Raw genomic sequence first — 71,892 nt, 5'->3', positions numbered from 1 at the left:
TCCATACGTATCTTCTAAGGTATCGTCATATTCCATTTTGCTTGTGCATATATGGACCATGCTTTCTCTTAAATTCATCTACCAACTTTATACAATTATCTAAAAAAAAAAACTAATACTAGGATTTTATTCTAGAGAGAGTTTTGGTTTGAATAAAATAAAAAATAAAATTAAATATATTTTTATAATAAATTTAATTAACAATTTTTAAGATAAATCTTTTTTATTTAATTCTTAACATATATTATTAGGACACATAATTATTTAATATTTGATTGTTATTCTTAACATATATTTTTAAGATAGATTTTTTTACTTAATTCTTAATAAATTTTTATTTTAAATTCTGATAACTACAATTGAACAACAATCAAAGAATTATAGTATATAAAAATTATTACAATTTTATGTTTAGTACACCCACATCTCAAATCAAATATTTTATTACATCTAACAACAATTTGACATAAAAGTATAAGATAATAAAAAGATCAAATATAAGTTTATCGTGTTTTCACTGATGCATTATACAAAATCAAAAAATCTAGGCAATATTATAATAATATCTCACCACATAAATAAATTTAAATATGACTTAAAAAATTAATATAATTACATACTCTTTTATATTGAAACAGTGAAAACATTATTATTATTATTATTTGATCGTACCTGATCAGGAGAATCGTCAAGGCGTAATGTCTGGCTTGAAGAGCAAGATGGGGGGGTACCTGCAAGATTCTCCGATGCTTAAGTCAGTAGCTATCAGAGAATGAGGTTTAGCGTTAAGAATGGAATACCTGACCCTCTAGTGAAAGAGGGTATTTATAGCCCCCAGCGCTGGGCCAAGGTTCCCTAATTGGGCCAAATCCAATTGGAGGCCCACGTGCTAGGGAACTGCCAGAACGTCCCATGCTAGGGCTGAGTCAGCAGGAGACTCACGTTCTGGATGCACATAGCGTAGGGTTCGGAGATGGTTGACCGAATCCTTCGCTGGGACGTGACGCGTGATCTTCGTGCGTGGATAACTCCTTGACGGTTATCTAGCACGTGGGCCCAAAGGTTTGGGCCTGTTCAGCCAGGGTCCTCGTGACGGGCAGCCCCTATCTGTTCAGTAATTGGGCCCAAGGGAAGTGGGCCTGCTCGGCTGGCAATCAAGGGTTGGGCCTGCTCGGCCCAGACCAGAACATCATTATTATTATTATTATTATTATTATTATTATTATATATGTAAATATAATTTGTCATAAAATTATACTCCATCCGTTCCAAATTATTTCTCGCAATATTTCACTCCATACAAATTAAAAAACGGTAATAAATGAAAGAGAGAATAATGACTTTACCAAATTATCCAAATAACATTAATATTAAGTGAAAAAATAATAAATTAAGAATATTTATTAGAGTGTAAAATTGAAAGATTAAATATAAAATTGCATTGGTAATGTAAAGTGACAAATAATTTAGGACAAATTTTTTTCTTAAATGTGACATTTATTTTGAGACAAAAGTACTTAGTTAATGCACACTCTATTAAATCATGAATATTTAAATCTTAAAAAGTTACATTAAGAAGATTTTAATAAAGTTCAAATTCAAGTATCATAAAACTATAGGTGTAAAAAAAGAGTATCACAGCAATCAAATGAATAAGAAGACAACAAGATAGAGTTCATACCATAACCAAGATAGTGCTCCAACCAACCATCAGAAACATGTCTTTTGCTTGAACACAAAGCTAACACATTAGTAAACATATTAGGGTTTGGATTGTTAAATGGGATGTTCAAAGCTTAAAAACCAAGGTGTCCACCTAATTACTCCATTTTCCATGCATTTTTAATTGTTATATCATGTAAAATGATCATAAAATCAACATTATTTTTCAAGTATATGTCAACTCACTACACTTATTATACCTTTTCATTAACCTTACCATTCACGTCAATATACTTGAAACCATTATCCATAAATAGTCCCTTCAAAGGGGTTAGGTGAAGACCAATGCATTCAACATGTAGTGTCCCTAGAAAATAACTTAAAACATTGTTCTCTACTCAATAATCTAATTTTCTCTTAATATTTCTTTAATTTTCTCCCTTGTATTATAACCCTCTAATTTATTCTGATGAATAATAATAAAATTAGAGTAAAAATTTTTATTCAAAATATTCATCACAAAATTAAAATGTCACATTCTTCATAACCTAAGTATTTTCTCATTATTAACAAATAAATATCATATTTAAGTCAGATGAACCGATCACAATAACATAGTCTTCAAAACAACTTTGATTAGGTAGCGAAAAATATTCATAATTCAATTAAAACCAACATAACAACTTAATCCAACAATTGCCAACATCGAGATTCAATAAGGCTTCAACAATCATTTAAAGTCCAACACAGAAAACAAATAAGTGTTCATCTCCCTAGTGTTACGTATCAGAGCAACGACGCCGACTCAAACTAACTAAAGATAACCATCCTTCACTCTTGATCACCTGCACGTTACCATTGTAAGGTTACATTCAAACATAAGGGGTGAGATATCATAACAATATAAAAAAATTTATGATAACAAGCTAAGAAGAACAAAATCATACACATTTCACCAGCTTTACAGAATTATCATCATCCATAAACACGTAAATTGCAAGTATTCAACAACAAACAACTTATTATCACTTCGTTGATTATAAAATGCAATGAGACCAATACCGACTCAGATGCATGTGGTATCAATAGGGCATAAGTCCTCAACATAATGCCAATCAATATAGACAGCAGCAGGGCATAAACCCACAACAACTTGCCAATCTCGGCCAACAACAGAGCATAAGCTCTCAACAATGCAATGTATGTGACACCGACATGCAACCATCCAGTTATGCAACCATAAGGCATAAGCCTTCTACAAACGCCAATATAGGCCATCACCTCATTGTCATCGTACAGCCACATCATATACTTTTAAACAACAATCAGCAAACGAGGTTCATGGTGTCTTTCTCAAACAATCATCCATTACAATGCATAAACTTAGAAAATTCAAGTATTCAATTTTTATAAAACTCGGCTCAAAGACCATTCAAACAATTTCAGAAAATTATGGAAAATTCACCAAAACTCATAATAAATCCTTAGTGTACAAGACCCGATTCAGTTTTGAAAAATATAAAACTTTTTCTCTCAGGTCTCACTAAGCGAATGAGCGATTATGCAGAAAAAATCTGCTACGGGACAATTACTGTCCAAGCTACTTTTTCCCCCAAAAACCCATCTTAAACAATTCGGTTTTACGAAGTAATCATATATTAACGTTCCTCGATTCATATAACATCAATTGGGATCATACAAACGCAATTCTACGACGTCACTTTTGTCACTGAAATTTTCGATCAAAACATAGAATTTTGGGAAAACTAACAACATACACCCCTTCATTAACACAAATCTACAAATAAATCGCAATTCTATTAAATAATTCAGAACCGAATAATTAAATAATTGAATAAAATTATGTTGTGAATTCAATGCCAAGAACAAAGTATAAAACAAGGAAGAATAAAGGACAAGGAAGAAGAGGAACACAAGAATTGGTTATAACTGCTATTCTTTCACTTTCTCTTAAAACAAGATTACAAGTTTACAAGAATAACAAATAACCTCTCTCACCCTAAATTAGGATTTGCAGCTTAGCAATGATGAGAGACTAGTATGCTATTTATAATAAAACCTAACATACTAACTAATGGGCTTTTTCAGCAAGGCCCATTACACAAGCCAACTTAATAAACAAGCTAACTTAACAAATTAGAGTTTAAACACTAAAACCTAATTTAACATGCTAACAACCCTAGCATCTTCGACATCTGCATGCTAGACCCATCTTCGACTACAGCATGCACACTTCGACACCAGCATGTGAACAATCCTTCGACTTCATGCTTAACTCTGTCGAACTGTCGAACCAAGAAGCTACCCTTCGACAATACTAGAGTTCGATCCAATATCTCACAAATCTCCACCTTGGACCTAACTCTACAACGTCAAGGAACAAACTAGCTTTCTTCATGCAGCTTTATCAACTGCATACAGTGGAAAAACTTGCAACTCGGCAATGTCTTGGTGATCATATCAGCAGCATTGTCTTCAGTCGAAACCTTCAGCACTTGGACTTCTCCACGCTCGATTACTCCTCTAACGAAATGCAGCCTCACATCAATGTGCTTAGTTCGCTCATGATAGGCTGAATTTTTCGACAGGTGTATTGCACTTTGACTATCACATTTAACAGTGATACCTCGACCTTGAAGTTTTAGCTCCTTCGCAAAACCTTCAAGCCACAATGCTTCTTTCACAGCTTCAGTTAGGGCAATATACTCCGCTTCAGTGGTTGATAGAGCAACAACCTTCTGAAGTGTTGCTTTCCAACTAATTGCAGTGCCAAACATAGTGAAAACATATCCAGAAATAGATTTTCTGGAATCCATACAACCTGCATAATCAGAGTCGACATATCCTTCTATTACTGCTTTACTATCTTCACCCAAGGCTCCACCATAAATTAGGACTCTATTCAGAGACCCATTTATGTACCTTAAAATCCACTTCAATGCTTGCCAGTGAGCCTTTCCAGGATTCGCCATGTACCTGCTTACAAGACTTATTGCGTAAGCTATGTCGGGTCTAGTACAGACCATAGCATACATCAAAGAACCGACTATATTAGCATATGGGATGCTATTCATATAGGCTCTTTCGACATCAGTACTAGGACACTGATCAATACTCAGCTTGAATTGAGGGTTTGTTGGAGTCACAACTGGCTTCGAATTTGACATACCAAACTTTTCAAGAATCTTCCGTAGATATGCCTCTTGAGATAGGCATAACTTCGACTTCTTTCTATCTCTTCGAATGTCAATTCCAAGAATCCTGGAAGCAGCTCCCAGATCCTTCATATCGAACTCCTTATTGAGTTCAGCCTTCACCCTCGTCACATCTTCAACATTGTTGCTTGCTATGAGAATATCATCCACATAAAGCAACAAAATAACAAATGAATTACCAGGTCGAAATCTGAAGTAAACGCAGTGGTCGAACTGACTTCTAATGAAACTTATGCGTGCCATGAACTTGTCGAATCTCCTATTCCACTGTCGAGGAGATTGTTTCAGCCCATACAAAGATCTCTTTAACTTGCACACATAATCTTCCTTCCCCTTTTCGACATACCCTTCAGGTTGCCTCATCAGGATCGTTTCATCTAAATCACCATACAAGAACGCAGTCTTCACATCCATTTGTTCCAGTTCAAGGTCGAACTGTGCCACCATGGCAAGCAACATTCGAATGGACCTATGCTTTACAACAGGAGAAAACACATCATTGAAGTCGACACCTTCTTTCTGAGTGAAACCCCTTGCAACTAACCTTGCCTTGTATCTTTTCGACGTCACTCCTTCAATTCCTTCCTTAACTTTGAAAATCCATTTACAGCTGACTAACCTTGCCCTGACAGGTTTCTTGATCAGTTCCCAAGTATGATTATCATGAAGAGATTTCATCTCATCATCCATGGCCTTCAGCCATTCAGTCTTATTTCGACTCCTCATAACTTCCTTATAGTCTCTAGGTTCTTCGTCTAGAACCTCACTTGCAGAGATTAAGGCATAAGCTATAAGATCTGCATATCCAAGTCTCTGAGGTGGCTTGATGACTCTTCTCGACCTATCTCTCGACAATAGGTAGTCATCGTCAGTTTCCTCAACTTCAGCATCTTCTGCTTTTTCTTCGACTTCATCTGGGATATGCAATTGAGCATCAACATGCTCCACCTCAACAGGAATCTCTACCTGTTCCAGCTCTTCTGCACTTCGATCATCATCATCGGTTTTCTTAAAAGCCATTTCAGCTTCATTGAAAACTACATCTCGACTGGTGATACACCTCCTGTGACCTGGCTCTAGGCACCATAGCCTATAAGCTTTGACTCCTTCGGGGTATCCCATGAACATGCATTTCAGAGCTCTAGGTTCGACCTTGTCTTGCCTAATGTGAGCATAGGCTATGCAGCCAAATACTCTCAGTTTGTCGAGATCTGGTGGATGTCCCGACCAAACTTCTTCAGGTGTCTTCATATCTAACGCTGTCGAAGGACATCTGTTTATCAGATATGTTGCTGTCGAAACAGCCTCAGCCCAGAACACCTTCTTTAAACCGGCACTAGTCAACATGCATCTGACTCTCTCCAAAATAGTTCGATTAAACCTTTCAGCCAAACCATTTTGCTGTGGAGTACCTGCAGTAGTTCTATGCCTTGCAATACCAGAGGCAGCACAAAAACTGTCGAATGCCTCATTGCAAAATTCAAGGCCATTGTCGGTTCTCAACCTCTTGACCTTTCTGCCAGTCTGATTTTCAACCAGAGTCTTCCAACTTTTGAAATTCTCAAAAGTTTCATCCTTAGTCTTCTGGATGAATACCCATAATTTTCTGGAATAATCATCTACTATGGATAGAAAATACCTTGCTCCTGAATGTGATGGACACCTTGCAGGCCCCCAAAGATCAGCATGGATGTAATCAAGGGATCCATGTGTTCTTTGTTTGCCTTTGTTGAACTTCACTCTGCAAGATTTTCCAAGTACACAGGGTTCACAAAACTTCAGCTTTTCGATTTTGTCTCCACCAAGCAGATTTTGTTTCCCTAATTCGACCAGACCCCTTTCACTGACATGGCCCAATCTCATGTGCCAGATTTCTGTTTTCGACAAAGGTTTCGTGGATGCAACATTTGTCGAACCACTTACAACTTCAGCCTCAAGGGTATACAAGCCTTGTTTCTTCACGCCTCTCAAGACTTCCTTCGAACCCTTCATGACTCTTAGGATACTTTTCTCTCCTTGGAAAACATATCCTTTCTTGTCGAATTCACCAAGAGAAAGCAGATTTCTCTTCAAATCAGGAACATACCTGACTTCAGTCAATAACCTTATTGACTCATCATGGAGCTTGAATCTCACAGATCCAACACCTGCAATCTTGCAAGCCTTGTTGTTTCCCAGCAATACTGATCCACCATCTTGATCACATAATTCCTCGAACAAGTCTTTGTTTGGAGTCATGTGCCAAGTGCAACCTGAATCCATAATCCACTCCTTCTTAGAGTCACTGCTTGAAACCACAAGAACATCAGATGTTTCGAAATCATCTTGAACAATGGCAGCGTTGCCATTATCCTTACCTCCATGATATTTCAAGCGTTCAGGGCACACTTTTCTTGTGTGACCCTCCTTCTTACAATGGTAGCATCGAATGCCAAATGCTTCGCCACTGTAAGTCTTCGACTGGCTTTTGCCTTTCTTCTTGTCGAACTTACCATCCTTTCGTAAGAGTTTTCCTTTAACGGCCAAACCTTCGCCAACAGTCGAAGGTTTATGCTCCTTTCGTTCATTCAAGTCCTTAGAGTACAAGGCTGATTGAACTTCTTCAAACGTCAGGGACTCCCTTCCATACAAGAGAGTTTCTTTGAAGTGAGCATGTGATCGAGGCAAAGAACACAATAGTAACAGCGCTTGATCTTCATCATCGATCTTCACATCAATATTTTCAAGATCAAGAATCAGCTTGTTGAACATATCCAACTGCTCAGCCAATACTTTGTCTTCAATCATCTTGAATGAATACAAAGCTTGCTTCAGGTAGAGTCGATTTACCAGCGATTTGGTCATATACAAACTTTCAAGTTTCACCCATAACCCTGATGCCGTCGTCTCCTTTGATACCTGCCGGAGAACCTTATCACCAAGGCTCAACAAAATTGCGCTGTGTGCTTTCTCGATCATATTTGTCTTCTCCGTTGCCGTCAATTCTGCATTCATGGCTGCCTCTCCCTTCAACGCTTCCAAACAACCCTTCTGAACCAGTAGGGCTTTCATCTTCAAGCGCCACAGACCGAAATCATTCACTCCGGTGAACTTTTCAATCTCATACTTTGTTGAAGGCATCTTCTCCACGCTCACCGCACCAATTTGTTGTGAATTCAATGCCAAGAACAAAGTATAAAACAAGGAAGAATAAAGGACAAGGAAGAAGAGGAACACAAGAATTGGTTATAACTGCTATTCTTTCACTTTCTCTTAAAACAAGATTACAAGTTTACAAGAATAACAAATAACCTCTCTCACCCTAAATTAGGATTTGCAGCTTAGCAATGATGAGAGACTAGTATGCTATTTATAATAAAACCTAACATACTAACTAATGGGCTTTTTCAGCAAGGCCCATTACACAAGCCAACTTAATAAACAAGCTAACTTAACAAATTAGAGTTTAAACACTAAAACCTAATTTAACATGCTAACAACCCTAGCATCTTCGACATCTGCATGTGGTACCCACAAGGATGTCAATAAATATAGACAACAACAGGGCATAAGCCCAAAACAACTTGTCAATCTTGGCCAACAACAGAGCATAAGCTCTCAACAATGCAATGTATGTGACACCGACATGCAACTATCCAGTTATGCAACTATAAGGCATAAGCCTTCTACAAACACCAATATAGGCCATCACCTCATCGTCATCGTACAGCCACATCATATACTTATAAACAACAATTAGCAAACAAGGTTCATGGTGTCTTTCTCAAACAATTATCCATTACAATGCATAAACTTAGAAAATTCAAGTATTAAGTTTTTATAAAACTCGGCTCAAAGACCATTCAAACGATTTCAGAAAATTATGGAAAATTCACCAAAACTCATGATAAATCATTAATATACAAGACCCGATTCAGTTTTGAAAAATATAAAACGTTTTCTCCCAGGCCTCGCTAAGCGAATGAGCGATTATGTAGAAAATTCTGCTACGGGACAACTACTGTCCAAACTAATTTTTCCCCCAAAAACTCATCTTAAACAATTCGATTTTACGAAATAATCATATATTAACGTTCCTCTACTCATATAACATCAATTGGGATCATAAAAACGCAATTCTATGACGTCACTTTCGTCACCGAATTTTCGATCAAAACATAGAATTTTGGGAAAACTAACAACATGACCAAATTTCATGAGATAGAAACCATACAACACATATACATCACATAACAACAAGGAATTGTCATCAAACATGCATCGATTATCAATTCTATGATTTTCCATTCAAAACCTAAGAACTTTAACATAGAAATCAAAATCCCATTTCTATCTACTAATCATCATATCCAACCTTATAGAGTTAGAACCCCACCCTTACTTTGGATTAATGATTCTCTACTCTTACAATGAATTTTTTGCCCTAGTCTCTTTGTGTCTCTTCTCTAGGGGTGGCAAAACGGGCTTGGCCCGCGGGGAAAGTCTGTTTTGAGCGCACTTTTTCGCGGGACGGGGCAAGGTTTTAGGCCCACTCCCTTTAATGTGTGCGCTCCGCCCCGTCCCGTTTTTTTGCGGGCTTTTGCGGGCATAAGCTTTTTCATACAATTTTACTATTTTAAGGCCTAAAAGGTTCAACGGCCGCGGGCGGGGCGGGACAAGGTTTTTGACCCGCACTCTCAAATATGTCCGTCCGTTTGTCCCCGCTACTCTTCTCCTCTTTTACGATAACTTCTCTTTTTCACGTTTTGTCTAACTTCTCTATTTCAAATTCTCTTTTATCCCAACATTGACCTTAGGACCCCTAAATCAATATTCCAACACTACCCTTTTTTAACTTAAATAATTATTTAATCATTTCTTCTTCTACTATTATTATTATTATTATTATTATTATTATTATTATTATTATTATTATTATTATTATTATTATTATTATTCAACTTTTAATAAAATAGCATAAACACTTATGTCTAGCCACACTCTAATGTTCTACACTTTTAGACATACACCCCTTGAATAACACAAATCTACAAATAAATCGCAATTTTATTAGATAATTCACAATCGAATAATTAAATAATTGAAATTAAACGGACGTTATATATTTCATTATCAAGTTACCAATATATACCTTTATTTCCTTTTAAAAAAACTCATATATATTATTGTTAATATTCATCTAAGAACGGTCTTAAAAAACCTCAATCAATCACAACACTACAAAACAAATTCAAACCCCTATCCATACCCCACCACAAACATATTCATATATTTCATCATTGTAAACACAAATAGTATGTCCAGGTTAACCTCTGCCTAACCTTGCACTATTTCATAAGACCAAGTAATTGAAAATCCAAATCTTTGTTCCATTGACTTTGAATCCATAAAGGAATCTATTGAATTAGGGGAGAAGCAATATCAATAACTTGAGAATTACAAAATTGAAAGTGACATGTATGTAAAGGATGAACACTATAGTTTTTCTAATTGCTCCATTATTTTGTCCACTCAATCATAACCATTCAAACTTGTAATTAAATGAATGTGGCCAAGTGGAAAATTGATATGGCGGCCAATACCTTATCTTTTATAAAAATACTTTATAGCTAGGTAGTTTTTATGCCACTTTTCTTCTTATAGCATTCACATTATTTTGGGTAAGATACTTGAAAAGGACATGAAACATGTATCTATCTTCTTTTCCCTTTCTACTACTTTTTCTCTTTGGTTTTTATATATGTGGATGTTCTATTATGTTTTTTTCTTTCCTCTAATTCTATCCAAAGATATGGTTGAGATAAGTGGACTAGCCAATAAATGAATAAAGTAGTCTTATGATTAGCACCATACAAGTTGAAGTATTTGATTGCTATTTTTCTAAAAAAAGATTTTAAATTATGGTGGATCGAAATTTTTTAAATGAATCTTTTTTTAATAATTAGTTATTAGTTGGGCAGTGGGAGTAAATCAACTCATTTCAAACAGTTGAGTCAAAGATTAAAAAGAGTTAGAAGTTTAAGATTCAGAGTTCAAATTATGGTTTGGATGTAAATGTATATTAGTAAAATTAATTAGTTGTTAGTATTATTTTTCTCAGATTAAATATAAACCAAGCACCTGGGCTCCGGTGGTAAATGTGTTCCTGCTAAGGATGTAATCTGGAGAATACCAGGTTCAATTCTTAGGTGGGAACAATGTTTGATCAGTGTCTCTACTTAAAACACACATGAGTTGTATAAATTTCACATAATGTTAAAAGTTCAAATTTCATGATGGATTTATAGAAATCAAATGAGGAGAAGAAAAAGTCAGGAGTGCTCTTTCTAAAAATGTGGTCATTTAAGAAAATAATATTTTACTTTTTGAGAAAAAAGACGACAACAAAATGAAGAACATATAACTAAGTTGATGATGTTTTAGTTTTAGTTATTGATTTTTATTGACTTTTTTGAGGGTTGGATCCAAGCATCGTTTTCTTTTGAATTAATACATAATATTTGTTAATTAAAAAAATTAACAATTAAGAGACTTTTGATAAAATAAGGATATGATGGTGGTAAAATAATTCAATTGATATTTGCTAGTTAGTATGTGAGCTGTTGGCCTCAGGTTAAACTCCTAACAAGAAATTTGTGAGCTGTAAGCTAAAACAAATCATAGCTTTTAAGGGCTTTCATTAAAGTTTTGAGTGATTTTGGAGATTTTTTCATTTCCTAGAGTTTTCTATCTTAAACATCTAAATACTTAATCTCTCATCAATTTTAAATCAAACCTTGCAGTCACAAGTGTTATGAAGTGTTTTTATTCAAAGAAATTCCTCTTTGGTTGATTTCTACTGATTGGATGAGTCTTTATTCATCCTAAATCTGTAGTGTGCTTTCACCATGTTAGTTTCTAGTTTAATTTAGTAGAGTTATAACAATTGTTGTGTAAAAATTGAAGTGTCGTGACAAAAAAATAATTAAAACTCTTATGTTAATTGATTTAATTTTCTTTTTTCTTCTCCAATCACTTTAATAAATTGAAGTATAAAGAAACCAAATAGAAAACGAAAGTAAAAACTATTCTCAATTCTTTTATAATTTATTTTACAAATGAAAATAAATTTTGTATAACAAAGCATACTACACAATAGATTATTAATTTATTACTGTGATTATATTAAATTTATAAATTTAGACTTACTATAAAAATTAAAATTAATTATTTTATTATAAAATAAATTATATTTTTAATTTTAAAAAAAGGAGGTTTAAGACATTTTAAATACTTTTGCGTTATTTTATTTATAAATATTTTTTAAATAATTAAATATAAAATTTTAAAATATAAAAGACTACCAAATTTAAATAAATTATTAAAAATAAATTATTATAAAATTATTAATATCTTTTAATATTATTTTTAAAATATAATTATTCTTATGTATTATTGATTTTTTTATTTATGATTTATCAATCGAAATTCAACTTCGTTACTTTACTCATTCCATTTAATATGTTTATACATAAATTGAATTTATCATTGTTATATTTTATAATTGTCATGTCTGACTATGTCGTATTTTAGTGAAGTGATTATCATGTTATAACGTTTGAATCATTGTTATGTGTTAATACATAAAAAAATATTTTAATTTATTTGATGGTTTGTCTCTGTGACAAAAGTTGTCACTCAATTTAATGAGTTACAAGAATTTCAAATATATTAGAACTGTCCTTGAGTTTTTGGTTTTGCCAAAGAAAAATTTAAAGATAGATGGAATTTTTTAAAGAATATTCCTCAGGTAACGAACCTGCTCGGAATATCCTCCGTCTGTTTGTCATGCCACTCTTTGTTTCTTTTTTATCTTTTAATACTTTATCTTTATAAAGAAAATTATTATTAGCTATTTAAAATTAAAGGTAATTTGCCTTTAAAAAGATAATTACCCACATGTTAATCATCTAATGATACTCCATTGTTAATCTACCGCTCAAAATAACCATTATTAATATCATTTTTTAATTTAAATAACCATTATTATTAAACATGACATGACAAAAAAGCATATGAGAAATGTTTTGGAAAAAATAGGGGTGTCAATAGTGTCTTATCTTACTCCAAAATAACAGCTCCCATGACAAAGAGATTTTGTCTTGCCATTCCCCCAAATTATCCCTGGCACCTTCCAAAATAGTTGAAAAGACCAAAATATTCAACTAAAATCATTTATTACATTTTTAGAAATCTGCGTGGATCAGCGGATTTTTCAAATTTTAGGACAATATTAGAAATTTGAGTAGTGTACCGGAAATTTCGCGAAAACAAGTAAGTTTCCGGTATTTTTATAAAAAATTTCGGTATTTTTTTTACCGGAAATTGTGAATTTCCGGTATTTTGTACCGGCAATTTTAAAATTTACGGTATTTTGTACCAGAAATTTCAAAATTTCCGGTATCTTTATAAATTTTTTAAAATACCGTAAATTTTGAAATTTCTGGTATTTTCTCCAGTACCGGAAATTTCTGGTATTTCTATTTTTTTAAATGCTATATTTCTTATACTTTTTAATTTTTTTCTGTAAGGACTAGAGGCAGGGATGATACTGTTGCGGGTTGGGTCATCGATAGAGCCGAGGCTCGTGCTCGGGCTGATACTGATGAGGCTGGTACGTCAGTCTTACGTGCTGGACGCGTTGCTCCGACCAGTTATAACCGGAAACAGAGGGCTGAGCAGGCGCTGGCGGATAGGGGGTTCCGTGCACCTCGGCGCCGGGGTGGCAGAGCTTCCACTACTTTGGACGGGCAAGTGCAGCAGGATGAGGTTGCAGAGGTTGTGCCGGGGGTTGTTGTTCAGGAGTCGGTGGCTATAGCTGGGGAGGGGGTTGCTGATGAAGGGGTGCCTAGAGTTGAGGAGCAGGTACCTGTTGTTGATGAGGGGGTGGTTATAGTTGAGGAGCGGGTGACTGTGGTTGATGAGGGGGTTGTCGAGGAGCGGGTGGTGCATGATACGGACACCACCTGTAACACCCATAATTTCATAAATTAATTTAATTGAGTTTTTAATTTAATTAATTGATTTTATTTAATTATTCGGTGGGTTAAATTGGGAATTGGGAGAATAATTGTAATGGACCATTATTGTAGTTAGTAAGAGGGAGGGTGTTAAAGCTAAGGCCTTTACTAAAGTTATGTTGTGTTTTTCATAAAACAAGAGTTTTGGAAGAAGAGAAACACAAGTTCATTTGGGAGAACGCAGAGAACGTGAAAGTGCGAAAGAGCAAGGAAGAGGAAGAACCAAGATCAACCTTCGAGGTAAGGGGGGGACTCTTCCGGTTAATCTTTATTATCGATTTATGAATAATAGGATTGAATTGTAGGTTGTTTGATTCAATGGGTATGTGTTGGGTGTTGGGAATTTTGGGGTTTTGGAGAAGTTTAGGTTCAATTCATGATATGTGATGCAATTGATTTGTTGTGAATGATAATTGATGTTGGAAATGTTTGTATTGTGATATAATTGTGTCAAATGTCTGGATTTTATGTTGTTTGTGGTGTGTAATCGTAATGGTACGAAGTTAGAATGATGGAGAATGGAAAATTATGTCAAAAGCTGTATTTTCAGGTTACAGATGCGAAGTAACCGGTTACATGGTATGAGGTAACCGGTTACCACTGTTGGTTTTGGGGAAAAGTTTCTGTCTGGGAGGCAGTAACCGGTTACATGTTTTGGAGTAACCGGTTACCAAAGTTACAAATAGGATTTGTGGGAACTCCGTCAGGCAGTAACCGGTTACTTGAGTTGAGGTAACCGGTTACCGCTGAGCAATTTTATTAAAATAGTTACTGCCATGTGTAGTAACTGGTTACTTGGGTTGAGGTAACCGGTTACCACTGAACATTTTCAAAATATTGTTTCTGTAAAAGGGGCAGTAATTGGTTACTTGAAATGAGGTAACCGGTTACCGCTGTTTGTTTTTGAAAAATAAAATATTTTATAAAATCCGTAACTTCTGAACCGTTTTCCCGTTTTAAGTACTGTTTTGAGTACCGTGGAGCTGATGAGTTATGCTATCATATTAAATGAAATGTTGTGTGGTGTGAATTATATAATATGATTATTTGGATTATGTTGAGGTGTGAACATAGTATCTGTAATTGTTGTTGGTGTTGAAATATAATAACTGTTGTTCATATTTTGATGTTGATGATTAGCATGCGATAGGTGATGCATGCATATATAATCATATTGGTGGCTGTATCCGGCGGTGTTGGATCAGTGGTAGCTAATTTCCATTGTGTGGAATTAGTGAGTGGAGGTAGCCGTATCCTTGACGATGGTGGATCGGTGAGATGGGTTAATCCCATGTTTGGTACCATATGCATGTAGTTGCATTGCATTAGGCTATATGTATGACTATAACATGAACGGAAGATGTCCAATGTTATAATGTGGTGTGATTGATGTAATTGATGTGTTTGCTGTATGGCTGAATACCTGAATATATTCAATTAGGTGAATGATGTACATGATATCTTGTTATTTATGAATTTATAACATTGATTAATTGTGAATGAGACTCACCCTTACTGTTGTTATTTTTCAGATTGAAGTGTAGCCGTATTTGCCTTGGTGAGGATAGCTCGTAGGCTGTTTCGATAGTTTTAGAGTCGTGTCGTGCTCTGGTCTTGTAACACTGGGGAATGTTTGTCTTTAGAGTTGGATATTAACTCTTGTTTTGGTTTTATTGTTGAATAATATTGTTTATGCCTTGAGTATGGTAGACGTTGGTTTTCATTATTCAATTGAATGAAGTATTCCGCTGTGTTTGAAACATGTTTGAAGTTATTTATGTTCCTCGGAATAGCATGACAGATATTTTGTTTTATGTGAAGTAGTTGTAACGCTCTTAATTACATGTTTACTCTGAAAATATTTTATTTAATTATCGGGGGTTTTAGAAGGGTGTTACACCACCATAGGTGCATTTATAGTGCCCTCAGTATAGAGTGATGAGGTTTTTCCAGGAGGACCTTCTGACATGTCCGTTTTGACAGGATATGCTGACCATGTCGCTTTTAAGATATGGCAGGGCGAGGTATGTAACATTGCTTAATTTTTATTATGCAATTTGATTTATACTATTGTGTTTTAATTGTATTTTTTTGTTACAGGAGCGTCCAGTGTTGAAGGTCACTTTTGGGTCGAAGTTGAAGAACTTCCCCGAGAGACCGATGCCTGAGGAGGTGGCGAGGATAGTTCGGGAGTTCCATTTGTTGGACTTTGTTGGATGCTCCCTGACGATGTTGGACGCCCCTCTATCATTAGCTTTTGTAGAGAGATGGCACCCGGAGACATCATCCTTCCATTTTCCATTCGGGGAAATGACGGTGACTCTCGATGATGTGCATTCCTTGTTTCACCTTCTGATAGCTGGTGAGGGATGCGTTAGAGGTTGATGAGCTAGCTGTGCTTAAGGAGTTTGGTGACACTCGGGGCTTTCACCTCAGGATGTCTTGGTTGAGGAAGGTTTATCAGCAACTTGTCGATGCAGAGAGGTACAAGGCTGCCGCTAGGGCGTGCATGCTACATTTAGTGGCATGTACTCTCTTTGCGGACAAGTTAGCATATTATATAGATGTCTACTATCTTACTCTCTTCAGCGACCTTGATACCCCGTGTTGGGCTTGGGGAGTGGCTGCTCTGACGATGCTATACACAGCGCTTGATGTCGCATCTTATCCTGACACCAGACAGCTTGCTGGTTATTTGAGCATGCTACAGATATATATTCTCACATGGTTTTTTGTATTTTATTATATTTTACCTGGGCTTGATTATTTTTATTTCTGCAATGTTTGATCTACGAGCACTTTCCTCGCATCTGTGAGCGGAGGAACCACCGTTGTGCGACTGCTCACCCTTGTGTGATGAGGTGGAAGGCCAGACAGACCCTTCCAGGAGAGGCAACCTTGATGGAGTATAGGGGGGGACTGGATGCTCTGACGCTGGATGATGTCATCTGGACACCGTATACAGGTCACCGCAAGTATATTCCTTTTGATGTAGCTTCTTTATATTCAGGGTATGTCAGATGGGAGACCCATGTGGCTAGACACTTGCCTGAGAGGTGTCTACGCCAGTTTGGTTATATATAGGGCATCCCACGGCCGGTCCTAGAGGCTCCAACTGGTGACATTGATCGCTGGTTTGAGAGTCACATCCTCAGCTCCCCCCGTGAGATCATGGATACAACCGTTGCGGTTCAGCAGCCTGAGCAGTGTCAGGATGGATACTTGGAGTGGTTCCTTAGAGTGTCACACCCTAGGGTTATCCCCCCATCTGCCGCATCATATGATGTTCCAGGGCCTTCAGGTACCAGTGATTCTTCACCACCACCTCCACCACCTCCACCTCCCGCTGGTGACAAGGACAGCCGCCTGCAGTACATCGCAGTTCACTTGGATAGCCTCATGGGTCTGGTGAACCCTGATGGTGAGGTCCATAGTATTTTAGCTAGGTTGGCGGATGTTGCCTGTGGAGGACCTATGTAGATTTATTTTGTTATCATTGTATTATTTTGTATATTTTGTACGAACATCTTATGTGTGAACATCTTTTTTATTGTATAATCTTTTTTTTTGGCTAGTACATGTTTCGAGTAGATAATGAACATCAAATGACAAATAACAAACAAACACAGTTAACAAACATTAAATGACAAATAACAAACAAGCATATACAGTACTCCGAAACATGAAAACCTAGGCACTATCGGAAGACTCTAGATGAATCAGACACTTCATTATGTCATCAACGGATCTTTGGATCTGCGCATCCAATTTGATCGGACCTTTAGTTATCCTACGGCGAAATGATTTCCACATGGCCTTCACATCTTCATCATTCTTCAACTCGATTAAGTTGTATTTCACCCTTCCATTTGTATCAATCCAGTCCTCCCGAAACTCGATCTTTGTCACTCTTCTGTTATCGGAATCAGGCAGCAAATTATTCAACGTTTCTTTCAAGGTGGCAAAGGATTTAACGTCATCTATAATATTCGTTTGAACAGCAGGGTTGCGGCCATTGAAATACACAGATACTTTAATCAAATACTGAGGAAGAGGCATTTTGTTGAAATGATGTGTTATCATATAACGCTAACATCCCTATTTATTCAAATAGTGGTGCATTCTATACCACACAAATGTGTCGGTGCAATCAGGATCCTCCAAAAGTGTCGGCAAAATCTCAACCGTTTAAAAAACCAAAAAATTGAAACATACCGGAAATTTAGTTTATTTGAAATTTCCGGTATGCCGAAAATTTGAAAATTCTGGTTTACCTGAAATTTCAAATTTCCGGTATACCAGAAATTTCAAATAAAGTAAATTTTCGGTATGGTGTACCAGAAATTCCAAAATAACTGAATTTCCGGTATTTAGTACTGGAAATTTTGTGATGCAAACCGGAAATTTACTTAGGAAATTCTTTCTTTTTCACATTCTTTTATCAGGGGTAAAATTGGATTAAAATAAATTGGGGGGTGACAGGTCTAAAAAAGGGGGTGGCAAGTTAATTCCTCCATAGTATATGTGAAATGTTTTAGCAAGGTTCATTTTTATCTTTAATTTAAATAGTTGTTTCTATGGTCAAAGCAACAAGAGAGTGAAACACATGGGTAAAACTCATAGAGACAAAGAGTGATTTTGTTTTCTCTTCTTAGTGTGTCTATACCCATCACCATAAATCTTTCTCTTCTTCTCTAGAACAACTTCTTGATTATGAGTTCATGTCATATTCATTCTACTTTTTTTGTTGCATCTTGTTCTTGTGCAATTTGTTATTATTTTAAGTGAATTGGAGAGAGTGAGCCGATTAATCTTGTTGTGTTGTTCATGATTAATCAAGCTCTTGATAACAATCAAGTACCAAAACCTATTTGCCCAGAAAGTTGAGAGAACCTAGTGAGTGTGTGTTCTTCATTCACATTCATCTAAACCCTTGACTAATACCATGTGCTTTTATAGTGTTTGTGAGATATTCTGGCATATTTCATCATCTTCATCCTTAGTCTTTTTTTATTGTTGAGGACCTTCTTCTCTAAAGATTGACTGTTGAGGGAGACTAGTGGTACATTAAGGTATCTAATATTTTAGTGTGAAGTTTTTTGTTTGTTACAGTTAAAGAAATCATTTCTTGAGTGCAATTTTATATTTGTTGTTATCTATCAAGAAGAGAGTTTCAATATACTCCAAGGAAGACTTTGGCGAAACCAAGTATCAATTGTCTGTAAGGTGAAGATGGAAGTTGTCCATCTTTGGTGGAGTTGGGAAAAGACTACTCGTAGCCAAAGTTGGAAGTTTTCCAATCAACGCTTAGCTAATGAAAATTGCTCTGACAAGAAACCAGTTGGATCAGATGGATTTCCACATACGAATACTTGGAGGAGGTTATTGTGGATAGCGAGGATATTGGATAAAGATCTTTCAGAGATCTTGTTTTTGTTAGCATTTGAGTTTCTACATCAACAGAGAGAATTATCGTTTGATAGTTCATAGTAACCAAAATGCTTGTAATCAAACTTATAAAAATAATGGAAGATTGTGATTATTTCCAATTATTTTTAACATCATTGAAGAGTGGAGTAGGAAAAGCGAGTACGAACGTCAAACCACTATATATCTCTATGTATCTTTTCTGCTTCCCTTATCTCCTTTTTATTTTCTAGTACTCATTAATTTGTTCTAGTGCATTAGTGCATTATTGTATTGATTGTATGCTATATATGCTAGATCGTGCTTAAAAAGATTTAATGTACACGCTTAGGTATGTGGTGTATCAATCTTATTGAAGTATCATGAATCCAATTATGTCTTGATAGAACATCTATGTAAAGAGTTTTAAGTTGCTTTGTTTAAAGTAGCTTTTGTTGTCTTGTGATAAATTTGCATTAGAAGTAATCAAGTACTTAGCAACATCATGTATCATTTCATTTGGTTTAATTCATTGAGATGCTTCTAAGTTCTCCTGTTTTTGTGTTTTCCTTTCGCGCCTCTTAAAATCTCTGATTTCATACATGATACCTAAAATGTTTTTGAAATTGTCTTAAAGGGAAATAGTTTATTCAATACCCCTTCTAGACCTCTTTGTGTTCATATTCTCACCCAACACACATGTAGGCTTAGCACCTCTAAAGGCCTGATACTCAGGCTTAGGATCAGAAGCAACCTGAGAAAGAGGTGCAGGCTCAGAACTAGCAGTCTGAGACTCAGGATGAGCAGATAAGTGAGGAAAGGTATGAGTTAGATTCAAGGAAACAAGGTCCGAAATAGAATATTTCTATAACTTAGCAAGTCGGAGTTCATGAGCAACCAGAAGTATCTCAACTTCATCCAAATCCATGATACCAAACTAACTTTCAATCACAGACACAACAAGAGCATATTAAGAAGTCAAACCTTCAATAATCACTTCAATATGATGAGAAAAAGGCACATGATCCCCAATTGAGGCTAAAACATCCATTATAGTTCTGATTTTGTACGAGTAATCTGAAATTGAGAGTGAATCCAAGGTGGTAGCCCGAAGTTCAACGCGGAGTTGCCTTGCACGAGCTCGAATATGTTTTTGGAAATAATTGAAGAGATGGTCCCAAAGTTGATGAGAGTTCAAGAAACCAAGCACACGGGAGAAGATTTCGCTCGAGAGAATGGGTTAGAGCCAAGACAATAGTAACTGATCCTTTTGCAACCAAACAAAATAAGCAAAATTCACCATTCCAATGTTTCGAGCATATTCATCAAGAAGTTGAGGAGGAATTTTAGTGCAGATAACAAAATCAGTGAGACCGTGAGCATTTGTGTATGGTTCAACCATGAACATCGTCATGCGCGACTGGTGCTACAGACGTTTGAGAGGAGGAGATCTGAGCGAAAGGTGACGACGAAGCAGAGGAAGAAGACGCCATGACCTAGGATTACGTTAACAATCTGATACCATGATAGAAACCACAATTGAGTTTATTATTTTCTATAACAAAAGTGAGCCTATTTGTTTTTATGCAACAACCAAGTAATCTGCTATAGCAGGTTATGCCAAATTGACATTTGTCAATCTTGGTAGTTCCAAGCTTTTTTTTTTTAAAAATATTATCCTAATAAGGCTAGATTGTGTTGAAGCAAATAGTTAAAAAAAATATCAGTGATAATAAAATACATTGTCATAATGTCTTATTACACACTAATATAATATCAAATTAAATTGCAGACAATACAATTGATGATTACGTAATATCAAACAAAAAAGAAAATTGAAGATGCGGCGATATCAAATCAAATCACTTCCATCATCTCTAAAAATCTATATTTTTCTTTCATCTTCAACCCAAATTCATTCATCATATTCATTTTCATCATTCCTAAAAATTCATACTCATCTATTAATTTCATCTTCCACCACAATTATCTGAGCTTGAAACCTTGACTTTGATTTTGAAGCAAAAAGCTTATATGAGAAGCACTTGAGATTCCTTTCTAGCAAACATTCATCAGAACTACTGATGTTTCTTTATAAACTGATGAAATAGTCTTTCTGAGGCGCGCCAAAAATGATTCTGATGATTCTTCCATATAAGAGTCCTGAATCGATTAGAATACAATATCTGCACAGTCAAGAAACTATTAGAGTACAAAATTGTTACATATAAAATATGTGAATTATTGTCATCAAACTAGAGATTTTACGCATAACCAAATCTTGTTCTAACACTTCTTTTGTTGAATTTTCCCTTCCTCACTCTCATAACTCTGCATTTTTCTAATTATTGAAATGTCAACTTCTGCCCCTTTCTTTCTACTCGTTGAATTTTCTAAGTATTTTCATGAATTCTCTTTCAGAAAATTATGTTAATTTCTCCTCGTGTGAGTTGGAAAATTATCAAGTATAATTTTTGGATTCTCTTTAGAGAATTATTCAAATTTCTATTTGTTTAAGAAATCATTTTGAATGGTCAAATGAACATTTTTGAATTCTCTTTGGAGAATTATTAGAATTTCTCATGGTTTGAGAAATTATTCCGACGAGTCGTTAAACTAGATACTACGAGTGGTATTTATATCATATTCAAATGGTTTTTGAACCATCATAAGATATACTTCTAGACCAATTATCTACCCTGCAAGTAGTAATCGTACAATATAGAACTGAGCTGTTTTATCCTAGAGGTGACGCGGTAGTTTGACTGCTTTGCATAATTTTGAGCAGTGCCGTGAAATGTCTTAAAGAGAGCGAATTGTTCTCTGACTCGTATAATTTCTTCACTGACAATTTTTCAAAATCGTAAAACAACAAACCTTGGCTATCGAAGAAGTTATTAGTAATTCTGCGACCATTGTCTCTGACAGACCATTTAAGTTTGAGGATTTTCACTTCATACATTGGCAAGCTAAAATGAAAATTTTTTTAACCTTAAAAAAGGTTGCCCACGTTTTGATTGAGGATATTCCTATTGTTCCTTCTGGGTCAACCAAATAAACTAATGGTAACAAAATTAAATTCAAACGAAATTGTTAACTCGTCTGAATTATACTCTGCTGCAAAAGCTAAAGCAGATGACTTATGGCTCAGAAAAAATAGTCATCTATAAAGATAATGACTATCTTTGCAAAAACCAAATTTAAAAGAGTCTCACCGATGATATGTATGATTACTAAAATAACTACGAGATTGCTAAACATGTATGGGAAGCTCTGAAAAATAAATATGATACTGAAGAATCTGGAACAAAGAAGTATGTTCTTAGCCGCTACCTCAAGTATCAAATGGTAAAGATGAAAGGTCTGTGGAGACTCAATGTTGTGAACTTCAAAAGATTACTTATAAGATCATTACAAAAGTTGTGTGTTTAGGTGAACAGTTTCAAATTTCTTTTATTATTGACAAACTTCTCCCTAGATTGAATTTTTTAAAAATTATGTTCTGCTACAAAATAAAACAATTTTTAATTGAGAGACTAATTATTCGCCTTTGAATTGAAGAAGAACCTTAAATACATGATCAAAGAGAAAAAGTCTTGGTTCTTTCAAACAACAAAAATAAATTCGGTGTAGTTCTGAAGTCTTTTGGAAAATTATTAAAGAATTAGAACTGCAACGTTGTGAGCCGAATTAAGAATATGAACCCTTCAAGGGTCTCAATTACTATAATTGATAGGCAACAACCACCATCACAAACAAATGACATTGTTGTTTTCTCTTGCTTCAATTGTAGAAAACTAGATCATATGATTAAGAAATGTAATATCAAGTTTAAACCTTGTGTGGCCCCTAATGCATTGGTTAACTTGATTGATGAGAAATTCATTAGCATGACATATTCACTTACTAATTTTCCCCTCTATTTATATTTAAGTCAAGTTATTACATTTGTCAACAAAAAAAAAGTCAAGTTATTACATTGATATTAGTATTCTATTGAAATTCAAGTATATATGTGGATTTTCATATTAACTTAGTTTAACATCTTCATAGTGAGTTACATTGATTAGGATTTAGGAATTATACTTTGATGCTTTAACATGTATACATAAATTGTTGCTAGCGAATATATTGCACTTCATATATTGGACTTCTCATTTCAGATTCAATGAGTTTATGTCGAACTTTGTTCCATGAATAGTGTTGCATTTTCTTTCATGTTTATTTGTTCATTATATTATAATCTTGCATAAATTTATGTTTTTCTAACAATAAATTTTACTTTTGAATTTTTGTTTCTGTTAAAAAAACTAAGCATTTCATGATTATATAACAATAAATTTTACTTTTTGCATCTTCCGAATTTTTAATAATTAATTGACCTTAATAAATATTTGAAATTCCATTCTATCGGTAGTTAATTAGTAAGATGATAATTAAAAGGGAAATGCTATTTTAAGTGATTAAAATAGTAAGTTTTTTTAAAAATGCGTGCATTTAATGTATTAAAAATGCATTGAAAATTGAAATCATAACTTAATATAAAATTATTTTCTTTATTTAGTATGCTTAAAGAGTGCCCTAAGAGCACTCGTTAGCAAGATCCTAATTAAAATTGTTACATTCAATTAATTTAGTGGTTCAAATTATTCAAACTATTGAAATCTAAAATATAATATGTGATAAAAATTATCAATTACATTAATCTTCTCACAAAATTTTAATCGGATAAATCACTCCAACAAAATAAGATGTAAATAATTACAGGTTGTTAACCAAAAAAACAAGAGAGAGTGATTTGTTGTAGTCATTAAAATGGCGCAGTCACACAGATAATTAAATTAGGTATCAATCGGTTTTGATTGGGTACCGGTACCTTTAAGTAAAATTATCTAAACTTTGTAATTTATGAATTTTGATTGGATACTAGTATCTTTAAACAAAATTTATTTAAAGAGTGAAGACCCATTTTGGTCCCTCACAAATATTACACGAGTCAAATTAGTCCCTCACAAAAAAATTGACTCAATTTAATCCCTTACAAAATTTAACCGGATCATATTAGTCCTTCTGCTAATGTTTTTCTCAAATCGGTTTTTTCTACTTCTAAACCGGTTCTTTTCATACTTCTAAACCGTGACTGGACTGACACGTTAGATTTTTTTTTAAATACTAAATTAATTTTTATTTTTAATTTCATTTTTAAACAGTTATCAATGAATAATATCAAAAAAGCCAAAATTATTTCTTATAAAGTAATTTTTAAACAAGTAATTTCCATGATTTCTACTAATATTAACAAATTCTATACATAAATTTTTACCTATGAGGTCTCAAATCCAAGTCCCTTCAAGTTAAATGATTTTCACTTTACAACTAGCAATTTCTATTGTTAGTAAAGTGATTATCATTTACAACTAGATAAATCAATTTCTATTGGTAATAAAGTGATTATCATTTACAACTAGACAAATCAATTTCTACGGTTAGTAAAATGACTATCAATAACAACTAGACAAATCAATTTCTATTGTTAGTAAAGTGACTATTATTTACATATAGACAAATCAATTTCTATTGTATTAAATTGACTGTCATTTAATCTGAAGAGACTTAGGTTCGAGACCATATTGATACAAATTTTGTATTTTTTATTTTAAATTTAGAATTGTTTAAGATTAACCACGTGGGCCTGAGTTCAACTCGTTATAAGAAACAATTTGGGCTTTTTTATATTATTAATTCATAATTGCTTAAAAATTAAATTAAAAATAAATAAAATTCAACGTGGCAGTCCAGTCACGGTTTAAAACTAGAAAAAAAAAACTGATTTAAGAAAAATATTAGCAGAAGGACTAATATGATCCGGTTAAATTTTGTAAGGGATTAAGTTGAGTCAATTTTTTTGTGAGGGACTAATTTGACTCATGTAATATTTGTGAGGGACCAAAATGGGTCTTCACTCTTATTTAAATTTTTATGATATTATATTATCATCCTAATATATATGTTTGAATTTGATAGATTTGATTTAATAATGACAACCAACATAATACCTAGTGTTGGCATGGAGTTTGACAGTATATATGAAGTTTGGAAATTTTGGCTTGATTATGGAAAAGCAATTGGTTTTGGAGTAAGAAAACAATACCTCAACAAAAAAAAAAAGATGGATCCATTAAATCATGCCGATTTGTTTGTTGCAAGGAGGGTAATCGAACGGCCGATAAAATATCTTTTTTAGTTAAGAATCCTAGGGCTGAAACAACATCTGGGTGTCGAGCAAGAATTGCACTAAGTGCAAAGAATAATAAATTTGTAATCCAAGAGTCCATGACCATGAGCATAATCACCCTTTACAACTTGTTGATACGACACACATACTAGCATCATGTAAAATATCTGAAGTTCAAGCACATGAAATTGAATTGGCAGAGGACTCTGGATTGAGTAAAAGGCTTCATTTCAACTTATGAGTGCACATGATGGAGGAAGAACTAATCTTGGTTATATACAATTGGATGTCAGGAACTACCTCAAAGAAAGAAGACAATAAAGCATGGTGTATGGAGAAATTGGTTGTGTCATGGAGTATTTTCAAACTCAGCAATTGGAGAATCCATCATTTTACCATTGTATTTATGATGTGCTGATTTTTTTATGATCATTGAAGGATGTTGAATCTTTGAGTCAAATAGAAAGTGAAACATCTAGTTTGGCACATCCTTATGAGATATCATAAACAAGTGGAAGCAATTTGATCAATCCTTGTAAATCATCTCAAACAAGTGGAAATCAATTTAGTTTTAGAAATCAATTTAGTTTTACTAGATTGTTAATGGTAAGATCACTTATCAGGAATAAAAATATTTATATATTTGTAGTTTCTAATGACATTATGTATTTTACTTTATTATTGTAGGAGTCTTTTAATGTTGAATGAAGAACAAAGAAGATGATATTCTTTAAACATGGATGTCTTTCTTGAGTTGTTGCAATATCTTTTATAATTTTGTAGAGGAATGACAAGACCAATCCTGCAACAAATGTTATAATTTTGGAGAAGAATGATAATATCTCTTTTATTTTGTGGAGTTGACATATAAAATTATTTGTTCAATTAGTATTTATAATAGTGTTTATAATCATAGCTTTTTTGAGTTACACAGAACTGATAAAATCAGTGTAACATAGCATTGATTTTATACCAGTAGCTTTTTTTAGTTACTCAAAACTAATAAAATACTTACCAAGTGATTATAACATAACATTGTTTTTCATAACAATATACTTATTGCTTTACAATAAGCTTATCAGTATAAGACCTAAATAAATAAATAAATGCTACAATGGTGCATAGTTTGCGAATTGCAAATATATGCATCATCACTTCTTTTTGCAGTTTCAACTTTCGACATGCAATGGTTATAAAAACCCGCTTGTTTAACTCAGATGAAGGAAAACGGCAGTGTTCAGTCCATAAATAGTTGATATCAAAATATTTTGCTAGAATGTTATAATTTCTACTTTGTTTTTCCTCCATTGTAACATAAAAACAGTGCTGAAGAATATCACATTTTAATTGGCAAAAAACTATACCAGAAACTGTTGATCAGGGAACTTGACCTAAGCATAAGATAATTTAAATGCATTTTATATCCATATTTCAACATGTATAAGATAATTGTCAACTTGACCTAAGCATAAGATATCTATATTTCAAGATGTATGATTTTTACTGTCAACAAAGTCTATTTCAGTATCCAAAACCAATAAACTGGTTCATCGAGTGCAACAAAAACTAATGACTAGTGAAATGGATAACACTTCCACAAAATATTTTCCTAAATGTTCAGAGATTCTCAAAAACAAAACAGGAGGAGGCTCTTGCCCCATAGTACATTAGGTAATTTAAAAATCCTACAAAACACACTTACTGGTCATCATCCTTCATGACATCCTAAACCATCATCGGCCTTCATCTAGGGGGAAAAAGGTAACAACTAAATCAGTTAAATGTGTACACAATAGATTCAACATTACTGAGCAATATGCAAAATCATGTTTCATTGCAAGTATAACATCGAAAATAAATCCAGAGAAACATCAATTACAACATATGTCGAATGAAAATGGATCCTCCAATTATAAGTCAACTCAACCATTTTATGTTGGATAGTCTGATACCATAAAATTTGAAAAGAATTTACTCCTTAAAATCTAGTTAGAGCAATACATACAAAACGTAAACATGAGAGGATCGACTGGTTGAACTTTCAAGGAGAAAACATGTTACCTACTCAGTCTTCGAACTTTATCTTCTTTGGAGCAGGTTGGAGGTTACCCGCCTGCAACAGAAATTTGATATAAAATGAGACAATTCAAGACATGGACAGTCAAAACATATAATAAATAAAGAGATTAACAAAGGCAAAAAGCTTACAATCTGGGGACATTCATAATCAATGCCAGCAGCCTCTATCCTTTTACGGCGTTTTTTGTCACGTTTCATAACTCTGTCAACCAACTTTTTGTGTTCTTCCAGTGTCCTTTCCTGAAATGACAACTATGAATACATTTTCTTTGTATACGGAGCACCAGACTAATAAAAACACTAAAGATATACTTTCTTGTCACACTAGATAGATATACCTTGTCGTGTCGCTCTCGTTCAATTTGGAGAGAGTCCAAGGGCTTGTAACGGTAATTGAATCCTTTCCATCTACAAAGAAAAACATCACCTTTTCATTTAACCATCTTGATGTTATTGACGAAACAAATTAATTAACATCAGGCATGACATGTAATATACTATTGATTCAAATCTATTTCTACACATGATTTCGTCACATGGTATGTGCGCTACTCTAATTTCTTTGGGGAGAAGGGATCCGAAAAAGCATCATGGATGAAGGGGGTAACCAACCGAAAAAACCCGCAAACTGCGACTTTGAAAGTGTTACTGCACCATGGAACCATAACCATAGTCATTTTTATTTGAGATATCTAGGGGGATAGGTAGGCTTATATGCTGATTTTCCTATCATAGGATTCTATTCTAGTAAACTACCCGGGAATAGTTGATTCTCCAATAGAATTTCTTTTATGGCATATTAAACTCTCTTTAAACACGGGAAAAGAAAGAGAGAAAAACAACTCTTAAATAGTAACTTACAATCTTGGATGAACACTTTCTAAAGGCACCACATAAACCTGAAGAAGGTGTTCGAAAAGTAAATAATTGTGCATAGTATCAGCAACAATTTTTGCAACCTATAGAACATAGAAATAGAAATGTTAGCACAAACAAGAGTTTACAACAAAGATTATAATCAAAATTCAAAACCACAGTAATCATACAGATGAAACAACAGTTACCTCGGGTGATTCAAATTCTATGAACCCAAAATGTCTGGATTTTCCAGTCTGTTAAACCAGAAAAACAAATTAGTATGATCAACAAGGGGCACAATATATATAACGAAAGATGTATACCCTGGTACACCAATGACGTTAAAAGCTCAATAATCGCGATACTTCACAATAAATGCAACGATTTTGCAATGTAAACACAAGGAGGTGAAAAACAAGTTTAGGAACTTGACCTTTTTATTTCGGGCTATTCGCATCCTCTTGATGGTACCAAATTGTGCGAAATAAGCTGCAAAGACCAATCCGGCAAAATAACAATGTTAAAATATGAAGAAACAGTAAACATAAAGAAAAATGTAAAACAGTAAGCACCTTCCATCTCCTTCTCATAGAAGCCATGTGGAATTCTACCAATGTACAAAACAGGTGAAGTATTCTCCAGAGGTTTCAATTCAGGAAGTTTGCGACCCGGACCACCGGCTAAGGGCTACAACACAAAATCAGTCAGCAACAAGTTGAAAAAAAGAATTGAGAGCAAAAGTGGTATGAAGTTGGATGTACCAAAAAATCAGCACCCTCAGAAGGCTTAATTTTAGCGGTAACCCTTTTCATGTTCTTCTTCATAGCTTTCTTTGCCTTGGTCCCCATCACAACACTGTTAAAATTTGCAGTTAGCCACAAACAAATTGAAGAAAGGAAAAATATAAAGTTAGTTATGTAAGTGAAGTACCTGACAGAATAGAGAAAGCACCTGAGACGGTGGCTGAACGTGAAGACGGTGGCTGAACGTGAAGACGATGGCTGAACGTGAAGACGGTGGCTGAACGTGAAGGCGGTGGCGGTGTGGTGGTGGTGGCTGCGCTAGGGTTTGTTAAACCTTCAGAACAATATTTTGTACTGACTGGTTTTGTTACTTTATGTTTTTTTTTATGATTTCTTTTACAATGAACCGAACTGGGCTTGATTGTACAACCCGAATGATTATTGGCCCGAAATGAATTGCACCCTTAAGATATTATATTTATTATTGTTATAATGTTATTAATAATATTAATAGCAAATTGAAATATTATTTATGTAAATTTTAATGAGATATTATTTATTTTTTTAGTGGCATTGTGGATATATATTCATGTTATATAGTCATTTCGTTTAGCAATATTTTTATTTTTAATTAAATATTTAATTTATTTATAACGAGGTCTAAGTTTTACTATTAGCAACTGTGCTATCTTATTCATTCGAAATAAAGAAGCCACTTGAAAGCATGTGAAAGATGGAAAATATTTGTTATTTAATAAATACAAACAATTTAATATAAACTATTATATATTTTTAAATAACCAAAATTAATATTAAAACCAAAATGTTAGTAAAACTCAAAATTTTACAAAATCAAGTTTAAAAATAATAATTTGACTGTTAAAAATAGGACGGGTAAATTTGGGATATGAAATTATGCAAGGCTCAACAGTTTATCTACTTATCTCATGATCTTAACATTTCTCATCATCAATCAATCACCATTTGTTGTGACAATAGGAGTGCAATTCACATTACTACTAATTCATTATTCCATGAACGCACGAAACATATAGAAATGGACTACCACTTCGTCTACAACAACATCCAATCCAAGACCATTTCATCTCATGCCCATCAATTTAGAGATTCGGGTGGAAGATTTATTTACAAATCCACCGCACCTTGATCATTTTACTTGTTTAGTTTCCAAACTTTGAATGTTGAATATTCATTCGAGATTGAGGGGATGTTAAAATATTATTTTTATTATTTTTCAATTTTATGATTATTAGGCCCATATAATTTTAGTTGGGTTGAATGTTTTCTTGTAATTTTCATTTTTCAGTAAAATAAAATTTTATGTTTTCACTCGGTTTTCACATGCCTGCTGTCAAGTGTCAAAAGTATACTCCCTTAAAATCTCTTATTACCCTCCCCACAGTCCATTTAGATCCTCTCCTTCAAAAATATCATTTTCTTAGGATATATCCTAAAATAAGTCTTCTAAATTCTCTCAAAATATTATTGTAAGTGTTATATTAATCCAGCACCTATACACTAGGTGCGTACACAATAATAACATTGAAAATGTCTTTTTTCTACTATAAATTTCAAGGCTATATGATATGATCTCATACTATTTTCAAATCCACAATATCCTTCTTCTATTTCTTGACTACGATAATACTCACCCAATTTCCCGATCTAACTTTACAGGTGCACCAAAGCTTAATACCCGAATTGTCTAATTCTTTCGTCTTTTCACCCGTCCATTGAGTTTCTTGTAGGTACATGAAATTGATCTTTCTCCTAACCATAACGTTCACTATTTCTATAGATTTTGCACTAAGTGAGCTTATATTCCATATTATGAAACAAATCATACTCTTAAGACTTCTTTTTGCACTAAGTGAGCTTACATTCCATTACATTCCATATTATGAAACAAATCATACTCTTAAGGACTAACTTCTTTTTCCGCACTTGTTCACAATAATGTGAAAACTTTACTGCACCCAAACGGCAATTCGACAAAGTTTTACTTTGTGATCACTATATGAGAAATATTTTTTTAATTTATTTAAAGTTTAAATAATTAACTTTGTAACTAAAAAAACAAGAGTGCAACAATTAAAGTCAAGAGTAAAGTAACTAAAATAAGAGTGCAACAATTAAAGTCAAGAGTAAATACTATATACTTTTATTTTCTTATTTCATTATAATTAATATCATGTATCTTACTAGCTATGTTTGAAACCATTCTAAAATTCTAAAATGAAATATTTCATACTTAAAATATGTTGGCTCCATCACTTCAGAAATTGATATTCAACACAATTAGAGTGCTCTAACGACCAAAATAAAACTTCAAGCCAACATAATAACTCAACAAAATTTCCAATCATTGTTTACAGAGAAAAGTAACAACAACAATAACAATGTCTTGTTTTAAACTGAGATTACATTGCATGGCTCATTCATTGATTCAGAGTTCAGACCATATATGTCATTCCCACTTGAATGATATTGGTGTGAGGAACTTTCATATTTGCAGTACCTCCTCTGCAATTCTTTCTTAGAAATGCATAGAAATAGTTTATCATCAATTTCTTAAAGAAAAATGAGTCCTTCTTTGCCCTCACCTCTCCATGTCCAAGCAAATAAGTGAATCCCGAATCCATCGCTTCTCTAAGAGCCGAAAGCTCGTATTCAAGACTAGGATCTTCATCCAACGACATGTAACTAGACGGTAGTACTGTCGATGAAGCTTCACGGGAGACCGAAGTTCCTGTTTCTTCCATATTCTGACCTTGCATTAGTGGAATCCTAAGCTCTTCCACCGCAGGCGTAAGATCAGAATTTCTTGTATCCACCGAGACGCTGTCCAAGTCGTCGGTTAAGTTATCCTCCAACGCAGCTTCTAGCGCTTCCTTTCTCAAGAATTTCTCAAGGCTTTCGATAAGAAGTTGCTCGAATGCACGGTGATCTTCTTTGCGGCTGTCTTTGTAACCGTAGCGAGCAACGCAGCGGAACATATGGTAGTCTTTCGGACAAACTCTTCGGAATAAAAATCTTTCCTCTTGAGGAACCACGGGAACTGGAACATATTTAATGCAGACGAAAACTATGGTAGAGTGAAGAGCCGGAAGGCTTAGAAGGAACTGCAGAAAAATCGAGGGAACACCTTGGACAAGCTCGTTGTATAGCAAACCTATTCCTGGAACTCTTACCGTTCCGAGATTGGAACTAAGATCGAGCATTAAGTCCATTGAGATTTTTTCTCTGACTTCCCTTCGGTACTTCAATACACTTCCGTAGTTCCACGTGTACATCACGGAGAGGAAAAAGGTAGCGAAGGCGAGTGGAAGCCAGCCGCCTTCAAAGATTTTCGATAGGACCGAAGACATGTAAATAAGCTCCACAGAACCGAACACAAATAGGAAGCAAAATGCGAGAAACAAGTTTGTCTGCCAAATTAAAAGCATAACTAGTGTCACCAAGGTGGTGCTAACCATCATAACACCAACTTCAGCAATGCCTGCAATGCATCGAATGAAACAGATAATCAGATAATCATGTTAGTCGATCTTTCCGTATACTTTATGAAAATTGAAATCGTGGAAAGTTTACCATATGCATTTGCGATATCGGTAGTACTTTTGAAGATGTAAACGACAACGATGCACATGATCATCAGAAACCAGTTAATGACGGGGATGTAAATTTGACCCATGAACTTTTTTGAGGTATGAATTATCTTGAGCCTGGGGAAGCATCCCAGAGCCATTGATTGCTTAACGCACGAAAATGTAGCCGATATCATTGCTTGGCTTGCAATCATAGCACCAAGTGTCGCTATAACAAACACCGGCCAGAAGAGACTTTCTGTTTCACACAAAGCACAAACAGAAGGATCCAAAATGAGTAATAGACAAAACCACTAGAAACTCACACACAACCGTGAGTATCAGAGTTCCAACTATGGTGATAACGTCAAATCTAGCAATATCGGCTTCTATAATCTATAAACACTAATCACCTGGAACAGATTTGTAGAATACGCTTGAATACGATGCGGGGTTTTTCATCAGAAAAGCAGCTTGTCCCATATAGGCCAGAAGGAGACATGGAAACACCACAAAAGTGAAGGCAATCTGGATAAGCAATTGTACACGAGATTTAAGAAAGCAAACAAATTTAAATATTTTCATTTACTTATTCGAGGATTCACAAACCTGTATCGACGGTACAGTAAAATGTCCTAGATCAGCAAACATTGCTTCTGCGCCTGCACAGGAACGCACAAGAAAATTATAAGTTTCTTACTTCCATGACCTTAAGAGTTTTTTCAATGCAATATAAACATCATAGGTAGAAAATAATTCGTCGGTTATGTTTTGAACGATTGAAAGAGGCTTACCTGTAATGCAAAGAACACAACCCCCGAGAGCAGACCACGCAGTTTTTCCGTTATTCTTGAAGAAATAATAGATATATGCCGGGTTGAGTGCTCTCACAACAGTAATATCATATCTAAGCATGTTATATAGTCCAATAGAACCCAGAGAAAAGAACCATAAAGCAAGTACAGGGGCAAACATGAAACCCACTTTAGCGGTACCGAATCGTTGAATGCTGAACAAAGCCACCAGGACTACAATAGATATACTAACCACTTCGCCTGCAAGTAAAAGCATGAATTACATATCTAAGCAAAAGCATGAATTACGAATATCTAAGTTTAGTTATACCTACCTGTACCGAATCCGTTTATTTGATCCTGTAGACCGCTTATCGCAGACATCACTGCAACAAAGACGCACCGTTAAAAGCTATTTTTTTTAACATCGTACTTACTAATACAAAATAATAAGAAAATTCGTGCCAAAAAGTTGCTTGCTTACATACCTGATATCGCTGGAGTTAGAATTCCATCTCCGATAATCATGGAAGTTCCGATAAGAACCAACACTAACAACACGTTCTTCAAAATCGACGTCTTTTCCAAAGTCTCTTTTATTTTTAAAGCCCTTTGGAGTTCTGGAGTTGGAAGTTTGAGCCTAAAACTAGAGATTTGTTCATCAGCTTGTTGGCGATTCGGAAGCAGATTCACATTCGCATACCTACAAATCAGCGAGTATAGTGCAAACGTTCCTCCTACATTCGAGCAATTAACATATAAAAAACCATGAATCAAAGTATATAATTTATGAGTATGAAACTGAATCTGTTACCTTCTCCATTGTCATTAGCTTTGAGAACTATGAAAACATATTTTGCTAACGGAATAAGCGCTATCGTGTACATTACTAGCGATAACGCTCCCAAGACATCGTCGTCTGAGTTAATAGGAACCTTGCTGAAGACATCGGCAAAAACATAAAGAGGACTCGTTCCCATGTCACCATATACCACACCAAGAGTTTGAAATGCCAATGCAATGGTAGGCCAAAGGGAAAGGTCCTGATTCACAAAAGCACATAAGATTTTAAAGATAGAGCAACCTCCGCAACTGCATCAGACTGCAATTGCGGTATGATTTAAAATCATGCATGCGACAACATTTGGAACCGCGTGAGACAATTTTGCCAGCATTTTCATCAAAACTCAAAATTTCAGAACCCCAAAACTCGATTTTCTTCTAATGTAATTAAAAATCTTAACTTTAAGTATTTTTCAACCATATATTTCAAACATCCCCCAATTGCGGTATGATATAAAATTCACACTGCAACGGGCACAAGTGCACCGCAGCAACTGCAATGACCGCATCAGTGACCCCAATTTAAAACAGATGGCTAACACTATATATGCAATGTTAAATAAAAGGTGAATAACATACCTTGGAGTGTTGATCATGAGCTGCAGAAATCTCCATGGCTTCAACATCAAAGGAATCAACCCTTTTAGGCTTCTTAACAAGCCTCCTCCTAATTGAACCATACCCTTCTCTCCCATCACTTCCATTGCTCTTAGTAGACCAAGGAGGAGCCTCATCCCAATCAACTTCACTTCCATCAACCCACCTAGACTCACTACTTCCACCACTGACACTACTTCCCAACAACCTCACACTTCCCTCTTCAATCCTATCCAACACCATTCTTCCACACCAACAAGAAATAAACCAAAAACCAAAAACCCTGCTATCAAAACTGAATCAGCTCTTGAAAGTATGAAACTTTATCAATAAGTTTTGATGGTTCTTAAGATGAAAATTCATCCTATTTTTTTGTTCTGTGAAAAATGGACCATTGGAGTTTGAAGCAAAGAAGATAATAGCTTATGTTGATGTCACAATTGAAACATTCCAAAAAACCTGTTCTTTCAAACACAAGGTCAGGGTACAATCATGTGTCCTTTGTTTTTTATTTTCAACAAAAATTAAATAGTAATAATAATTGAGGATACAATGATTCAAAGTATATATTATATGAATTTTGTTTTTTTGGAGAACTCATTTGGAAGTATGTGAAATAAAAGGTAAATAAAAATTTCAACTTTAAAACTTATTTCCTGGTATTGGTGAAGGTTAATTTGGTGAATTATATTTATTGGTCAATTATGATGAATTAAAAATAATTATGGATTTAAGACTAAAAATATAAAATAGCTAAGATTGAATATAAAAACATATTTCCTCTTATTGTTGAAGGATAATTTGGTGAATATATTTACTAGTTTATCACCAAGAACTAAAAAATAAATATTTTTTTCAAAAATAAGAATAAATAAATAAGGGATAAAAACTATTTAAGATTGAATATTTACGTTTTTTTTTTTAATAAGGGGCTGTATTTAAAATTTAATATTTAAGATTGAAAACATGTAACTTTAATAATTTCTATTTAATTTATAATTAATGATTTCATAAAATGTTATTCATCTTTAACTTTATAAGAGTAAATTAAATTAAATTTATTATTTTGTATAATTAAAGTATACTGTTTTGTTCATGTTTATATGATATAAAATAACTAATTACATAAAAGTTGATAATAATTTTTTTACAATATGAACTGTTGGGACGCATATGATAAAAATTGATAAATTACTAAACTGAAAAATAAACTTTTATCATCTGCGTCCCAACTTCCCATTGAAACCGAAGTAGTAGAAGTGCATATTTGAAGGAATCGGCGCGACACATGGAGGTTATGGAGAGATTATGTGGTGATCATGATACACATACAACTACCATTTTTGTTGAAGGCTAAAGTCAATACAATAAGCTACTTACTCATGAAGATGCATATTTGAGACAGAGGGCCAGCATGCATTGGCTCAAACACGGAGATCTGAACACGAAGTTCTTTCATCAATAAGCTACAACTAGAAAGAAATTCAAAAAGATTGAGAAACTGAAAAGGGAGGATGGTAGCAGTGTGTCGGACCAACAAGAGCTAGGTGAGATTGCGAAATGCTACTTTGGAACTCTTTTTACGGGGTGGCTGAACCAAGGGTTTTTCCCGGCTTCGATTAATGATGCAAATATTTGTCGGATTCTTAAATGTTCTCCTCTTTGTAATATGAAAGATTTCCGACCCATTTCTTTGTGTAATGTGATATACAAAGTGCTTTCTAAAGTACTTGCAAATCGTATGAAGTTGTTATTAGATAGGTGTGTGTCAGAGGAGCAATCAGCTTTTGTGGAGGGTTGATCTATTTTGAATAATTCCATAATTGCAAGTGAATTCATTCATTCTCATAAAAGAAAGACTAAGGGGACTAAGGAGCACCTATCACTTAAGATTGATATCAGCAAAGCTTATGATAGATTGAATTGTGGATTTCTAAAAGAGGTGTTAAAAAATTGGGTTTTGCGGACAGATGGATCCACTGGATGATGATGTGCGTTAATTCGGTGCATTATAATGTTCTTATAAACTCTGCGAGTGTTGGACCAATTGAACCAGGAAGAGGGTTGAGACAAGGAGACCCACTGCCTTCGTATATCCTTATGCTTATATCAGAAGGTCTTTCGGCCCTTATAAAGGGCGATGTGGCGAATGAGAGATATTCATGGGATCCAAATTTGTAGAGGGCCACCAAGTGTGTCCCATCTGCCTTTTTACTGACGATTGCTTTTTATTTTGTAAGGCCAATTTATCTTAAGTGAGAACTCTTATGGGTTTACTCAAAACTTATGTTGACGCGTTAGGGCAGGAAATCAATTTGTTCAAGTCCTAAGTGTTCTTTAGTAATAACTTGTCAGGGATGGCAAAGGAGGATCTTGCTAACATAATGGGTATTCGACACGTCTTGGGGACAAGTACTTATTTAGGATTACCTTCTATGATTGGTAGGAGTAAGAAAGCAATCTTTTCTTTCATCAAGGACCAAATATGAAAAAGAATCAATTCATGGAGAGGTTAGTATTTATCTAAAACTGGTAAGGAGGTTATGACCATATATTACGAGTGTTTATATTCTTCCAGATACAATGATTAATGATATTGAGAAGATGTTGAAGCAAGGTACCTTCCTAGAACCTCTTTCTTTAATGCTTAATCGGGGTATAATCCTAGCTATGTGTGGAGGTGTATTTGAAAAGCTAGAGAAATTCTTACACTTGGTTGCAAGTGGAGTATTGGGGATGGATGTAGAATCAATGTGATGAATGAACTTTGGCTTCGAGGGAGTCGAGAGGGTTGTTTAAGTGGGCCACATAAGCAAGGTGCGTACGATATTACAGTTAGAAATCTCATGCTTACCAATGTTAAACAATGTGACATGAGAATTTTATGTGATATTTTTTATTATACAACAGTGGTGGATATTCTTCAAGTGTTGTTGGTGGAGGATGTTAGAGAGGATATATTGGGGTGGAGGGAAGAATAAAGTAGTAGTTATAGTGTGCAATTAGTTTATATGGTGTGGAAGAATGCTTAGAAACATCATACTACTCAAAACAACAATGATAATTGGAATATTATTTGGAGTATCAAAGCACCGGCTAGAGTGAAACATCTCTTCTAGAGGATTTTTCAGGAATGTTTGCCTACCCGTACGCATCTTCAGGAACCACACATTCAGTGTACTGGAGAATGCGCAATCTGCGATAATAATAACGAGGATGACTGGCATGTCTTCTTTGGTTGCCCAACTTTTAGTTAAAGTTTGTCAAACGCCAAGCAAATATGGTTGCTCACTCGTTAGTGAAGGCTGCCAATTTATAGGCTAGGCATAGTATTATGCATTTAATTCCTCGTATTGAACTTTTGATTATGAATAAGGAAATTTAGTTTTGCTTTGATAAAAAAATGTCTTTTAAAAATTTGTTGAGGTTTCTAATGAAAAATATGTTGAAATGTAATTTAGATACAATCATTTGATTTCAGTTTAATTTAGTCTTGTATTTTAGTTTAATTTCATTTTGGGTGTTAGTATTTATCACTTTTATGATTAAGAGAAAGTTTGTTAGAAAAGTTAGTTACAACTTCTCTATCTTTCTTTCTGCAATTCTTTCATCTTCATCTTCAAGCTTGTGCTTCAATGGAGTTGTAACTCCAATAATTGGTATCTAGAGCTCCTGTTCAATTCACAAGGAAACACGAGTGTACGTGAGTTGCGTGATTGATTTTGTTCCTCAAATTATACTGAATTAAAGATAGAAATTGAAGAGAATCACATTTCTTAATTATCAGGGTTTAGGAAATACGAGTGTTGGTGAGAATTAAGCGATTTGCACAAGAACAAAGATTAACAGAGGAAACGGTAGCTTGAATAAAAAGCTTCCAGTTTTGACATAAATAGGTTAAATCAGTGGTCAATTCAGATGCGCACGTTGTTAGCCACTCAATATGTTCTGATCTCGTTAATGATGGTTACACACTAGTTATAGAGAATGCAATAGAAGCGCAAAGAAATGCGCAATGTGAAACATGGAAAAAGGATCAGAAGGCATTATTTTACATCCATCAATGTATGGATACGATGGTGTTTGAGAAGATTGGCGACTCAACAACGGCGAAGGCTACGTGGGACACACTTGTGTAGTGCTATGGTTGCGACACATCAGGGAAGAAAGTAAAGTTGAAGTCTCTATGCTAGCAATACAAGAATCTCAACATGAAGAAAAATGAGAAGGTGTGTGACTACAACTCTAGAGTGATTGTGATCATGAATGAGATGAAGGCTTATGGAGAAATGCTTTCTGAACAAGTAATTGTTGAAAAGGTACTAAGATCTCTTACTCCTCAGTTTGATTACATAGTTGTAGCCATAAAACGCTCTAAAGACACCAGCACCACGAGAATTGAATAACTTTATAGTAGTTTAGAGACACAAGAATCGTGTCTGACTGAAAGGAACTCTAAAAGGGAAACATAAAAAGCTCTAAAACCTTATTTTGTCAAGAAAAATAAGAAGCAAGCTTGGTTAGAGAATAAGAAAAGAATGTTGGTGGTGCTCAAAAATCAAAAGTCTCCAATCTAGATGAGAAGAAACATAAGAATATTGGTGGTGCTCAAAAATCAGAAGTCTCCAATCTAGATGAGAAGAAACATAAGAATGTTCAGAAGGGAAATGAGAAGTTTGATAAGAGAAAGGTTCAGTGCTACAACTGTAATAGGTTTGACCACTTTGCTGTCGATTGTTGGTAAAATAGAGAAATAAAGGATGAAGAAGCCAGCATAGCCAGAGGAGATTATGAGGATGAACATGTGCTATTGATAGCATCTGAGAATGAAGGTGGGAAAATAGTGGACTGGGGGTATATGGACATTGACTGCTCAAATCACCTAACTAGAAACAAGCAATGACTGATTGATTTTTAATCTGGTAGAAAGACCGAGATCAGATGTGTTGATGAAGAGTATCTGAATGCTGAAGGAATAGAAAATGTCAAAGTAAAATTAAAGAATGGAAAAACTGTACTGATTAAGGATGTATGGTATGTTCCTGGCATGAATGGAAATTCGACGAGTGTTGGTTAACTGCTTGAAAAAGGGTTTTCTATAACCATGAAGGACAATTTCTTGAAGTTGTATAATTGTAATCAGAAGCTGATTATGTAGTATGAACTAGGAAGAAACAGGACATTCAAGGTGAATGTTGAAACATAAGACACTCAATGCATTAGTGCAACTAGTGTTGTAAAGGAACATGAATTATGGCACACGAGATTGGGACATTTGAACTTCAAAAGCTTCAGGCATCTGATTTCAAAGAATTTGGTATATGAAATTCCAAAGATTGTGGCCCCAGAGAAATCATGTGATATATGCATGAAAGGAAAGCAACCAAGATTGCCATTCTCAATAAAAATGCCTCTCAGAGCAACCCATGCTTTAGGTGTGGTGCATTATGATGTATGTGGGTCATTTTAGGTACCTTCACTTGGAGGAAATAAGTACTTTGTGTCATTAGGGGGTGAGTTCACGAGAATGACATGGGTGACACTCATAAAGTTCAAACATGATGTGTTTGCTATCTGATCCTATGGTGGGGATCAAGGAGTGAGATGAACCAGAGTGTTCATAATTGGTACCACAAGCAAGTTGAGTAGGTGTTGAGTACATTTGCATAAGTGTCATATTGTATGAATTGTTGTTGATGCGGTGTTGGATGAGAATACTTAATATGTGATGTTGATTTCATTAACATGTGTATTTATTGTTCTGTGATGTTCTACTTTGCCTGCCTTCACTGTTAATTATTGAAGTGTATTCTCACCCCTTTGCTTTAATGTTGTCCACCATGGACAACTTGTAGATACCTATGAATAGTAATTGCTGAAATAAGTGGAAAATAACTTTTGGAGTGATTTTAGTTAATTTATCATTTTACTAGTTGGGTCTTGCTTTGATCATGTAACGTCGGGATGGGAACATTTGCTTTCAGTTGTTTTGTTTTGTTGAAGTTTACTATTTATGTTTTTGTTGAGATTTTAAAGTTGTTGAGAATTGAATAATATAACTCCTTGTTTATGTTATGAAGTTGATGTTTATGAGACAAAATGTCATGAGTTGAAATGTTTTATTCAATTATTTCGATGTTGATTCTGCTGCGATGATACCCTAATTGAAGGTGAGCATGCAATGACAAATTTTAAATGTGCTGATTTAACCCGTGTTACAAAATAGACTATGTTTGTTGTGCGTGACACCCTAAATGGTTTGCATCTTGTTTACTTAAATTCTCGATATATTGTGTATGAGGTTTAGAGTGTTACACATCACATATCACAACGAGTATTTGATAACTCAAATCTTTACTCCTCTCTACGACTTCCAAGGAAAGTGTGTTGGAAATATGGCGACGATGATACTCGAGTCCTAAACATTGATGGCAGTGTGTTAACAAGTCCAGGACAAACAAGTCATGGTGGTCAGATGCACAACTATTAACAAGTCCAAGACAAACAAGTCACGGTGGTCAGATGCGCAACTCAAATGATCAATTTCAGTTTCGTTATTATAGTAGTGAAGACTTGTCAAACATTTATTACATGCATTAATACAACTCTACTAACAAACATTGCTCTCTATTGAAACACGAGAATCAAGAAAATCAAATATTTTTCTGATTCCTTCCATGTCATTCAGTTAGTTTTAAAAGAAACATCAATATTTCATCATTATACTAACCTATTGGACCTTAATCGAAGTTATCGAGTTAAAGATTAAAACATTTCTATCCACCACATTCTCAAAAAAGGAAACTCTTATGCGAATATCCTTATCAAATTAAGTTCTAATCATAAAGAATCCCTTGTAATAATGCATGAATAACTGTATTATGAGAATACACCAACAAATCTGTGGTGTGTATAAGCAAAAAGAAGGAGTGTAATTTAGAGACTTTTACTATTGGTCCAAAGTCAAAAACGCAGCGTCGAAAATGTTAGAACAAGAGATAAAAATAGAATTTCTATGGCATAATCACTTCCTAATTTCTCCCACGATCATCCAAAATTCTCCAGAATTCTCAGTTACAGGTGATTATTGATCTCTTCTTCACCACTCTCTTCTAACTCCGCATTCGAAACTGTAACAATTGCTCCATATTCTTCTCAAAATCTCTATTACCCATGCAACTTATTTTCCCAAAATTTTATTTCAAAAATGAATTTTTCATGCAAAATTTCGGTTTTTGTTCACTTGGGTAACTTTTTCACTCTTAATTTTTTTTTTTTTTTTTTAGGTTTTGGAAGAATGGCTCGGGTTTATATTGGGAATTTGGACCCTCGAGTCACTGAGAGGGAACTTGAAGATGAATTTCGCTTTTACGGTGTTCTCCGAAGGTAATTCTCTTCTTTACGTTTAGGAATGATAGCAATCAATGTTACATTAAAATAATGGTTAATGACTGAGTTACCAGTTAATTACTTAGATCAAGTGGGTAATTAGTCAAAAAAATAGATTTTTTTAATTCATAATCCTTTTTTTAATTGTTAAAAAAAGTTCATTGTTTTGTCTAGAATATGTTGCATTTTGTTTGTGTTACACATTTTTCATAATTTGTTCTGTCATGATGTGTTGTAAGTTTTAAGTTAATTTTTGCCATACAGTGTCTGGGTTGCCCGAAGACCGCCAGGATATGCGTTTATCGAGTTTGATGATCGGAGGGATGCCCTTGATGCAATTCATGCTTTAGATGGTCAGTTTGTGTTCATGTTTTGTCAATTTGTCTCTCCTTTTACTTTTTTGTGTATCGTCGAGATTTGGGATTATCATAATGTATGAATATGAATGTTCTATAGGAAAAAATGGTTGGCGTGTAGAGCTTTCTCATAATTCTAAGAGTGGAGGAGGAGGCCGTGGTGGTGGGCGCGATGGGCGTGGAGGAGAAGATCTAAAATGCTATGAATGTGGTGAGCCTGGACACTTTGCCCGGGAGTGCCGTTCACTCGGTGGATCACGAGGCCTAGGTGGAAGGAGGCGCAGTCCTAGTCCTTATTACCGGCGTCGTCGAAGTCCAAGTTATGGTTACGGCCGCAGGTATGTTGTTACATTTTCATAGGCTTTTATATGAATATCATTTCCTGGTAGCTAATCCTTTATTGATATATTCTTCTTGTCGTGTTTCCTTTGGTGTTTTTTATTTTCCTTTTTCATTTTATAAGGAGTTATAGCCCTCATGGGAGATCCCCAAGACGACGTAGCATAACACCTCGTGGCCGTAGCTACAGCAGGTCCCCTCCATACCGTTATTCTCGCCGTGATTCACCTTACGCCAATGGGTACGAGTGAGTAAGTTCTACTCAGTTTCTTCTGATGATATGATGTGAGTTAATGAATGACTTGACAACTTATCATCCGTGTTTTTTTTCTTCTTTTTCCAGAGATTAAGATCAGAATGTTAATGAAGCAAATAATGAATAATTGTCGTGGAACCCTCTCTGCTATAGTGTAGTTTTTCTAGGATTGGGTGAGCTTACAACAGACATGGTAATTATGTTTGATAAGGGGTATTGCTAGGTACTTGGATTTTTATAGCACTTGCAAAGAGTTGTAGCTGCCAAAAGGGTGCCTTGAACTCTGTTTTGTCGCAGTTGTCTTGTCTCTCTTCTGCATACTAGAACCTGAAGGTTGTTCTAATCTTCCCTACTTTAAATATCTATATTAAGTTGTGTTGATTGTTTGTTTATATGTCCTTTTAGCCCACTGCGGTGATTTTGATTTATTGTCATTACCAATGGTTCCTAAAATGACAACATTTATGTTTCTCTATTTTGAGGTGTGGTTATCGGCCAAAACAGCATTGTTTCGCAACTAAGTACATCTTCTTGTCTGCTTCTGTGCTGCATGCTTCCACAATCGTCTCATCTTGTTGCTTCTTCATATAAGTTGACTAAAATCGCAAGAAATTTTTTGTTGACCCTTAAGGACTACAGCTGCATCCTCCTTTTGAATTGAAGAAGTTTAAGGATGTATAAGATATAAACTATAGGTATTGACTTGCTGCATCTTCATGAAATCGAATCAAACTGGGATTTGCTTAGTGACTAGCTGCATGTAGTGTCTACTGGTTCCAATTCTGCATACTGATTTGAATGTTTATCCTTGTTTCGACGGTAGTCTCCATGGTGCACCATTGGGACTGCAATGACCAGCATCTTGGTTGTGTGGGATCAGTAAGTTTGATTCTATTTAACTAAACGTGCAGGAGCTAAAGTTCCTGCATCACCACTTCGGCCATGTCTTCACATGCTTCTTCTACATAGAGTTTCATGTCTGTCACCTTCAATTACTGGGATCAGTGTGACTAAATTTTTTCCATCTGCCGTTCTGCCTTGCTTAATGTTGTTCGTCATTACGCCGAATGGTTGAAATTTGAGGAATTCATCTTCTCTTGGTCTGTTTTTCCTTGCTGACTGTAATTCTGACTTTTACCCTCATGCATGCCAGAATACTTTTCTCTGCATTCAACTTTATTTGTGGAATAGTCATGCTTTATTTTCAGCTTCATGATAGAGTTTTTAAATAATGAAAGAAATAATTTTCTCAAAGCTATATATTGTTGTAAAAATAGTCATTAATATTGTTTTAATTAATAACCATTTTCTTTTTTTTTATTGACATTGTCAACAAAATTTATTAACAAAGTTGTCAATGGTCAAAATGGTAATAATGACTTAGGAACCACACACTTGGTTTGCAACACGCCACCCACAATTTTCCTCATCCACTAAATATATTACCAAGTCATGAGTCAAAATCTTCTCATTACTCTCTGCTTCCAGTAAAAGAGAAACACAACAAAAAACTAGATCTAAGAATCTTCTCATAATATTGTTCCTCAAGCAGAAGCAGAAGCTAGAGGTATCTGATATACTCAAGGAAGCTGTTATGTTATCTGTCAGAAGTTTCAACTTTATCATCTTCACCTTTCTTACCTCTCTCCCTCTCTTTTGTATGACAGTTTACTTTGAAATTCAGTTTCAAGAATTAGTTGAAACTTTTTCTATTAATATTCCAGACGATGTTCGCTATGGATACTTTAATTCCATGCTAGATCGTATGAATAAGGATTATAATTACCTTAAGTTGATTCAACTTGGTTTGGTTTATATATTTCCTCTCCAAATTCTTGAGTTTGGAACTGCAATTGTTACTGTAGACTTAGCTTCGAAGCTAAATACTCAACAAGAGAAGAAAATGACCCTTAAGGAGATGTTTGAAAAACCTATTGATTCAACAAAACTAAGAGGCTCATTTCTAACTTTTGTCTATGTTGTTTTCTTGACAACTACTCATCAACTTGGATTACTATGGATAGTTATAAATTACCATATTTGGTTGAAGGATTTCAGTTTTGTGGTTTTTCCTGTGATTTGCAGCTTGTTGTTTGCAAAGTTGTTAATGATGTATTTAGAATGGAGTTCTATGTGGAATATGAGTATTGTAATCTCAATTTTGGAGGGTATATATGGTATTGAAGCATTAGCACTCTCTATTAATTTTAGCAGAGCCTGTCACAGAAAAGGGCTTTTTTTGATGCTGATTTTCTTTGCATGGGGACAATTATTAAGATTTTCTTGCTACTATATTGGAGGATATGAACAAGGAAATGGAACTTTTATACAAGTTGGTTTGGTCTGCATGGTGATTCCATTGAAATGGGTAGTTTTCATGATATATTTCAATGATTGTAAGGAGAGATACTTGGAAAAGAAAATGGATGTGGAATCAGGTAAAGATGTTAGAGTTCCTCAGAAGTAAGATTGAGCTAGTTTTCTGGTTATGCAGCCTACTTAATATGATCAAATAATAAATGTTATCAACTAATGTTATGTGATTGGTTTGTTTATAGTTGCCATGATATTAGCTGCATTCTATTGCTATACTCTTGATAATGTAATTCCCTATTTTTCTCATGACTATCCAACAACCTCCTATGATTGTTGGTCCTCTTTCTCTCCTTGTTATCGGTCTCGTGAAGTATACTCAGATGTCAGATTTTGTCTATTCCAATTACTATACTCTTTTTCTTCTTTTTAAACCTTTATTCACATTTTTTGAGCCTTCTTCCTATAAAGAGGTTACTTTTTGCTATGACACAAAAACTTTTTACTATGCACAAGATACATACTTCGGAGCTATTAGGATTATAGTTACGTGCGAATAAATGTGATGCGGTGTTGCAAGTATTTAGTACGGCTGAGCGCAGGGGTGGAACTGTTAGGTTAGTACTCCAACGTCCAAGTTAGTTATTGAGTTTAAAATTTTCAAAAAATAAAGTATGAAAAGTGTGTATGTATCATAAGTCTTACGCATGTAGAAATTTATATATTTGAATCAAGTAGTCATTAGGCTTAGGCTTTCTTGAAACAACAAGTGGGCCTCATTTATTAGGCTTTTGACCGAATCAGAACAGTTGCCCCTAAGATTTGCAGTGATGTGTTGAGTGGTACTGATGATAACTTTTGCCTTTAAACTGCGCTGCACATTTTCTTTATCATCGTTGGGTCAAATTTTTTTCAAGTTTGTTTTCTACAACACCATTAATTTGCATGTAGGAAAAATCAGACCTCCCTTCAAAGTCCTTCAAATATAACGATTCATCCCTTTTACGAAAAAATTCATTTTCTATTTTCACAAATTATACCCTTCTCCATCAAAGTATAGAGGTTCGTTTAGTGAATAACTTGAAGTCACTTTTCCTCCTCGGACGATTACTCTTTAACAAAAGTTAGACTTAGATGTCATTTGCGATTAATTTTAAGGTTTTGTTACTTAGAAAATAAATTGCATTAGTATCTTTTGAGATTTGAGAAAAATTAGCAGCGGTAATATAAAAACAATAAAGTAAATCGCAAAAAATAAAATAATTAAAGGTTTAGAGAGATGACACAAATGATTTATTCAAGTTCGGCAGAATGTTGGCCTACTCCCGTTTTCAAGAGATCTTTTTAAAATTTGGACTCTAAACTTGAGTTTTTACAGGTTATGTCCACGGACCTTGATACAAGTTGAACTTGAGATTTTACAAAGGCTTATCCCTAAACAAAATAAAAGTTTTTACCCAGGCTAAGCTAACAAGTCGATTTGAGATTTTTCAGGCTTATCTCAATAACCAAACACAACTTTTTCCAACAAAGCTATAAAATCAAAACAGAGATTTTATGACTGATTTATCTCAAAAACAAAACTCGATTCCTCAAGAGTATTACAACCTTGAAAGTTATAACAACAACACGACACTAATACAATTTCTCATAATTAGCTTTTCACTTAAAGACTAAGGCAATTTAAGTGAAAGAAATATTTTCAAAGAGAAAGAAAGAGGGATAAATTTCAAAGAAAATAGAGAGCTTTGAAAAATGGTGTGTAATGAGGAGATGATCCTCCTTTATACAGGAGAAGGAAAATTCAATAAAAGAAAAGATTCATTGACACTCTTAATGACCCAATCGATTGGCTCCTAAATTCAATCAATTGAATGAGTGAGATAATCAATTATTCTGGTCCATTTTGAAAAGTTGGGGTAAAGAGATGTTTCCAGCCATTAAGACTGTCACAATTGATTGCTCAATCGTTTAGGCCTTTTCCAATTGATTAGCTTAGAGATCCAATCAACTGGGTAATTAAAGAAAACTTAAAACAATAATCTGACAATTTCCTAATTGAATGACTTAGTTTTGAAAATAATTTTAAGAGTTATGGTATTTAAAAAAGAGTTCCAAAACATGTGTGTGTGAAAGCATACACAAAAACAAACAACAAACATGATATCAAGACGAGTTAACCAACTACTCTACCTTCTTTTTCCCCTTCTCTTTCTTTTCTTTCATTATTCCCACCTAGGTCCCCGACTTTGGTTGCTTGGCTGGGATAGAACCAGCGCTTAATAAGTAAGCGGCAGTTTAACGAACCCCTAACCTAGGTTGGAGCTATGAAGCTTACCTTATTTATTAGAAATAAATTTATCATTTCAGCTTGCTGAATGACTTAGCTTTGAAAACAATTTTAAGAGTTATGATATTTAAAAAAGAGTTCTAAAACATGTGTGTGTGTGTGTGTGTGTGTGTGTGTGTGTGTGTGTGTGTGTGTGTGTGTGTGTGTGAAAGAAGACACAAAAACAAACAACAAACATGATATCAAGATGAGTTGCACTGAGATAGAGAATAGAGCCTGTCATACCTCAATATTTACTTTCTTCAACTGGTTTTTCATTTTTGTCCTTGTCAAGGTTGCATAATGTTGACATTGGGGTTGCTGTTATTTTGGACTTCTCCTTGTAAATATTTAGCTTGATTTATGAAAGTTTCTTCTTTAGTCCGATGGACTTGAAGCTCTAGGAAATATCGAATCTCCCTCATCATTGACATTTCAAACTCATTGTGCATCATCTCAGTGAATTCCTTGCACAGGGATTCATTAGTAGCATTCAATATGATATCATCAACGTAAATTTAAACTAATAAAATGTCATGTTCGATTTTCTTGATAAATAGAGTTTTAACAACTTGTCCTCTTTGATATTTGTTTTCAAATTAGAATCTTCTTAGAGGATCATACCAAGCTCTAGATGCTTGTTTCAGTCCATATAACTCTTTCTTAAGTTTGAAGACATGATTTGGAAAGGTTGAGTTGATAAAACCTGGAGGTTGATCAACATATACCAATTCTTGAATGTAGCAATTTAGAAAAGCACTTTTTACATCTATTTGAAATCATTTGAAATTTATGATACTAGAGAAGACTAATAACATCCTTATGGATTCTAATCTAGTTACACGAGCATAGGTTTCATAGAAATTTATTTCGTCCTGTTGATTGTATTATTTCACTATAAGTTTGACCTTATTGCTTAAAATATTGTCATCTTTATTCAGCTTGTTGCGAAAGACCCATCTGGTACTAATCACTAGATTCACTTAAGCTTTGGGAACGAGTTCATAAACATTGCTTCTCTCAAATTGATTTAACCTTTCTTGCATATAAAGAGACCAATTTTATTTGATGATAGTTTCATCAATTTTCTTTGGCTCAATTGTGAAACAAAGTCCACAAGGTTACAGACCTTGCTATGGGAGTGCTGAGATGAAATTCTCTTAGAAATAACTCCATTTACATTTTGAATGAGACGGTCTTTAATGGTCATCCATTCTTTATATGGACATGGATTCTCTAATTTGACTTCTTTAACTTGAATATCTCCATTTGAACTTCAACCTCCTTTTGTCTTTGATATTTTTCCTTTCCCTTGATCATCTTTCAAGGATGTTTTTTCAGGTATACCTGCACAATTAACAACCTCTACTTCTACCGACTAGGGGTTAGTTCATAAAAGGTAATATGTATGAATTCTTCTATAGTCATGGTTTTTTTGAAAAGAATATTTAAAAATAGTTTACATTAATTTTTTAAAGGTCATGCATATAGAGGACTTAAACATACTCTATTATCTTTGTTACACAACTTCCTTAATACTTTATAACTTGTATAATAACACTTTAATTAATTAGAGCAACTAAATGGTAAGATTAAGGATCTTACCAAAAATCAAAGATTCAATGATTTTGTATTGTTGTTGTCATGCGAAGAGATTTCTTCCCTCATAAGAATGGAACAATGGAACATGTTCATTTCTTCAGTTATATGACATGAAGAGCAACCGTTGGTATCATCATCATCATCATCATCATCATCATCATCATCATCATCATCATCATCACAATTTAACTTTTCTATCTTTGGTACCCAAACCTTTTTGGGTTCTTTGATGTTAGTGGAATATATATTATGAGCAAACATCTTTCTCTTTTTACCTTCACAATGTTCTTTATAAAGTATGAAGGAGGATGTCCTTTTTTGCTCTCATGCTTTTCTCAATGAACATAGTAATATGACCATCTTTATTACAATAACTACATTTTAATGTTTTGCATTTAAATGTAGTTTAGGTTCATAACCTTTTTTACTCTTGTTTTGAGGTTCATAACCAAGTCCAACATTATTGTAAGATGCCTTTTGGTTTTCTAACAAAAGATTCAAGTTGTCTCTTCCTTTAGTGAATTTATCAAGTATGTATTGAAAATCATAAATTTTATTTTTTAAATGTCACATTGATCATACTTGATAGATTCATATAAGACTTCGTGAGAAAAGGAGGAGATTTGAATTAGATCATCTTGTCTCTCTTTTAAGTTTCTCTATTTCTTTCAATAAGTTTTTATTTTTCAATTCGAAGGAAGAAATAGTGCCTTTAGAGGTAGAGACAATTTGTTCTAATTTAATTGTTTCTTTAGTTAGCTTTTTACATATGCAAAAAGATCTTGATAAGAAAAATAAGAGGTTATCTCTTCTTCTTCATGATTTTCCATGAGACACATGTTTTCTTTTTCCTCGTCAAAGGAATCATTGTAATCCTAAGATATGTAGGCTATCTTAACTTCTTTCCGCGGTTTCTTGGATCCTCTCTAAATTTGAAGGCAATTTGGTCTTATGTGCATTTCCTTTTCGTATTTGTGGCATGTGGCAATGAAAGATCATATTTCTTCACTTTACTCCTGAAAACTTGAAGTTTGTTAATGCTACTAGGCCTAATTTCACCTTTTACCCTTAATAATTAAACAAACTTTTATCTGCTCCAACTATGAACCATTTTCATGATGCTAGTCATGTCCTAAAATAATTGAAGTCTTGTTATAGCATAGTGATATATTTCTACTAATAAATTCAAAAATTCAAATATAAGGTTATACTTAGATGCAGATTGGAATGGTTGCCTTGATTCTAAACAACTTGTATCAAGCCAATACTTCTTTTTAAAAAGTTCACTTATTTCATGGAGGACTAATAAGCAATTGATCGTGTCAAGATCTTCAAGTGAATCCGAGTACAAAACATTAACTGTTGTAATTTGTTCAAAGACTTAAGAGTTAGGAATTCTGTTCCTCGGGGAACATATGTTGAACGTGATGTCCTAGATAACTTGTTCGACAAGTTAAACCAGAATCACCATAATTAACACAATCTAACTTGTACATGTTGATGGAGCAAAAAAGTAATAAAGAACACAATAATTGATAACCTAGTTTGATGCAACATCACCTACATCTAGAGGGTTGGCTTCCAACCAAAGAAAGGAAATTCACTATTAGTAGCTTAGTACATTTAGTCTTATAGGAACAACAAGCCCTATGTTGTTCAATGCCTCTTCCTAACACTACCCAATGAATCTCTATTTAGCTCCCCCCTTAAATATGAGAAATCCTATCACTTTCTCTCAATCACTAAACCCTAGTGATCAACCTCAACCAATGTGAATGTTCATTGAATTATAACTCAACTAGACAAACCTATAACTAAGCCAAGTAACTAAAACATAGTGTGGTGTACATACAACAATAACAAGGACTCAAATAAACCCTAAGACTCTAAAGATCTTCAATGCATTTCTTTCTTTCCAATGTAGGTTTGAGTTCCTTATATAGAAAAAGTATTTTGGGCTTTTCTCCCTGGATATTAGATTTGATTATATCCAGAATAGTTGCAAAATCAGTTGGATATGATTTATTTCATAAATCTCTCCAACAATAAGATATGATTTGGATTATTTCAAATTCAAATTTAAATCTGATTTGATCTTCACACTTGTCCAACAAATAATATAATCATATTGCTAAAGAAAACAATAGAACTTGATTGAATTTTTAATTAAAAAATATTCCAAAACGCAACACTCTAGCCTATTGAGCAAGACCCAAATGTCGTACCTACATGTTGGGATATCGCATCCAACACGTGTCTCTTCTGCACCAAAAAAATAGATTAACACAGTTGGGAAATCTTGAACACTTCTCCATATTATTGTTTTGCATAATGAAGCCAATCCAAAAAGAAACAACAAGGTTGAATGCATTAGAACACCAGTTCTTTACTGCAACAACATAAAACTCCACACCGCAAAAAATACAGTCTTTTATGAAAGAACAAAAAAATTTGAAATAGAATATCACATTGTTTAAGAGAAGATTTTTCACAAAATCTTTACTCCCACAACCAACCTTTTAACATTTTGCTTTCAAGTTGACAATGCTAGATATACACAGGTCCTAACCTTGTGGGAGGGTATTACAAGATAGTATAATTACTTCAAAAGCAAATAACTATGAGGTAATGACTTGTGAATCAAGAAACAACATTGACAAAGTAACTAACTGAGTGAGTCTAACTCTAACTGTGTAACTAACTAATGCTCTCTCCATCCTATAATGAGTGATTAATTTGGAATAAAATAGTGTCAAAAAATGAGTGACTAATTTTAATTTTCAATACACTTTTTTCAATTCTACCATCTAATTAATAAAAATCTCATCATTCCTAATACATAATAAAAGTATTATAGTAAAAACATTATTCTCTCTCTTGTTTTAATACACTTTTTTAATCTGTGTGAAATTGTGGACTGCGTCACTCAACGGAGAGTGCATCACTCAATGGAGAGAGTAACAGTTTGTTAGGACACTTGAGAGGTGATTGCCCACTACACTATGCTATAATATGTGCTAGAACATAGTTTTAAGAGTGCTCACTAACTTGCTCTATATGTAACATCATACTATTTTGATTGAATAATTCAATAAAGTTTTCCTTTTCTAACCATTTTTCTAAGTTTCATAAAAATTGTCATAAAAAATAATTTTATAGTTGAACGCACAATTTTCATTAGTAAAAATATTTCTAATATGTTACCTAAACCTCTCATACAAAATAATTATTTTATATTTATTTTATTTTTTATAAGCCCTATACACTAATTATAACTATATTATATTATAATCTTAAATATATTACATATAATTAAAAAAAAAACTTCGTCTCATTCCCATTGCCTGTCAATATTTAATTCTTATCAATAAATATTCCTTTCTTTATTGACATTATCAACATTATTTATAGACAAAGTAGTTGGACTATCAAAATAAATTATCAAAGTGGAAATCACCCAGAAACCACACTTTGCAACACCAATTTTTCATCCACAAAAGTTATATGACAAAGTCATAAGTCAAAGTCTTCTCATTACTCTCTCCCTCCAATAAAAGAAGATAAACTAAACCAAAAAAAAAAGTATCTAATTAAGAATCTTCACATAATATTGTTTTTGAAAGTTCAATAGACATGGAAAGTGAAAATAATGACATGAAGAAGGAGAAGCAGAAGCTAGGGGTATTTGATATACTCAAGGAAGCTATTACCATATATGTAAAAAATCTCAACTTTATCTTCTTCACCTTTCTTACTTCTCTTCCTCTCTTTTGTATAATGGTTTACTTTGAAACTCAGCTTCATAAAACCTTAATTGAAACTTATTATATTTTTGTTAATATTCCAAAGGAGGATATTCTCTATGGAAACTTTGGTTACATGCTAGATCTAATGAGTAGGGAATATTATTACCTTAAGTTTATTCAACTTGGTTTGATTTACATATTCCCTCTCCATGTTCTTGAGTTTGGAACTGCTATTGTTACTATAAATTTAGCTTCAAAGCTAAGTTCACAACAAGAGAATAATGATATGAGTCTTAAGGAGATGTTTCATAAACCTGTTGATTCATCAAAATTGAGAGGCTCATTTCACACTTTTGTTTATGTTGTTTTCTTGACAGCTACTCACCAAGTTGGATTACTAGGTATAGTAGTAAACTACTTTTTGTTCTCAAGGCATTTGAGTTTTGTGGTTTTTACTGTGATTTGCAGCTTGTTGTTTGCAATGGTTTTGAAGATGTATTTGGAATGGATTTCTACTTGGAACATGAGTCTTGTAGTTTCTGTATTGGAGGTATTTATGGTATTGATTCATTAGTACTGTCTGTTAATTTTAGTAGAGGGTGTCATAGAAATGGGCTATTTATTATGCTGATTTTCTTTGTATGGAGACATTTTTTGAGATTTTCTTGCTACTATATTGGAGGCTATCAACAAGGAAATGGAACTTTTATACAAGTTGGTTTGTTCTGCATGGTGGTTCCATTGAAATGGGTGGTTTTCATGATCTATTTTCATGATTGTAAGGAGGGATACTTGGAAAAGAAAAGAGATGAGGAATTAGGCAAAGATGTTAGAGTGCCTTAGAAGTGAAATTAAGAGGAAATGTCATTAAGAGGAAAGAGAAATTATTAATCAAATTTTAAAAATATCTTTTAATCTCAATCATTAAATATAAATCCAATGATTGTTATTAGATTCTCATATAAGTTACTCATTCTCATACGATATGTTATATATATAACACCACTTATTTTAATTAATGCAAATGATACTAAATGAAAGAACCTGTGATGCCAAAATCAATCAGGACACACTCCAAATCAGAATGGATTTCAATCTAAAAGATTTTTGTTTAAACAGATAAAAAGCAACCATTTTCATTAAACAAAATTTTCATCCGCCAGCTAATCATAATTCAACATTAGCTATCATGTTAATGAAAAAATTATTGATAAATGAATCCATCAACTATGTCACTATCACCTACAAGACATCTCCTGAAATAAACAAACACTCTTCAATGTCAAATTTAACCACTGACTTATTCCTCGGTCCATCGATGGATGACCAATCCAGTAAAGATGAATGCTGGACTTCAACCGCCGCATGAGCTCCTTTGAGCTCTTGCGAATCATTTTCTCAATTTTCTTTGGAACCAATCTTCCTCTTTGCAAACGACGGCAAACAGAAAGCTGCTGTATGAATCTGGCAGTGAAGGCAGAGATAGATTTAAGTTTAACAAGTAAAAATTAAAGAAAGAGGGAAAATGCAAAGGTTGGTTGGAGAAACAGACCTCAGAGTTGTAGAATTTGAGTGGTCTTGCTGACTTCTGAGACTCTTTTTGATCAATGGGATTCACCGGACGCTTGAAATCAACAAGAGGTCCCTCCGTTGAGCAAAGCATAAAACCAATCATCCCACTAACACGAAAAAAAATAAAATAAATATAAAGATGGATTATCGTATACAAGATATACCATGCTGTCAAATAGCCGTCATTTATGGCTTGAGGATTCTTTCCTAGCCTCTATAGGCCGTAGGACCTATTATATCTACCATGTTTATGGCAAAGACCGTAACACCGTGTTTATATGGCCGAATTTTGGCTTCTTCTGTAATGTCATTGGCCATTAATAATACTGATTGTAGACAATCTCATCTTACATTTGCAAGAAACTGGTTCTATGTCTTGAACATGTGGTTTTTATCGCCAAGATTTCTCTTCTCAAATAAGAAAATAGATTACAAAAAAACATTTAGAGAAAAACATACCTAGGGTATGTAGGAACTGTAGTCCAAGCATAGTTGACAGAGCCTTTAAAAATATGTCGACAATTGGCTACAATGTCCTCAATTATATCCATATGAAGCCATATACTTTCTGCCTGTGTGCACATAACTCCTCCTGGACGAAGAGCCCTTGCCACCGACTGAAAAAACGGCTTTTCAAAAAGCTCCTGAGCAGGACCTTAAGGATATCAAATGTGACATTAACTTCCCTTTAAAAATAAGTTAATATCCAGAAAACTATGATGTTATTACACATGTAGCATACCGATAGGGTCAGATGAATCCACTATAACTGCATCGTAGGTTCCTTCTGGAGCTGCCTTCAAAAATGCAACTCCTAGACCATTGTGCAAAAAGTCATCATGAGATAAATATGACTTCTCAATGAAGAGTAAATCAATTACGATTTAATATAACGCCGTAAATATATTTTACATTATCAATCAGTTATAATCATTAGAGCATTATAAACATTTGACTTTTATCATAACTTCTCAATAAAGAGTTAAATGATTTATGAGTAGTTGTGAATTGTTGACATTGTGAAACTTTTTACACCGACAATGTATCAAAACTAAACTCAAATATTTAAGGGAAATTATGAGAGTTGGTGTTTGTACCATCACCGATGCGAAGTGTCACGCGTGGATCGTTAAACCCTACTGCAACTTCAGGGAAAAATTGTTTAGAGACCTGCACAAAGTGAAGAATTCAATATTTACAATGAGTACTACATACTGCATCTAGAAGCCACCGAGCAATAGAAAAATCTACATCAAATCCGAAAGTTTGGAGAAAATTAGAGAACAAATTTATGTACAATATTAGCTTGCCAGCAAAATAACTTAATCAATATTTTAAATTGCAGTTGTGGTCACAGCAGTGTCACGATGTATGCAATATCAGATAAATGAGGTTGACGGTCCCACAATTATCGTTGCAATTTTTTTCTGCGGATAATCCAAAAACCATGACGTTACAGCCGTAATTACAGATGTGGACAATATTTTTTGAAATTGCTATTAAGCTTTAGTTAGAGGCAGGAAAGAACATAGTAAAATTTTGTGTGGCGTACTCACTTCAACAACCATATTGTCAATTTCACAAATGTCTATCTTTTCAATTGAAGAATGACGTGCTACTTCCCGCAGGACTCCACCATCACCTCCGCCAATAACCAAAACCTGAGAGAAAATTACAGTGAAAATGAAGTACATAAGTTCAGAGACTAAAGAAACAATTTAAACACAAGTTATGCTTGGATAAACGAAAATATAAGTTTTTATCATATATAAATGCTGATGTATAAGTTATTTCTATAAAAAAAATGATTAAATAAAGTCAAACTATTTTTAGATAAACTAGCTATAAATTGTTTTCATGTCAAAAATTGTTTCCATAAGCTTTATCAAACAGTCTCATAAGTGCATACACTAGTAAACAAGTGAATCAATATAGACTCATATGCTAAAATTTCTTTGACGCATAGAAGTGTCAATGACCTTTTTGGGATTTGGAATAGAACATAGAGGAAGATGAGTGATCATTTCTTGGTAAGCACATTCGTCCCTTTCTGTGAGCTGAATAACTCCATCCAAAACAAGGACTTTACCGTATGTTGATGACTGCAAAAGACATCACGGCATTGCATTGAGATTATAGATAGGATACAAAACATGGTATAGAGAAAAATGTTATTGTAATTTCAAAATTGACTGGAACTGGAACATCATGTACGTACCTGGAAAACCATGACTTTCTGGTATTCAGACTTTCCTTGAAACAAAATCTTTTCTATCTTCAAAGAGTGAGCTTCTCCTACAAAAGTACAACCACATTTCAATTCATGAGTTTACTCTAAATCGAAAACAAGTGTGGAAATAGCAGGAATTGGTACCAGAAAAAGAAGATGATTTGACTTCACATCACACCAAAGTAAGTTTAAACTACTACATGTTCATATGTCAAAAAAGAAAACAAACATAACCATTACTCCACAAATTATGCAGAAAGATAACACTTAAGATTATAGGTAGGAAAAGAAGTTGTTATAAAATAAAAACCACAACAAAATAGATTGCTCCATGAAAGCATTTTTGAGAAGCTTGATTGATACATATATGTGCAAACATTGGTAAATGCCAAACAGAATTATAAACAAAAACTCAATTCATTAGACACTAGTTTTAAAAATCAGAGTGAAAAAAGTTGGAAATTGAATAGAAACTGTTGTTCCAAGCCTTCGCAGGGCCCACGAAGAAGACCCAATAACAAGTATTGAACAAAAAAGCGCACGGAATAGGTGGATCATCATCCCTACTGAGGACATCCAATCACGCCCTCCACTACATCTCTCACCGTGGAATCTAATCAAACGGAAACCAACACTAGTCGCCGAATCACACACGGACAGGTTTAACCGCGCATACTATATAAAGACCAGATCGCGCCATCTCAAGTATTCAATCATTCCCTCTCTAAAACTACTTTTCACTCAGTGACTGACTTGAGTATTGAAGTGTTAACCTTGCAAGTTCATCCTCTCTCCACCGCACTGTCTCGAGTGTTAGAGTGCTAACCTTGCAGATCCATCTCCTCTCCACTGCACTCCATTATACCGGAAGTCTGATCTGACTTGTCTTAGCTCTATTACATTATTTCATCACTTATCTCTAGTTCCCAAGTGGAAAACCAAGAGAAAAAAGATAACTGAATCATAAAAATCAAACAGATAACCAAATCCAAACCTCCTCACACAAAAACAAACACCACTAGAGATATAACGAAAGCCAGAAACCAATACAAGTTAACTTTTCCATAACTATACAAAACATAAACCAACAAGTTTAAACACTATAAATTTCTTTTCTTTACAACTAAACCTATGAAGCATTAACTCAAACACAAACAATGCAAGGCTTAATTTTTTGAATCAAAATGCAAAAAGAGTATAAAAAAAAAAAAAAACTAACCAGGCCACATTGGGCTAATTTCAGAGAACCACCCAGGAATGACAGACGAAACACCATTCCCAGTCGGGTCCTTATCACCCCCATCAACATCCACGTAAACAGTGTTAACAGAAACATCATTATTCTTTTCATCACCATCTCTATGCTTTTTCATGGAGGATTCCATTTCCACCACGCTCTCAGCAGCCATGGCGAAATAAAAAAACTCTTTTTCTCTGAATTATCAACTATGCTCTGTTTGGATGTTAGTGGCTTATTGATTGATTGAGATATAATTGGAGAAATGGAATATAGAATAAAGGGGAAAAGGGTGTTGTGTGGGTCAGATTGTGGAAGGGAAAGGAATCTGCTTTTGGAGAGATGCGGTTGAGAGATTGCGAGTTTCTGAACACTGCGTTGGGATATTATGCATGTTACGTGTTTTGTTCTTTCTGACCGAAAAGATGAACCGAAAGTGATAACAAGTGTGGAAAATAGTGGTGAGGAGGAGGATTCTCCATAGCATAAAATAAGTGAGGATTAAAATAATAAATTAATTACTCCATCAAATAAGATTTCAATCACAAGTAACAATATAAAAACGGTTCACCCCAATAGCCCAATAACAATTGAATGAGATAGTGGAGTCTCTTCCAACTTAACCAGATATTTGAGTTTAAATCAAGTTTCGATAAACATAGTGAAATGAATTCTCATTAAGTAGAAGAAGATTACAATGGTGGTATATATACAAAATAAAAAAGTGTAGTGCATGCTAACTCTCTACACCATAGCATACTATATAGTTTTTTAGGGTGTAAGTAACTAACTTTAACAATTTTATAACTGACTCAACTAACTTGTTGTAACTTCTCTTCTACAGTTTTATTATCATCATCGTCATACTTCAATATCTGTGAATAGGAATTAGTTTAAATATAATTATTTAGTGTAATTACCGATATAGCCCTGTAACCTTTATATATACGAGAAATAATAATGAGAAAAGTATGAAGCCAAGAATTATTGACATGGTATCAGTAGGTTTTCGATCAAACCTGTGAGTTTTAGGTTAATCTTGGCTTTATTCAGCGTCACCCCACTGGGTCGCTCTTGAAATCGTCTCGGTAGATCTCGTTTCTCGGTAATTGAAATCATCTCGGTTCTCGGTAATCTCTTCCAAGATTGCAATTCTCATCTCGGGTGCTTACAAATCGTGTTTGCTTTGATCGTGTTATCGTATCGGTGTCGACAAGTATTCTGAATTAGGGTTTTGACTCGGTGTCGGCAAGTATTCTGAATTAGGGTTTTGACTTGGTGTCGGCGAATATCCTGAATTGGGGTGTTGATTTGGTGTCGGCAAGTATTTTCTTCAGTGTTCCGTTGGTGTTTCTTGTTTCACGTTAACAAAATTGTTACGTTAACAAAAATGTTCTTAAGTCATCTCTGATATTATGGCTTCCGAAGAAGAGATAGATCATATTTGTGTTCGTTTTACCGGAAAGAATTATCTTGTTTGGGAATTTCAGTTTCGGATGTATGTCAAAGGGAAAGGATTATGGAGTCACTTGGACGATGTCTCTTTGGCACCGTTAGAGACAACTGACTTAGATGCATGGGAAATAGAAGATGCTCAGATTATCACTTGGATTCTCGGTACTATTGATCCTCACATGATTAATAATTTGCGATCTTTTTCCACTGCCCAAGAAATGTGGAACTACTTGAAGCGTATCTATAACCTAGACAACGCGGCCAAACGTTTTCAGTTGGAGCTAGACATTGCCAATTACAAACAAGGTAATCTGTCTGTTCAAGAATATTATTCTGGTTTTTTGAATTTGTGGACAGAACACTCTGCGATTATACATGTTGATGTTCCCAAGAGTTCTCTCGCGGATGTCCAAGAGATCTACAATACTAGTAGGCGAGATCAATTTCTCATGAAGCTTCGTGCAGAATTTGAGGTTGTCAGAGGTGCTTTGCTGAATAGGAATCCTGTTCCTTCTTTAGATACATGTGTTGGTGAACTTCTCAGAGAGGAACAACGTTTTGCTACTCAAGGATCCATGTCTCACGATGTTGTCATTTCTGAGTCTGCTATGTTTGCATATGCTCCTCAGAGTAGAGGTAAAGGTCGTGATATTCGACATGTCCAATGTTTCTCTTGCAAACAATTTGGACATTTTGCTCAGAGTTGCAGTAAGAAGTTTTGTAATTATTGCAAGCAGCGGGGCCATATTATCTCTGATTGTCCCACCCGTCCTCCACGATCAGCACAACGTTCGGTGCAAGCATTTCCTGCTAGTACAAGCTTTGCAGTTGGTCCTTCCATTACCAATCCATCTAATGGTGGTGCTCTCCAACCTGAAATAATCCAACAGATGGTACTTTCCGCTCTTTCAACCTTGGGAATTCAGGGTAAGTCTTCGAATGTTTCCTGCCCGTGGTTTCTTGATTCTGGTGCATCCAATCACATGACAGCCTCTTCTGAATACTTGCACAATTTACATTCTTACCATGGTAATCAGAAAATTCAAATTGCGGATGGTAATGCTCTCTCTATCACGAATGTTGGTGACCTCAACTCTGATTTTCGAGATGTGTTTGTAGCACCTGGACTTGCTTCTAATTTATTATCTGTTGGTCAATTGGTTGATAATAATTGTAATGTAAATTTTTCTCGTGATGGTTGCCTTGTGCAGGAACAGGTGTCGGGGAAGGTGGTTGCGAAGGGGCCTAAAGTGGGAAGATTGTTTCCACTTCAGTTTATTTCTAGTCATTTATCTCTTGTTTGTAATAATGTCTTGAATTCTTATGAGGATTGGCATAGAAAATTGGGTCATCCTAACTCTGCTGTTTTATCTCATTTATTTAAAACTGGTTTATTGGGAAATAAAAATGTTGTTTCTAATGCCTCTCTTTCATGTTCTGTTTGCAAATTAGCTAAAAGTAAAACACTTCCTTTTCCGTCTGGTGCTTATCGGGCTTCCTCTTGTTTTGAAATGATTCATAGTGATGTATGGGGTATGTCTCTTGTAGTTTCTCATGCTCACTATAAATATTTTGTCACATTTATTGATGATTATAGTCGTTTTACTTGGATATATTTTCTTCGGTCTAAATCTGAAGTGTTTTCTATGTTTAAGAAATTTCTGACATATGTTGAAATTCAATTTCATGAAAATGTTAAAAAATTTCGCTCTGATTCTGGTGGTGAGTACATGTCTCGTGAGTTTCAAGAATTTTTTCAACAAAAAGGCATTTTGTCTCAACGATCTTGTCCCAATACCCCCCAACAAAATGGGATGGCAGAACGCAAGAATCGTCATTTGCTTGATGTGACCCGCACTTTACTTCTTCAAGCTTCTGTACCACCGCGATTTTGGGTGGAGGCTCTTTCCACAGCTGTCTTCTTGATCAATCGTCTTCCTTCTACGGTTATTGATCTCGATTCTCCTTTTTTCGTCTTTTTAAAATTCAGCCTAATTATAATGATTTACATACTTTTGGATGTGTTTGTTTTGTTCACTTACCTCCATTTGAAAGGCATAAGCTTGGAGCGCAGTCTGTTCAATGTGCGTTTATGGGGTATAGTCACTCTCATAAGGGATTTGTGTGTTATGATGTCACTAACCATCATTTTCGCATTTCTAGGAATGTGACATTTTTTGATAATCAGTTTATGTTTCCATGTGTTTCTCCTGTCATGAATGATATTGTTACTCTTCCTAAGTTTGCTATTATGCCTCAATCTATAGAACGCTATAAACCAGGTCATGTATATGTCAGAAAACACAAACAGCAGGTTCCCACACCCCTTCCCGACGCTGAACCGCCACTTGCTCCTGTAACAGTTGAACCACGACGTTCTGGTCGAATATCTCGAGCACCAGATAGATATTCACCAGACAGGTATGATTCCTCACATACTTCTCTGACTGCCACACTCTCTAGCATATCTATTCCTACTTGCTATTCACAGGCTGTTAAAGATGTACGTTGGATAAAAGCAATGAATGAGGAACTTCAAGCTCTTCAAGAGAATTTCACATGGGATATTGTCTCTTGTCCTCCTGATGTTAAACCCATTGGCTGCAAATGGGTGTATTCTATGAAATTGAATTCTGATGGGTCCCTCAACCGTTTCAAGGCTCGCTTGGTTGCCTTAGGAAACAAGCAGGAATATGGAATTGATTATGATGAGACATTTGCACCGGTTGCCAAAATGACATTTGTTCGTACGGTACTCTCTATAGCTGCATCTAACGGGTGGGCTCTTCATCAATTAGATGTGAAAAATGTTTTTCTTCATGGTGACCTGACGGAAGATATTTATATGACTCCTCCTCAAGGTTTATTTCCGTCATCTAAGGGTGTGTGCAAGCTCAAACGCTCCTTATATGGTTTGAAACAAGCGCCTAGAGCATGGTATGAAAAATTTCGCTCCACTCTACTTGGGTTTTCCTTTATTCAGAGTCAGTACGATTCTTCTCTATTTATTCATAGAACATCTACTGGAATTGTCCTACTTCTTCTGTATGTTGATGATATGATTATTACTGGTTCTGATCATGCTTCCATTCAAAGCCTTAAACAGCAGTTACAAGCAGCGTTTCATATGAAAGATCTTGGTAATTTGCATTATTTTCTTGGTCTTGAGGTTCATTCTACATCCAAGGGCATATTCCTCCATCAACACAAGTATGCCACAGATTTAATTTCTATGGCTGGTCTGCAATCGGCTAATCCAGTGGATACTCCTCTTGAGGTTAATGTTAAATATCATCGTGATGATGGTGATCTGTTGCATGATCCCTTATTGTATCGTCAACTCATGGGTAGCCTTAATTACTTGACTATTACTCGCCCTGACATATCATTTGCTGTTCAACAAGTAAGTCAATTCATGCACTCTCCTCGCCACCTTCACTTGGCAACAGTTCGTCGTATAATTCGTTACTTGAAGGGAAGCTCTCGTCGTGGTTTATTCTTTCCTACTGGAGTTCCTCCTAAATTGAGTGCTTATAGTGATGCCGATTGGGCAGGGTGCCCTGATACTCGACGATCTGTCACTGGTTGGTGCATGTTTCTTGGCTCTTCATTGATCTCATGGAAAAGTAAGAAACAAGCGAGAGTCTCTAAATCTTCTACTGAATCTGAGTATCGTGTCATGTCTGCTGCTTGTTCTGAAATAATTTGGCTTCGTGGTCTTTTGGCTGAACTTGGATTTCCTCAAATAGAGCCAACTTCACTTTATGCTGACAATACAAGTGCCATCCAAATTGTTGCGAATCCTATTTTTCATGAACGCACCAAACATATTGAAGTTGATTGTCACTCAATCCGTGACGCTTATGATGACAGAATAATATCACTTCCTCGTGTCAGTACTCAGTTGCAGATTGCAGATATTCTTACCAAGGCTGTTCCACGTCCATGTCATCAGTTTCTTGTTAGCAAATTGATGCTCATTGACAAGCAGCATCAATTTGAGGGGGGATGTGAATGGGAATTAGTTTAAATGTAATTATTTAGTGTAATTACCGATATAGCCCTGTAACCTTTATATATACGAGAAATAATAATGAGAAAAGTATCAAGCCAAGAATTATTGACAATATCCCCCACAAGTTGAAAGTTGGTAGATGTCTAACATTGTCAACTTGACTAATAAGGTATTGAAAGGTTGAAGGTGTAATGACTTGGTGAGCAGATCAACAAGTTGGTCTTTGGACTTACTAGGCAAAAGTTTCATGACACATTTGCTTTGCTTCTCTCGCACGATATGACAATCGATTTTCAAATGCTTTGTTCTTTCATGAAAAACAGGACTAGAAGTAATGTGGATAGCACTTAGATTGTCATAGTAAATCACACGAGTTTTATTGCATTTGATGTGCAGATCTTGCATGAGGTATAAAATCCATTGGACCTCACAAGTGGCTGTTGCAAGAGCTCTATATTCAGCTTCTGATGAAGATCGAGAAACTGTTAATTGCTTCTTTGTGCGCCAAGAGATGAGTGATCTGCCAAGGAAGAAGCATTCACCTAAGACTGATCTCCTAGTATCTATGCAATCTTCCTAGTCAGCATCAGAATAACCATTCAATTGCAAGGATGAGTCTCGTGGGAAAAGGAGACCTCGAGTGGGACAAGTTTTGAGATACTTCAGGATTCTGCAAGCATCACTGAAGTGTGTGACAGTAGGAGCTGCAAGGAACTGACTGAGTTGTTTATGTCAAGTCTTGTTGCATTTAAATATAACAATCGACCTACAAGCCTTCTGTATGGGGGGGGTGTCATGATAAGGCATTTAGCTACAAATTCGATGCTCACCATGAAAAGGATGTTTGAGAGAACCAAATGAGTAAATACTTTGGAAACAAGCACTAGTACGAAAAAGACATTTAACAACGGTTGGAATATGTATATAATCACACAGGTTCAGACATTGTTATGTAGCGTGTTATTGTTTATGGGGTACTTTCAATCACGGTCCACTGACCGCTGTAGTAAATTGGAAAGCGCACCCCATATAACAACGGCTAATCCTAATAACCGTTGTGATATTGTTTATGAATAAATGTCAATAGTATCTATCATACCAGAACCAACAATACACTTTTTTTTAATTGATATCAAAATTAGTTGTATTAAGTACACAATTCCATTAAGTACATCAAAATATACGCAGAATGAATATCTTAGAATGGAAGAATAAATTTGAACAGCTCGAGATAGGAAAATGATCTTTCCAACCTATAAGAGAAGGGAAATTGTATAGAATTAAAGAACCAATAATGAGTAAACTATGCTTGCATCTTTTAGTTTTTAAACTTCCAAGAGAAGACGATGAAGAATCAGAAGGAACAATATAAAAGCAGAATAACCATAACACAAACAACTTCATCCAAAGGAATCAAAATGAGTTCTCTTGCTCAAGCTACCAGCAATGCTGAGAATGAAGATGTTGTTGCTGTAGAGGGTGTTGTGTTGTAAAACCATCCTCATAATCAAGATGTTATTGTTGTAGAGGTTGTTGTGTTGCAAAACCATCCTCCTAATTAAGATGAGGAAAGAATCTGGAGAGCTCTCATGGTGAGGAGAATAATAATAATAATAATAATAATAATAATAATAATAATAATAATAATAATAATAATAATAATAATAATAATAATAATAATAATAATAATAATAAGAATGTTAAGAAGGCAGATGATTTTCTTTGACTCTGATGATGAGGATAAGGCAACTTGTGATTGGTCAAACTTCCTTTCCGCTAGAGGATTTAGATTTGATTATTAGGGCTTTTTGGAATGAAAGTTTATGTAATGAAATTTTAATCTTTGTTCTTAACTTTAGGGATTTATCACTCTCTTAAGCTATCAACTTAAACTAACAACTTAAACTATCAGCTTAAACTATAAACTAATATACTAACAAACAACCTGAACGATAATTGTAATTGAAAATTCAACAGTTTGCAATGAACTTACTCATAAGAAATCGTCTGTTAGTTGCATTCCTGTCATGTTCACTGCATCTGCAGTTTCAACATCAACAATGCAATTCAAACCCTAAATCCTAAACATATATAACATCTTCAACTATTACATTTCATAACAAATTAAATATTAAACATAAAGGAGATAACAAAACATAACAACTTCAAATTTCCAGAAAATATCTTTGATTTCAGTTTGTTCTTCAATTTCTTGTTCTTCTTTTTTGAATCTTCATACATAACCTTCAAATAGCCCAAAGCTTCAAGCTCTGACTTCATAATGCTTTCATCTTCATTTCCCCATTTTTCTACCATATCGTCATCCCATATGAACAAATTACATGTTTCATCACTCCTCCAAAATGGACATCTCCAAAATATCCTTCCTTTATTTTGCCTCTTCTTGCATTGGTACGAAACAATACGACCATCACAACCACATAAATTTTCAGATCGAGATTTTACAGCGGAAGAAGACATAGAAACACCTTTGGATGAGTTTCTCTTCAAATGCGACATTGAAACAAAACTAAACAACAACAATGTCGAAAATATTTGACGTACCTTAAAGTAGAACAATGTGTAAATGTTGTTGTCTTCTTCCCGACAATGTCTATGGCATTTGGTATTAGGGTTTTTTCTTTTATCAGTGGAAAAATGGAAACGTAGTGTTTAATATATATAAAGAAACGCCAGTGTACAACAAAGGTTTTATAAAAGAACCATAGAGATATCACTATTATTTTTTATCGAAATATAAATAAAAATGAAAAGACGCGTATTAACGTAAAAGAAATTAATCATTTGAAGGAGCTGAGGCTCGAACACAGGAAAGCTTTATTATATCACCATGTTTATGGAAGTAATCGTAACCCATAAATTTTTTAGTTAAAATATAAAAAAAATGTTAGCGCATGAGTTTAGAAGTGTCACCACGGATTTGGGAAAAACTGTGGTGACTTTGGCGTTGTTGTAAACGTGTTTTGTAGTAGTGAAGGTAACTTCGACGAAGTTGAAGACTTACTTCGACTAGAAGTCAGTCACACTAAGGAACTATGTATGTTATCTGGGATTTAGAAATATTTCAAGGCATTTGGACTTGGAATTCGACGAAGTGAATTCTAAATAGGGCATTGGTGGGATATTTGTCCTTATTTGTCCTCGGAAAAGACGCGTGGAGGCTTATCAAAGCGAAGCACATGCAGACAAGAAACATGTCATCTTCAGAATAGAAGACCGTTGTAGTCGAATTAGTATATATATATATATATATATATATGGATCTTAGTAAGTAGATTTCATGTGTTTAACTTTGTACAAACACTCAAATACACTCAGAGTATCCAGCGTAGTGAGAAAAGAGTTACTATAAGAACGTACGTTTGAAACACCGTTTATTTTAGTTTATAACAGTTATTTACATTTGCAACCATTTTACAGTTTTTCCTTTATCCTTTTCTGTCGAATACCTCACTTTCTTACCAAACTTACTTTCCTTTTCATTTACTTCCTTCGTCCTTTACTTTTAAACACAAACCTTTATAGTCATTTATTTTCTTTTCTTTAAGATTAGACTCACATTTAGGCTTATAAAACCTAAATGCATAGAAACTGGACACATATGTCTCTAGAATCAATCTAGTCGATCCTGCGAGTAACCAAAGAATCTAGATTTGGAGGACTAGCGTTTGTTTACCAAAATCAAGGGTAAAAAAATTGGCACGTAGATCAATAAGCGGTTATCGAAGTCATCTAAGGGACAAAGATACCTCTTAGTGGCTATAGACTACTTTACTAAATGGATCGAAGTCATACCGTTGGTGAACGTAGATCACGAAGCAGTTATCGAAGTCATCCAAGGGAATATAATCTATAGATTTGGAATCCATGAGACTATTACAACTGACCAAGGTTCAGTGTTCACTGGTTGAAAGATTCCGGAATTTTCCAAAGAAGTAGGATTAAATTATTGACATCTACACCCTATTATGCCCAAGCAAATGGTCAAATCAAAGCAGCTAATAAGGTAGTTATTGGTCTGATTAAAAAGAATGTGGGAAAGAAGCCAAGGAATTGGCATAAGGTTCTAGATCATATTATGTGGGCTTGTAGAACATTCCCTAAGGAGGCAACAAATGTTACTCCTTTTTGATTGGTTTATGGGCACGATGTTGTTTTGCCAATCGAGATATGTCTCCAATCAACTAGGGTTCAAAGGCAGTGTGAGATCCCATCCGAGTATTATTGGAACATGATGGTTGATGAACTGGTTGATTTGGATGAAGAAAGATTGAATGCTTTAGAGTTACTAAGGAGGGAGAAGGAAAGAGTCGAAAAATCATACAATAAGAAGGTTAAACCTAAAACATTTTCGACTAAAGATTTGGTGCGGAAGGTAATCCTACCCATGGATCAAAAAGATAGAACATTGGGTAAGTGGTCTCCAAATTGGGAAGGACCAATCCAAATAACCCAGGTTTTTTCGAACAATGCGTATGAAACCGAAGAACTAGCAGAAGATAAAAGGCTCACGAAAGTAAATGGAAAATATTTAAATAAATATAAGCCTATACTTCAGGAAGTTAAGATAATAATAGAGTAAAATTATGCGTGAATTAAAAGGCCATAATGGTAGAATTAATTTTCCAAAAATGGCTAAGTCATTACAGCGTAACTGAAAATTCAAAGTTACAAAAATTACTACAACAAAAAGAAAAAAGTATGGAAATCTGCAAAGAGTGAAGCCTTCATCCGATTGTACTTCGCAAAGGATACTGATTGGCGGCGTTCGATGATGGATTTTTGAAGAGTAGGGGCCTCGATCTAAGTCCCCAGTTTTTGGGCTCTTTCAATCTGATAAAATCCTACCTTAATCTCTTCATCCAACTCCTTGCGATCAAGAATTTTGAGCTCATCCTGACGCTCTTTAGCTTGTCAAATTTTGGCTTGCAACTCTTTGATTTGGCCTTCCCACTCAAAGATATTGGTTGCACAATGGTCAAACTCCTTTTGATGTTTTGAAAAGGACTACTCTAAAGTTTCGACCTTAGCTAAGTAGTTGGAAGCTTTGTCCCATGCCGCTTGATCGGCCACCAATTTCACCTTGTTCCTATGTTCGAATCTATGGAAAAGCACTTCATTTGGTGGTATTTTAAGTCGTTTTAGTCTAGTTCTTAATTAGTTTTGTTTACCTTTGTATTTGAATTTGGTGTGTTACTTTTTCTAGTTTTTGTTGTTTTTCCATTGCTTTTGATCTTGTGTTGGTAGTGTTTTAAGTTATGCAGATACAGGGCATGATTCGAGACAAGAAAAAGTGAATTTTGGTGAGACAGAGCTGTGACACGGCCACCCGTGTCATGGGACACGGCCGTGTCAGACTTGCTGAAGAGAAGAACTTGAAAATATGAAAACCAAGAAGACAGGGTTGTGACACTGCCACCCGTGTCGTGGGACACGGCCGTGTCAGACATGCTGAAGAGAAAAAGTTGAGAAATCTTGGAACCAAGAAGTCAGGGGGTCTGACACGGCCACCCGTGTCCCATGACACGGCCGTGTCAGACATGTGCGCAGAAAAATTCTGATTTTTAACTTATGAAATCTGTCACTTAAGTAAGGGTATGATGGACTTTTCGGATGAGAATATTTGCTGTGAGGTATTTAGTCACTGTTTGGAAAGAAGAAAATCACTTTTTGACGGTGGGAGAACGTGAAAATAGAGATTGAGAGCACTAGGGCTTGGAGCGAAGAAATCTTCAAGAGCATCCGCGATTGAAGATCAATTCCGATTCAACCAATTGTAATGTCTTCATCTTTAATCATTGTTATCTTGATAATTGCCATGAGTAGCTAAGCTCTTTACTTGTTAGGATTGATGTCCCTGGATCATGTGATGTAATGAATATTATTTACCGTTAATTTTCGGATTATCTTTATGAAATTCATTTTATGATTAAAAGTTCTTATTGCTTCAATATATTGGAAAATATATGTGTTGATTTACGGTTGGGGTTTTGTCGGAAAACTACCTCAAGGCATTTTTAATCATAACGCTATAATTAAGAATCACTTAGGAATAAGGGTTTGATGCGTAGCGATCAAATTATCTGGATTATGTCTTTTAGAATCTTGAGATATAATTATCTTGTTAAGGAATTAAGAGAGGGTTTTTGTCTCAAGAGGTTTTCACTAAGGAATTAGGGAAATCAATGTTCGGTGTCGATAGTTGAGAATTTCTAAAGTAAATCTGTTAATCGGTAGTTATTTCATTACAGAGCAATTCATACATCCATCCTAACTAGTTTCATACTCTTTCATTAGTCAAAACATTTAAGCACTTTATTCTATTTAAGCTGTTGTTTCAATTAAATAACCAAATTCAAACACCCCGATGACTTTTTATTCCATTGCACTATTCTTAAACGTATAATTCCTACGCAGTCCGCGAGTTCGATACTTGGGAAAATTAATCCACTTATTACTACATCGGTAAAAATAGTACACTTGCTATTTTACCGGTCAAGTTTTTGGCGCCGTTGCCGGGGACTGCCAAATTATAAGTTGAAGAATAGTTCAATTGAATTTTTGTTGCTCTGCAACTAAAATTGTTATATTTTTAATTTGTCTGGTATTTGATTTGCTTATTACTTATAATCGTCTAATCTTTGTATGCGAGGTAAGGCCTCAGCAGAATTTATTTTTGACGCAGAGCCAGAACGATCATTGCGAGCTAGGCTTCGAAAAGCGAAGCAAGAACGACTGGAAGCGTTAGAACACATTCTGACAGCTTCGGAATCTGATAACGAGGAAACTCTCTCTATTCATTTTGAGCATTCAGATTCGGAGGGTGAAACGATGGCAGCTCCCGTAGAAAGGCTGTTAGGTGATTATGGTGGAGCAAATGCACCAACTGGCCGGATGACAATTGTAAATCAACCGGTCGATGTTGCTCACTTTCAGCTACACCCAGCAACGATTCGACAGCTGGAGAAGAAACCATTTTCAGGAAGAATAAATGAAGATGCTAATAAGCATTTACAAAGGTTTCTTACTATGACAACATCTCTGAAGATAGAAGGACACTCTGAAGAGGCCAAGAAGTTGGTTATGTTTCCATTCACGTTAGCGGATGATGCTGAAGAGTGGTTCTACTCATTACCTGCTGGGAGTATTACCACATGGCAACAAATGGAGTCAACCTTCCTAAATGAGTATTTTCCCGCTGCTGTTTATATCCGTAAGAGGTATGATATTGTTAATTTTAAACAGAAGGAAGGAGACTCACTTGGAGATGCTTATAAGAGATTCAAGAGGTTGTTGGTGGCATGTCCAACTCATAACATGGATGTCACTGAACAAATGCAGAATTTTCTGAATGGTCTTAAAATGAAGACTAAGCAATTGATTGACACAGCAGCTGGTGGCTCATCCAACTTTTCAACAGCCACTGGTGTTAAAAAAATCATAGAAGCTATTGCGGCCAATGAACACTTGGAGTTATATGACCGGAGTGTTAGCCAACCTGAAGGATTAGTGGATATGAAATTGTCAACGCAAGTTGTGAAAATAGAAGATCAGGTAGCTGCAGAAGTTGAGCGGAGATTGAAACAGATGGGTCTTGAAAAACAAACAGTAGCACAAATTCAACCGGCTCAAGCAAGTCAACCGGTGGGGTGTGAAATATGTGGAGGACCTCATTTTACTGTTCAGTGTGTTGCTACAGCTCAGCAAGTGGAGGAAATAAAGTTCTTGAAGCAAAACAACCCCTACTCAAATACCTACAATCCGGGGTGGAAAAATCATCCAAATTTTTTATGGAAGGATCAATCAGGGAATGCTCCTAAACAAGAGGTTATTCCATATCAAGGTCAGCAGTCGCAGCAACAGTATAGACCTCCGCAACAACATTATCAACAACCTCAACAACAGGCCCCTA

At 34.7% G+C, this 71,892-nt stretch overlaps 6 protein-coding genes across 9 annotated transcripts; 3 read left to right on the top strand and 3 right to left on the bottom strand.

Annotated features, from left to right (window-relative positions):
• Nucleotides 1–27,047: 27,047 nt before the first annotated feature.
• LOC131631958 (uncharacterized RNA-binding protein C1827.05c-like) lies at nt 27,048–29,655 on the bottom strand. Of its 2 annotated transcripts, XM_058902722.1 has the most exons (11): nt 29,568–29,655; nt 29,466–29,529; nt 29,297–29,390; nt 29,108–29,222; nt 28,969–29,024; nt 28,742–28,789; nt 28,539–28,636; nt 28,016–28,085; nt 27,807–27,917; nt 27,660–27,711; nt 27,048–27,345 (listed from the first exon to the last, which is right to left on the bottom strand). In XM_058902722.1, exons 3-10 carry the CDS (start codon nt 29,381–29,383, stop codon nt 27,664–27,666), a joined length of 633 nt encoding a protein of 210 aa, XP_058758705.1. In that variant the 5' UTR covers nt 29,384–29,390; nt 29,466–29,529; nt 29,568–29,655; the 3' UTR covers nt 27,048–27,345; nt 27,660–27,663. The 2 variants fall into 2 exon arrangements, with proteins under 2 accessions (XP_058758705.1, XP_058758706.1); XM_058902723.1 differs by having other exon boundaries at nt 29,487–29,653.
• A 1,990-nt stretch (nt 29,656–31,645) lies between these two features.
• LOC131631942 (putative potassium transporter 12) lies at nt 31,646–35,620 on the bottom strand. The gene is made up of 9 exons (XM_058902702.1): nt 35,103–35,620; nt 34,495–34,723; nt 34,169–34,417; nt 34,016–34,066; nt 33,681–33,941; nt 33,496–33,548; nt 33,300–33,414; nt 32,891–33,145; nt 31,646–32,798 (listed from the first exon to the last, which is right to left on the bottom strand). Exons 1-9 carry the CDS (start codon nt 35,361–35,363, stop codon nt 31,753–31,755), a joined length of 2,520 nt encoding a protein of 839 aa, XP_058758685.1. The 5' UTR covers nt 35,364–35,620; the 3' UTR covers nt 31,646–31,752.
• Nucleotides 35,621–41,925: 6,305 nt separating this feature from the next.
• On the top strand, nt 41,926–43,852 carry LOC131631948 (serine/arginine-rich splicing factor RSZ21-like). Of its 3 annotated transcripts, none has more exons than XM_058902710.1 (6): nt 41,926–42,200; nt 42,407–42,506; nt 42,774–42,862; nt 42,966–43,203; nt 43,329–43,445; nt 43,548–43,852. In XM_058902710.1, exons 1-6 carry the CDS (start codon nt 42,104–42,106, stop codon nt 43,552–43,554), a joined length of 648 nt encoding a protein of 215 aa, XP_058758693.1. In that variant the 5' UTR covers nt 41,926–42,103; the 3' UTR covers nt 43,555–43,852. The 3 variants fall into 3 exon arrangements, with proteins under 3 accessions (XP_058758693.1, XP_058758692.1, XP_058758691.1); XM_058902709.1 differs by having other exon boundaries at nt 41,928–42,200; nt 43,329–43,455; XM_058902708.1 differs by having other exon boundaries at nt 41,929–42,200; nt 43,329–43,451.
• A 946-nt stretch (nt 43,853–44,798) lies between these two features.
• Nucleotides 44,799–46,207, top strand: LOC131631947 (uncharacterized). The gene has a single exon (XM_058902707.1). The coding sequence runs from the start codon at nt 45,055–45,057 to the stop codon at nt 45,925–45,927; it is 873 nt and encodes a 290-aa protein (XP_058758690.1). The 5' UTR covers nt 44,799–45,054; the 3' UTR covers nt 45,928–46,207.
• A 7,130-nt stretch (nt 46,208–53,337) lies between these two features.
• Nucleotides 53,338–54,293, top strand: LOC131631946 (uncharacterized). The gene is made up of 2 exons (XM_058902705.1): nt 53,338–53,856; nt 53,919–54,293. The coding sequence occupies exons 1-2, from the start codon at nt 53,338–53,340 to the stop codon at nt 54,291–54,293; spliced, it is 894 nt and encodes a 297-aa protein (XP_058758688.1).
• A 290-nt stretch (nt 54,294–54,583) lies between these two features.
• Nucleotides 54,584–58,967, bottom strand: LOC131631957 (spermidine synthase 2). Its single transcript, XM_058902721.1, has 9 exons — nt 58,472–58,967; nt 57,241–57,317; nt 57,002–57,124; nt 56,579–56,683; nt 56,120–56,192; nt 55,765–55,836; nt 55,482–55,677; nt 55,003–55,129; nt 54,584–54,914 (listed from the first exon to the last, which is right to left on the bottom strand). Exons 1-9 carry the CDS (start codon nt 58,659–58,661, stop codon nt 54,849–54,851), a joined length of 1,029 nt encoding a protein of 342 aa, XP_058758704.1. The 5' UTR covers nt 58,662–58,967; the 3' UTR covers nt 54,584–54,848.
• Between the last annotated feature and the right edge of the window lie 12,925 nt (nt 58,968–71,892).

The sequence above is a fragment of the Vicia villosa genome, unplaced genomic scaffold (genome assembly GCF_029867415.1).
Source record: "Vicia villosa cultivar HV-30 ecotype Madison, WI unplaced genomic scaffold, Vvil1.0 ctg.000888F_1_1, whole genome shotgun sequence".
Taxonomy (NCBI): Eukaryota; Viridiplantae; Streptophyta; class Magnoliopsida; order Fabales; family Fabaceae; genus Vicia; species Vicia villosa.
The sequence above is the reverse complement of the archived record's forward strand: the minus strand, read 5'-3'. Positions and strand labels throughout refer to the sequence as shown.

Excerpts from the sequence above, each read along its gene's own strand:
- LOC131631958 (XM_058902722.1), bottom strand. The coding sequence starts at position 29,383 with ATGGGGACCAAGGCAAAGAAAGCTATGAAGAAGAACATGAAAAGGGTT. Across the intron at positions 29,025-29,107 it reads CTATGAGAAGGAGATGGAAG|CTTATTTCGCACAATTTGGT; the intron begins GTGCTTACTGTT and ends TGGTCTTTGCAG. Across the intron at positions 27,712-27,806 it reads ATTATGAATGTCCCCAGATT|GCGGGTAACCTCCAACCTGC; the intron begins GTAAGCTTTTTG and ends TTTCTGTTGCAG.
- LOC131631942 (XM_058902702.1), bottom strand. The coding sequence starts at position 35,363 with ATGGTGTTGGATAGGATTGAAGAGGGAAGTGTGAGGTTGTTGGGAAGT. Across the intron at positions 34,724-35,102 it reads CTCATGATCAACACTCCAAG|GACCTTTCCCTTTGGCCTAC; the intron begins GTATGTTATTCA and ends TTTGTGAATCAG. Across the intron at positions 33,942-34,015 it reads AATAAACGGATTCGGTACAG|GCGAAGTGGTTAGTATATCT; the intron begins GTAGGTATAACT and ends TTTTACTTGCAG.
- LOC131631948 (XM_058902708.1), top strand. The coding sequence starts at position 42,104 with ATGTTAGAACAAGAGATAAAAATAGAATTTCTATGGCATAATCACTTC. Across the intron at positions 42,863-42,965 it reads TGCAATTCATGCTTTAGATG|GAAAAAATGGTTGGCGTGTA; the intron begins GTCAGTTTGTGT and ends AATGTTCTATAG. Across the intron at positions 43,204-43,328 it reads AGTTATGGTTACGGCCGCAG|GAGTTATAGCCCTCATGGGA; the intron begins GTATGTTGTTAC and ends TCATTTTATAAG.
- LOC131631947 (XM_058902707.1), top strand. The coding sequence starts at position 45,055 with ATGTTATCTGTCAGAAGTTTCAACTTTATCATCTTCACCTTTCTTACC.
- LOC131631946 (XM_058902705.1), top strand. The coding sequence starts at position 53,338 with ATGGAAAGTGAAAATAATGACATGAAGAAGGAGAAGCAGAAGCTAGGG. Across the intron at positions 53,857-53,918 it reads AAGTTGGATTACTAGGTATA|CTTGTTGTTTGCAATGGTTT; the intron begins GTAGTAAACTAC and ends TGTGATTTGCAG.
- LOC131631957 (XM_058902721.1), bottom strand. The coding sequence starts at position 58,661 with ATGGCTGCTGAGAGCGTGGTGGAAATGGAATCCTCCATGAAAAAGCAT. Across the intron at positions 57,125-57,240 it reads AGAAAGTCATGGTTTTCCAG|TCATCAACATACGGTAAAGT; the intron begins GTACGTACATGA and ends TGTCTTTTGCAG. Across the intron at positions 55,837-56,119 it reads GACACTTCGCATCGGTGATG|GAGTTGCATTTTTGAAGGCA; the intron begins GTACAAACACCA and ends ACAATGGTCTAG.